At 49.5% G+C, this 71,683-nt stretch overlaps 1 long non-coding RNA gene across 1 annotated transcript; it reads right to left on the reverse strand.

The window, feature by feature from the left end:
- Positions 1 to 25,866: 25,866 nt before the first annotated feature.
- On the reverse strand, positions 25,867 to 50,854 carry LOC129332354 (uncharacterized). Its single transcript, XR_008597325.1, has 2 exons — positions 50,727 to 50,854; positions 25,867 to 26,275 (listed from the first exon to the last, which is right to left on the reverse strand). It is a non-coding gene; the product is annotated as an uncharacterized LOC129332354 (long non-coding RNA).
- Positions 50,855 to 71,683: the final 20,829 nt, after the last annotated feature.

The following is a 71,683-nucleotide window of genomic DNA, read 5'->3' on the forward strand; positions in this document are numbered from 1 at the left end:
CGGGTTTTTACAAGTGAGGTTGCTGAAAAAGCGAAAGCACTCGCTCTATTTGTGCCCATCTGGAATCGGCCCTGGGTTTGGCCCTGGAGAGGTTATAATGGGCTGAAGTTTCCCTTCCCTTCACAACTCCTTCACACAGCTCCAGTGTATAGCAAAGTCTTTGCCCTGCCACCAGCTCTATCTTTTAAAACTACCCTTCCCAGCTAACATTGCTTCTCCTGACACGTGTTCTTCATGTGTCAGATGTCTCATGTAGAGAGAGACTGAGCCTCAATGAGACTATAAAAATGTAAATTTTTAAAAATCTGCTTGTTTTCCATTGGGAAACAGAAGAAGGGGGCACACCAATACAGAGTCCTGGAAGAGAAGACAAACACAGGTGCACTGGGAAAATATTTAATATATGATTGTAGGTCCTTATGGGTTTCGCTCACTGCTTCATCAGGACATAGATAAGGTACGTGTTCCCACCAAAATAAGGAGCATTCTCTTGCATACGGATCTACAATCCTATCCCACTATATAAAAGAGTGTGTTCTTAACAACTCACTTCCTACCTTGGTGCACCTCCAGAGACCGCTGCCATGGAGGGGCGCCCAGATGAGGCAGCTTGTTCCTCCAGAGAGCGCACCATGGCAGGAAGCCCAAGCCAGGATCTGGCATGGAGGAGGCAGCAATGCCAGCCCCCAGCCATCACCCAGCTGGGATCAGGAGCAGAGCAGGTGGCAATGCCTGCCCCCAGCCATCACCCAGCCAGGATCAGGAGCAGAGCAGGTGGCAATGCCAGCCCCCAGCCATCACCCAGCTGGGATCAGGAGCAGAGAAGGTGGCAATGCCAGCCCCCAGCCATCACCCAGCTGGGATCAGGAGCAGAGCAGGTGGCAATGCCAGCCCCCAGCCATCACCCAGCTGGGATCAGGAGCAGAGCAGGTGGCAATGCCAGCCCCCAGCCATCACCCAGCCGGGATCAGGAGCAGAGCAGGTGGCAATGCCAGGCCCCAGCCATCACCCAGCCGGGATCAGGAGCAGAGCAGGTGGCAATGCCAGCCCCCAACCATCACCCAGCTGGGATCAGGAGCAGAGCAGGTGGCAATGCCAGCCCCCAGGCATCACCCAGCTGGGATCAGGAGCAGAGCAGGTGGCAATGCCTGCCCCCAGCCATCACCCAGGTGGGATCAGGAGTGGAGCAGGTGGCAACGCCTACCTGCAATCTTCACCCATCTGGGATCAGCCACGGGCAGGGGCCAATGCCTGCCCCCCACCGCCCATCTGGGATCAGGAGCAGAGTAGGTGGCAATACCTCCCCACCCAGCTGGGATCAGGAGCGGAGCAGGTCGCAATGCCCACCCTTGCCTTCAACCCACCAGAATTAGGTGGCAATGCCCACCACCTCTTTCTCAGCTGGGAACAAGCTTGGAGAAGGCAGCAATGTCCGCCCCTCCTTTCACCTGGCTGGAATCAGGTGTAGAGCAGGAGGCAATGCCCACTCGCCCTTCACCCAGCCTGGATCAGGAGTGGAGCAGGTGGCAATGCTTGACCCCGCCTTCACTCACCTGGGATCAGAAGTAGAGCAGGTGGCAATGCTTGTTTGCCGCCTTCAACCAGCTGGGATCTGAAGAAGAGCAGGTGGCAATGCCTACCCACCGCCTTCACCCAGCTGGGATCAGCCATGGGCAGGGAGCAATGCCTGCCCCCCCTTTGCCCCTCTTTGCCCACCCTTGCCTTCAACCCACCAGAATCAGGCACGGAGCAGGTGGCAATGCCCACCACCTCTTACCCAGCTGGGATCAAGCTCAGAGAAGGCAACAATGCCTGCCCCTCCCTTTGCCCGGCCAGAATCAGGGCCGATTCCAGACGGCCAGAAATAGCTTTTTTTCCCATGGGAATAATCGCTTACCGGCCACGCGTGTATTTTCACCTCCATCCGCTTTGTCTTGTCTCCATCCGCTTTGTGCCGTACCATCCCGCTTCCGGATGTTCGCACGGCCAACTGAGGGACCCGGGATTGGTTCTTTCCTCCCCGCCACAACTGACGTCGGGGGCCTTCATTGTTTCACATCTCGGGTTTTTTTGGAGGGTCTTTTTTCTTGTTTTGCGCAAATGCGCATGTGTGTGAAAACGCAGTGTCAACGATGCTCTCGATGATTGGTCGAGAGCGTCTCGCGAGGTACATTGGTTGACAATGTGGCCCCTCTCAGCCATCTGCCTCGAGATTTTTTGGAAGTAGTCCAGGTTCCTATGGGTGCTTTGGAGAGCTTCCTGTATCTTCTCCTCCCCCCAGAAGTGTAGCAGATCTATTATCTCTCTATGCCGCCAGGACACCCCCCGCTTCCCAGCCACTTTCCCTCCGCCAGCCATGCTGCTCCCGACAAGCCGATATTGCACGAGCACAAGCGTGTGTGCCTGTGTCCACATGCTGTGATTTCTCGGCAACCGAGATTGCCCCCCCCCAAAACGCCCCTGCAATCGGCACACAAGTCTGCAGGGCAAAGGTCAGAGATACGTCTCAGGGTTGGATTCTTTGAGGGTGACAAAATGGCGGCCGATAGTAAAGCCTCAAGTGCGCATTTCAGGCGGGCCACACCAATGCAATTGCGCACATGCGGAAAATGGATCGAAAAAAACCTTGGCCACGCGTCCTGATGCTGATTATGCATCTGTGCGTATTTGCGCAGTTCTATGTTCGCAGACGCGCGAGTGCGCAAATGGCGCCTGTTTTTTTTTTTAAAAAAAATAGCGATATTGTGGCCAGCCACCCGGCAAAGGTCTGGAAAGGGGAGTGCCTCTCTGCCGCGACGAATCGTCATGAAGTGGCCAAATCCGCCATACCATGTTCACACCGTCCGCTTTTATAGCGCGACCGAGCGCCATGGACCGCAGGTAAGCCGGGACGGGAAATTGCGGGTTTTTACGAGTGCTGTCGCTTGAAAAGCGAAAGCACTCACTTTATTTGTGCCCGTCTGGAATCGGCTCAGGTGAGGAAGTGGCAATGCCTGCTCGCCCTTCACCTGGCCAGGATCAGGAGTGGAGCAAGTGGCAATGCCCGCTCGCCCTTCACCCAGCTGGGGTCAGGTGTGGAGCAGCTGGCAATACCCATCCCCAGCCTTCACCTGGACGAGGTCAGGAGCGGAAGAGGTGGCAATGTCCGCTCCCCCTTAAACCAGCTGGAATCAGGTATGAAGCAGGCAGCAATGCTTGTTCCCCTTCACTTGGGCAGAATCAGGTGCGGAGCAGGAGGCCATGCCCACCCCCCATTCACCCAGTCAGAATCAGGAGCGAAGCAGGTGGCAATGCCCAACCCCTGCCTTCACCCTGCTGGAATCAGGCGCGGAGCAGGCAGCAATGCCCAACCCCTGCCTTCACCCACCCAGTATCAGGAGTGGAGCAGGTTTGCCCCCCTGCCTTCACCCAGCCAGGGCCAGTCACGGAGAAGGAGGCAGTGCCTTCCCCCTTTACTCAGCTGGGATCAGGAGCAGAACAGGTGGCAATGCCCGCCCCCCTTCACCCGATCAGGATCAGTCACGGATGAGAAGACAATGCCCACCTGCCCACCCTCTCCTTTCTAGAGCCTGTTGTATTTCCCCCCACAACGGGCTTTGTTACTAGTCTTAAATATTTCTCTCCACAGCACCTTAGTTTTTCTTCTCTTCCTCTTTTCCATTGGCTGTCTGGGAGCGGGGGCGGGGGGGGGAAGGCATTACAAAAGTAGCATTTTTAGAGTACAGACTTAAATCTTGCTTTCTCCCTGCCATGGCCCCAATCCACATTGGGATCCCCCCCAAGGCCACTGTTTTCAGTTTTCTGGATTGCCTCTTTGAGCCCTTAGATTCACACGGAAAGCAGTACTGGCGACTGAATAGAATATTTGGGTGGGCGACGAATGAACAAATGAAATTCTGAGACGGCAAAGTCTCTCTCTCACACGTGGAGCTTTCCCCGATGGAAACCTGCTTATATATCATGCTAAAGAAAAGTTGGACGCAGCAGAAAAATGAAAACCTAAAATGTGATGGCTGGACTCAATAAAGCCTTCAGTTTGCAAGACCTGAGCAAGGCTGTCAATAATAGAACATTTTGGAGGTTGTTCATTCATGAGATCACCATAAGTCAGAAGTAACTTGATGGCACATAGAGTACACAATGTTGCAATCCTAACTGAAATCCTAAGCAAAGTCACTCCAGTCTAAGCCCATTGATTTCAATGGGCTTACACTGGAGTAACTCTGCTTAGGATTTCACTGTAAATATAGTAGTCAAATTTCATTGAAGTCAATAAGATTTATATCCATATTTAAGACTCCAACCTTAAGTAAAATTCTAATTTATATTCTGTTTTCATCATTTTGTTGTAATCTTGGGGTGCTTCTAAAAATAAAGTTTTTTTAAAAAAATAAAGATGACTGTATTGTCGAAGGCTTTCACGGCCGGAGAACGATGGTTGTTGGGGGTTTTCCGGGCTGTATTGCCGTGGTCTTGGCATTGTAGTTCCTGACGTTTCTGACTCCCCAAAATACATAAAGACTCAGTCCCACTCCGACCCATTGTGAGTGCCATTGGTTCACCGACATATGAATTAGCTAGACATCTGGCAGATCTCCTGCAGGACCACATCGGGAAAACCTCGTCTTACATCAAAGATTCAGCAGATTTCATCAACAAAATCAGTTCTCTGAAACTCAATCCACAAGACATACTTGTCAGTTTTGATGTTGTATCCCTGTTTACCAAGGTTCCAGTAAAAGACACTATTGCACTGATTAATCAGATTTTCCCAGAGGATGTAACAGCCTTATTCCATCATTGTCTGACAACCAGTTACTTCCAATGGGACAACGAATTCTATGAACAGATGGATGGGGTGGCCATGGGGAGCCCACTCAGCCCAGTTATAGCAAACTTCTACATGGAACATTTTGAAAAAACAGCTCTAGAATCAGCACCCCACAAACCCAGTGTATGGTTCCGGTTTGTGGATGATACATTCATCATTTGGAGCCATGGGGAGGAAGAATTGATGGAGTTTTTGAATCATCTCAACAACATCCACCTGAACATACAATTCACAATGGAGAAAGAAAGTGAGGGAAAACTCTCATTCCTGGATACCTTGGTCATCCGCAAAGCAAACTTTCAGTTAGGTCACAAGGTCTACAGGAAACCAACTCACACTGATCGGTACTTACACAAAAACTCCAATCACCACCCCCGACAGAAAAGAGGCATAATGAAAACATTAGTGGATCGTGCAAGACGGATATGTGAGCCGCGCTTTCTCAATGAGGAAATTAATCATCTAAACCACGCACTTCAGGCAAATGGCTACTCCAGAAATGAAATCCGAAGAGCAATCAAACCCAGGATGAATCAAACAACCAAGGAAAAACAGTCACCTACAGGAAAAGTGTTTTTGCCATATATCAAAGGAATTACTGATCAGATGGGAAAGCTTATGAAAAAGCATAACCTTCAAGCAGTATTCAGACCCACCCGAAAAATACAACAGATGCTACGATCAGCAAAAGACAGCAGAGACCCCCTCACCTCTGCAGGAGTATACCGGATACCCTGCAGCTGTGGACAAGTTTACATCGGGACCACAAAGCGTAGCATCCAGACAAGAATAAAAGAACATGAAAGACACTGCAGACTTGGACAGCCTGAAAAATCAGCAGTGGCTGAACATAGCCTAACTCAAACAGGGCACAGTATCTTATTCCAGGACACCAAAATACTGGACAACACTTCCAACTACTTTGTCAGACTGCACAGGGAAGCCATTGAAATTCACAAGCATAAGCAAAACTTCAACAGGAAAGAAGAAACCTTAAGAATGAACAGAGCATGGGCTCCAGTTCTGAAAAACACCAGGCCAACAAAACATTCCACACCCGACAATAGCCCTGCAGAGAAGATTAGCACATCAAGCACCAATCCATATGCAAAAGAACCTCCTCAGGATACAATGAAGCCTCCCGCCATTAGCATTCCACACCCTGGGAAACTCTTACAGAATGACTCAGCTCAACCCCACCCCTCCTGAGTAGATACAAATGACCTACATCTTTTCCACACTGTGACACTGAGAGATCTCTGTCTTTTGGTGCTACACCTCTGAAGATGCCAGCCACAGCTGCTGGCGAAACGTCAGGAACTACAATGCCAAGACCACGGCAATACAGCCCGGAAAACCCCCAACAACCAATAAAGATGACTAATTGGAATCTTTACAGATCCATTTTGAGAAGCAGGCGTTATGCAAGTGAAAAAGTATTGCCTTCAACAGCTACATGAAAGAATGTTAACAGTAATTTTCCCCCAGCATGAAGACTCAATGGCCAGGTAAATTCCATGCCTGTTAGGGTAGCAGTTACAGGTGTGGGATCCTAGGTACGAAAAAAAATATGGAAAGTACAGTTTTTGCTGTATCAAAAGTGCCTTGAAAAAAATGGTTTGAGTGAAACAATTTAGGTGGATCAAGTAAGTAAGCCAATCAACACACCCCAGCCCATCTCTTTGGTGATCTTTTACAGAAGATAACCAGCTGAGGAAGGTAGGGGAGGCAGTGCCAGACTGAAAAGGAAAAGACAGAAAAACAAGCAGATAATGGCAGTTAAATATGAATTTGCTGGGGGGAAAGAAATGCAGCCGTCCACAAGCTCTCAGCCTTGCCAAAGAAGTTCTCACATTTACTTCTGCAAAGCAGTCTTAAGGTAAACCGGACAAGGCACGGGAAAAACCCAAGGACAGATTTCCAGCACATTTTTAGTTACTATATGTGTGTACATGCACACTCATTTTTACCCCAGCCTTCCCCTATTTTATTGCTACAACGATCTTATAAAGTAGGTCAGACTGGCAGATAGCGAGTGAGTCAAAGCCTCCCAGTTTTCTTTATGCTGGGATGAGGAACTGGTTCCAGATGTCCTATCTAGATCAGCACTCTATTCACTATACAACACTGGCTCACCCAGCAGCAGCAGTTGAAGAAAACTCATAAACTGGCCTGCCTGTATGGTGGCGACATGTTTCTCAGTGGTGCCCAGGGGCTTTTTTTCTAGGAAAAGAGGTGGGGGAACTCAGTGGGTTGCTAGCACAGGGGGCAACTCTTGGCGGGAGGTGGTGCCCCTGGTATCACGTGTGCACGCGCAAACTGCATGCATGCTCCCAGGACCAATGACGTCACTTTGGGTCAGCTGGAATAAGAGGGGAGTTTTAAAAGTTTAAATCGCCCTCGGCGAAAATGGTCACATGGCTGGTGGCCCCACCCCCTGATCTCCAGACAGAGGGGAGTTAAGAATGCCCTCCGCGCCACTCCAGCGGTGCGAAGGGCAATCTAAACTCCCCTCTGTCTGGAGATCAGGGGGCGGGGACACCAGTCATGTGACCATTTTCAAGAGGTTCCAGAACTCCGTTCCACCACGTTCCAGCTGAAAAAAAGCCCTGGTGGTGCCAATAGTATCTCTCTAGTCTGGGCATTCCAGGTTAAGAAGAAAGGCATAAAAGGGAAGAATTAAACTCCCCACCCACACATAAACCAAGGCTCAAGATTTTCCTACATCTGTCGATCCCTAGATTCTTTGCCCTGGCTAACAACCAAACCAGTGCTGCTGAGTCTCACTTAAAACTTATTTGAAACTGCTATTGTGTTTCAGTGAAATTATTATTGCCAGAAATTTCACCACGGAGACCGTTATTTCCAGAATAGCATCCGCCAACACTGTCATCTGCATTTAGGTATAGTCAAGTTTTATTTTTCGTATATTTAACTGCTGAATTTTAATTATATGACCCATTTTATCTATTTTATAAGATACCCTATTTATCATATATTTTTTATCCTATTGATCCTGCACTTTAAAGCTATTGTTATTTAGTAGTTGCATATTTGTACTTGATTTTAACTGTATTAAATTACGCTTAAGGCCTATGGCCATATAAGCAGAATATATGATGATGTACCTAACCGCATGTCCAGTGGAAGTTCTGTGTCCAGAACTCCCCACAATTTTTCAAACTCCATTCTCAGGTGCACATCTAAGAACTGGGTTTTTAAAATCTCAGAGAGCTCTGGCAGTTAATTCCCGGTGCATGTCAAGTTTGGCCTTTAGAAGGTACATTGATAGGGTAGGAAGCTGAAAGGACAGGACAGCTGTCTGATCAGTGAGTGGGACAGGAGAGATGATGGCTACGTGGCCTCTCCGTTTGGGATATTATTATTTTGGTGCTATTGCAGGCCTTCGCTTCCATTTCAGTGCACACTTTGCTCTCTCTGAGCTGAACATACACAATGTATTCATGAGGAAATCATTTTGTGAAATGTCACATAGCTTCGTCTGTCTAAATCCTGGTGGGAGGAAGCTGTCAGAACAGACCGGAACGGAGGCCGGATGTCCCAAAGCCTTTCTCTGCACTTGCTCAGCAACTCTGCCTGAGCCACGTTCCACCCAGCAGGCAGGGCAGAAAATACAACTAGGATCTGCCCTCTGCCCGCTGAGCTGATGATAGGCAAGAGGTTTCAGGCAGTTTTCTGGATTGCCGACTTGAGGCAAGGGCAAGCCGTTCTTATTTCTCACTCTTTCAAATAAGCTCATTATTTTGAGCATTTCAAAAGCAAGAAAGGAACGAACTCCTGCCCCGGAGCCTAAAAAATGGTATGAGGATATAGACGTGGCTCAAACCCTAGAAATGATACATAGGATTGCCAGCTCCGTGTTGTAAATATAACGAGATTTGGGGGTAGATTCATTTATTCAGTCATTCAATTTTAGGGACCCCCGACCCCCGGTGGGGGCGGGGAATCCCCCGCCTCTGCTCCCCCCACCCGCCCCCACTTACCTAACTGGCAGGGGGGCCACACCTTCGCTGCAGGCTCCCCCGCACGGCTCGCTCCCGTGCACAGCAGCCACCAGGATCAGGCCCGTTTTGGCCCAAACCGGGGCCACTGCGGAGCACGGGAGTGCTCCTGCACTCCGCAGACCTGAAAATGGGCCCGATCCGCAGCAAAACAGGCTCGTTTTCGGGCACTGTGGTGCACAGGAGAGCTTCTGCACTCCACAGAGCCCCAAAACGGGCCCGTTTCAGCGCGAATCGGGCCAGTTTTCAGGCGCTGCGGAGCACAGGAGCGCTCCTGTGCTCTGCAGCCCGAAAACGGGCCCATTCTGCCACAGATCGGGCCCATTTTCAGGCGCTGCAGAGTGCAGGAGTGCTCCTGTGCTCCTCAAAAACAGGCCCGATCCACATTGAAACTGGCCCATTTCCAGGCGCTGCGGAGCCTGGACGTGCGCCAGCGGATTGGGCCCGTTTTGAGCCCCTGCGGAGCCTGGACGTGCTCCCAGGGGCTGTGCGGTGACGTCACCTCTGAAGTGACGTCATCCCCCGCCCGGAGGTTGAGGGTCCCTGGCAACCCTATTCAATTTGTAGTCTGCTCTGTTATGTATTGCTTGAGTTGAACAAAGGCTCCTGAGGCCTACAAAGCTATTGGTGTTTGGTGCCGCCACAGCCAATCAGAATTGTTGCCTTATAGTCCAATCACTGTGCTGCAAAATAGATACTTGTATATGGTTTATGCAAACGAAGGGTTCCAGCTGCTTACATTGTATTGGTTGTTGTTAAAAGTGGGTGTGGTTTCTACAAGTATAAATTGTAGACTGAGAGCAGAACCACAAGTGACAAAAGGCACAGATTGGACACTTGTCTGCTTCCCTCAAGTTTTGATGGGAAAAAATATGGGACTATTATATACAAGATAAAATATATGCTAGAATATATCAAGCAGAACGCTACCTGAAAGAAACTGATTTTACAGCCAAATGGTTAACATTTCTTCACTATATGACCAAAAAAAATAGGCAACCGCCTAAAATCTTATTTTTTATCAGTTTAGATCAATGAAATAAAATCAATTTGGTAACAAGAGATAGAGTTAATTACGTCAGTTTATATGACTATTGTATAGTTATATAGAAAATATGTACAGAATTTATAAGCATTTACAAGCATTTATATATGGTTAATGTATACTTATTGTTATGTACAATGATTTTGCATTAATAAAAACTTTTCACAAAAAAAAGAACCTATGTGTATAGTCTATTCTCCATGGGTGTGGGTAAACAAAGTAACATAGGGCCAAACTACAAGTGACGGCTGACACAGGTTGGACCCTTGTCAGCTTCCCTCAAGTTTTGATGGGAAATGTAGGCAGCTTGGCGGAATGTTGGACAAGTGACAGTTGAAAAGTCCATGGGACAGCAGTCGGAGAGCCAAGCTGCAAGACCAGGACACCTACATTTCCCATCAAAACTTGAGGGAAGCTGACAAGTGTCCAACCTGTGTCATTCGTCACATGAAGCTTGGCCCACAGTTGTATGGGGGGGGGGCGTGAATAATCACGCCTCAGTTTATTGGTGTGCTGACTTCTGTTAGCACAAAGTAGATAAATGTGTTGGTTTAGAGTGACGTTGCTTTTTTCTGTTTTTAAGTACAGGGTTCAGGTGCAATGGTGTGTACTGAGAATAAAGAGAGAGGGGCAAGGTGGTTTTCAAAAGAGGAACTGACACTTGGACGTTGAATCTTAACAAACCTTACAAGGAGAAACATGTTTCCAAACAGCATCTAGCAAAGTTGTCCGCAAAATGTTGCCCTTGGAGGAAACCTAGCAGCATTGTGCACACCGGGATGTCCTCCAGATTATAGACGACGCACGTTATACAGGCGGACTATTTCTTTCCAGGTTGGTACAATTTGTCTGAATGACTTAATGCCGGCATAACAGCAGGCACCATACACTGTCGTTACACACACTGAATGCAACAAACAAAATAATGTCTGGAAAAGAGCGAAGGGTCACCAAAACATAGCGGATATGGAACTGCGACATGCAATTCTCTGCATCATCGGGAAAAAGAAGGGGGCAATGAGAAAAGTCAGCCATTTGTTCTGTAGGTGATCTGAGCAAGAATAGGTTAAATTACCAAAGGCGTCCAGGGAGGGGAAGAGGTGTTGATGCAATCTTGGCCCGCGATTCCTTTGCCCCTTTCTGGCCTTTCAGAAATCAGCTGAGAGAGAAGAATCCGGGTGACATTCTGAAGGGCTAACAAGCAGCAGGCTGGAAGAGGCATCCTGAGAATGTCTGACCCAGTTTCAAAATAGTAAAGAGTCCAGTAGCACCTTTAAGACTAACCAACTTGATTGTAGCATAAGCTTTCAAGAGCCACAGCTCTCTTTGGCTCTCTCTGACGAAGAGAGCTGTGGGTCTCAAAAGCTTATGCTACAATAAAGTTGGTTAGTCTTAAAGGTGCTACTGGACTCTTTACTATTTTGCTACTACAGACTAACACGGCTAACTCCTCTGGATCTATGACCCAGTTTCAGAGCCAGATGATGGGGAGGTGAGTGGTGTGTCTCGGAACCTCCACCAATGATAAGGTTCAGATAGACAGATATACCCTCTCAGATCATCCATCTGAATCAGAACCTTCTGTGGACCCATGGATCACATTCCCTGCTGGAACCGTCTATGCCCTGCAACAGCAGTGGTGACATTCAGTTTGGTGTCATGGTTAAAAGCGGCAGGACTCTAGTCTGGAGAGCCAGGTTGGATTCCCCGCTGCTCCACTTGAAGCCAGCTGGGTGACCTTGGGGCAGTCGCAGCTCTCTCGGAGCTCTCTCAGCCCCACCCACCTCACAAGGTGATTGTCGTGAGGATAATAACAACACACTTTGTAAACTGCTCTGAGTGGGCATTAAGTTGTCCTGAAGGACGGAATATCAATCGAATGTTATTATTCAGCCTCTTGGCCATCTTGCCACAACAGTCATCTGCCTGCCTCTGGGTCATGACCTTCTGTGACTTTCTTACTGACCTCATTCAACAGGGAAAAGATTGGGACGGCAGCCCACAGCTGGCCAACGGCTCCACTTCTCCATAAGCTGCTGCAGGAAAACCAATCCTTGACTCAGAATGGTCTGTTGCATTTCAGCGCCTGCTTCTGGTTTCCTTCTTGTGGTGGATGCCCGGCTGACTTGGTCACAGATATTAGGGACAAGACAGAAAGTAAAACGGCCTGTGTCATAATCAGGGCTTTTTTTCTGGGAAAAGAGGTGGTGGAACTCAGGAGCACACAATGACGTCACTTTGGGTCAGCTGGAACAAGGGGGGAGTTTTTAAAAGTTTAAATCGCCCTCAGCAAAAATGTTGGTCACATGGCCAGTGGCCCCCCCCCCGATCTCCAGACAGAGGGGAGTTTAGATTGCCCTCCGCGCCGCACAGAGGGCAGTCTAAACTCCCCTCTGTCTGGAGATCAAGGGGCGGGGCTACCGACCATGTGACCATTTTGAAGAGGTGCCGGAACTCCGTTCCACCATGTTCCAGCTGAAAAAAAGCCCTGGTCATAATACCTTTGTACAAGTGCAGATCCTGCAAAGAAACATAAGGGAGGAGAAATCCTATTTCTCTCTCTCCCTTCTCCGCCAACTCTGGGTTCCCCCGCCCGTCTCAGCAGCAGCAGCACTGCCACCTTTCCACAGTTTTCATGCACCATTTTGGGTACGACAAATCAAAACAGTACTTGGATACTGGCTGGGATTTGGGGGAGGGGGTATACACATATGCACAGACAACACTATTACTGGGGTGTGTGTGATTGTTTAAAAGTAAGGTTTGGGGCAAGTTTGTAGTTTCCCTGGCAGAACTCAGTGTGGTAGTTTTGGGTAGCCCCGTTGCACAGATTTGGCTACCAGTGTAGGAATCTGTTCTTTTTCATTAGATACTAGTAACAAAGCCCATTGTGGGGAAAAATACAATGGGTTCTAGAAAGGGGAGGGTGGACATGCAGGCATTGCTGCCTGCTCTGTGCTTGATTCCGGCCGGGTGAAGGGGGGAAGGTATTGCAACCTTCTCCATTCCTGATCCCAGCTGGGTGAAGGCAGAGAGCGGGCATTGCCACCTGCTCCCCTCCTGATCCCAGCAGGGTGATGGTAGGGGCAGGCATTGCCACCTGCTCCCCTCCTGATCCCAGCAGGGTGATGGTAGGGGCAGGCATTGCCACCTGCTCCACTCCTGATCCCAGCTGGGTAAAGGCAGAGGGTGGGCATTGCCACCTGCTCCACGCCTGATCTTGGCCTGGGCTTCCCTCCACAGTGCGCTCTCTGGAAGGACGGTCTGCCTCATCTGGGCTTCCCTCCATGGTAGTGCCCTCTGGAGGTGCACCAGGTTAGGAAGTGTGTTTTCTGGAACATGGTTAGCCTCTTCTATAGTAGGATAGTGACGGAATAACCAGATATGTCCAGTTTGTATTGGTCCTTCTCAAACAGGATGTTGTACAGCCAGCAATTAGAAAAAAGAGCAACTGGGGGCTTGGAATGCTTTTCCTGTGAGGAAGGGCAAAGGCATGTTATGTGCCGTCAAGTCACTGCCGACCTATGGCGATCCTATGAATGAGAGACCTCCAAAACATCCTATCATTAACAGACTTGCTCAGATCTTGCAATCTGGAGGACGTGGCTTCTTTTATTGAGTCAAGCCATCTTGCTTTAGGTCTTCCTCTTTTCCTACTGCCTTCCACTTTTCCTAGCATTATTGCCATTTCCAGAGAATCTTGTCTTCTCATGATGTGACCAAAGTACGATAGCCTCAGTTTTGTCATTTTAGCCTCTAGGGAGAATTCAGGCTTGAGTTGATCTAGTACCCCCTTATTTGTCTTTTTGGCTGTCCATCGTATCTGCAAAATTCTCCTGGCCAAGTGGTAATATTATCAAAATTAACAAAAAAAACCCCAAGAGATGGAATTTTTTCTCATATAAATTACATAAAGAAGCAGTAGCAGTAGATTCAGGAGGGACAGGAGATGGTACTTCTTCACCCAGTGCACAACCTACAGAATACACTGCCACAAGATATACTGATGGCCACTAAAGTAGGTCCACGTGATGTATTACGAGGAAACCCCCAGCCCTCATCTCCTCTCTTTTCTTACTGGTAAAGAAGATAAAATGACTTCATTGTGCTCAGCATTCCCCCACTCTTAACCCCCACCCCCACCACCCAAAAAATCCTATTGAAGAGAATTGGGAAAATTCTGCGCATGATGAGGTCATATTGTATCTTCTTTAAAAAGATGTTACCATGGTGATGTGTGACAGCAGCAGCCACAAAATGACTGCAACACCATTTGGTCGAATCAGTCTAGATGGGACATTTTTTTATTCTGCCCTTCCTTAAAAGATCTCAGAGCAACAGCATACCTCCATTTTTTCCTTTTATTCGCACAACAACCCTGTTAGACATAGAGTGAATGCCTGGCCCGAGGTTGTTCAGTGAGCATTGTGGCAGAGTGGGGATTTTACACTACACTGTGTGTGATTGACATGGAGAAGCACCTAGCTGCACTGGATGTGTGCAAATTCCCCGGGCCAGATGGCTGCACTTGAGAGTCCTTAGAGAACTTTTTAAAAAGGTTGCAGACCCTTTGTCTATTATCTTCCAGGTCTCTTGAAGGACAGGTGATGTGTCAGAAGACTGGAGGAGGGCAAATTCCATCCCAATTTTCAAGAAAAGGAAAAAGGACGATTCTAGGAGTTACAGGCCAGTCAGCCTGACCTCTGTTCCATGGAGATACTACAGCAGATACAACAGACGTCAATCTGCAAGTGGTGATATCAGGAAGCCAGAACAGATTTGTCCTGCCAGACCTAGCTCATCTCCTTCTACGATCAAGTGACAGGTTCATGAGAATGTTGTCGATGTAATTTATCTGGATTTGGAGGGAGGTGTCCAGTGGGATGACGCAGGGCTCGGTTTTAGGCCCGGTACTTTCCAATATTTTTATCAATGATCTGGATGAAGAGGTGAAAGGGCTACTCATTAAATTTGCTGATGATACCAAATCGGGAGGAGTGGCAAACACCCAAGAAGATAGAGTTTAAATTCAACAAGACCTGAATACTCTGGACAAGTGGGCGGTTGTGAACAAGATGCAATTCAACATAGATAAGTGCACAGTATTACATCTGGGCCACAAAAATGTGAAGCACAAATACAGGATGGGGATACACTTCTGGGCAGTAGTGTATGTGAAAGAGACCTTGGGGTAAGAGTGGACTGTAAACTAAATATGAGCAGTCAGTGTGATGCGGTGGCAAAAAAGGCAAGCTCAGGCTTGGGTTGTATCAAAAGGGCCATTCTGCGCCGGATCTAGGGTTGCCCACACCCGGGGGCAACCCTTGGCTGACTGCCTCGCGCGCGCGCACAGTGCGCATGCACTCCCCGCACTGTGTGATGACGTCACTTTGGTGACGTCATCACGCAGGGCGGACGGAAGCAGCGTGCAGGGCTGAGAAGCCACTCGCCCCATTCGCCTTCCCGCAGGCAAATGGCGCAGGGGGCCTCGCAGCCCCCCGCGCTGCTTTCGCCTGCCCCGCAGGAGAGGACAGGGGGCGGCCGGCTTGCCGCGCACCCCCTGCCCTGCAGGGCAGGCAAAAAGCAGCACGGGGGGCTGTGAGGCTGCCCACGCTGCCGCCTGCGCGCTCTGGCAGCTGGGAGCTGCTCCCAGCGCCCCCTCCCTGGCGGCACCGGGGGCAGACTACCCCCCTGCCCCCCCTAGATCCAGCCCTGGGGCCATTTCATTGAAATCGCAGGAGGTCATAGCCCCTCTCTATACTGCCTTGGTCAGGCCACACCTGGAGTGCTGTGTGCAGTTCTGGAGGCCTCAATACAAAAAGGATGTGAACAAAATCGAGAGGGTGCAGAGGAGAGCGACAAGAATGATCAGGGGTCTGGAGACTGAGCCCTATGAGGAAAGGCTGAGGGCCTTGGGAATGTTTAGTTTGGAGAAGAGGAGGTTGAGGGGGGACATGATTGCTCTCTTCAAATATTTGAAAGGGTGTCATTTGGAGGAGGGCAAGGAGCTGTTCCAGTTGGCAGCAGAGGGTAGGACCCGAAGCAATGGGCTTAAATTACATGCAGAAAGGTACCGGCTGGATATTAGGAAAAACTTTCAGAGTTGTTCCAAGGTGGAATCAGCTGCCTAGGGAGGTGGTGAGCTCCCCTTCACTGGTGGTTTTCTAGAAGAGGCTCGATGAATATTTGTCAGGGATGCTTTAGGCTCATCCTGCATTGGGCAAGGGGCTGGACTAGAAGGTCTATATGGCCCCTTGCAACTCTGCGATTCTGTGATTTCAGTAAAGCTTTTGCAAGATTCCTCATGCTGTTCTGATGGGTAAACTTGAGGACTATAGACGGGGCTCTAAAAAGGTTAGATGAATAGGGAACTGGATGGATAACCTCAGCCAAAGAGAAGTTGTCAGTGGCATCATGTCTGACTGGAGGGAGGTGTCCAGTGGAGGGAGGTGTCCGGGGCTCAGTTCTGTGCACAGGGCTTTTTAATATTTTTATAAATGATCTGGATGAGGGTGTGAAAGGATTATTTATTAAATTTGCAGATGAGACCAAAATGGGAGTAGCAAAAAACCCTTGAAGACAGAGATAGGCCCACGCAGTATATAGTGGAACAACGACATCCTGTGATTTGGATGTAATGCCTTTGTTGAGACACCCCAAGATGGCATTCACCTGCTCATATATAGCTTTCTATCCACCCATATCCCAAGATCATACACACTGCTGCCCAGGAGTATATCCCTCATCCAGGATGCACGCTTTGCATTTTCGTTACCCAGGTGAAGAACCCGGCACTTATCCATGTTAAATTGCATCTTATTCAAATCTGGTGGAGATCTTAGGCCAACGCGAGCAAGAATTGTGTGGTGCATATGAGAAAAATACATAGTGCAGTGTTCCAGAACAGTATGTTGCCCACATTCCTCACTGAAGCCTATTTTCAGTGTGGTGCTTGTGAGAGAAAAGCACTCTCCCATGGGGTTTTGTACAGTTGCCAACTTCCAGGTGGGGGGAGCTGGAGTTCTCCAAGAATTCCAATTAGTCTCCAGACAACAGGGATTCGTTTCCAGGGAGAAAATGGGTGTGTGGGTGGACTTTCTGGCATCAAATCTATGCTGAACTTCCTCCCCTAATTGCTCTTCCAAGATTCTGCCCCAAATCTCCAGGAATTTCCCAACCTGGGGCTGGCAACCCACTGGCTGGCTGCAAGCCAGTTTCAGTGAGGCTCCTGATGCGTGCAAGCTGGGTGCATTGGTGCTTTGCAAGGGTGGAACAAGGCATCACTGCAAAGCAGCTCTGCCTCCCACGTTGCTGCTAGGTTGCCGACTCCAGGTTGGGAGATTCCTGGAGATTCGGGGGTGAAACCTGGAGAAGGTGGGGTTTGAGGAGGGGACGGACCTCACTAGGACAAAATCCCACAGAGTCCACCCTCCAAAGCATCCCTTTTCTCCCAGGGAACTGATCTCTGTGCTCTGGAGTTCAGTCGTAATTCAAGGGACTATCCAGCCACCACCCGGAGGTTGGCAACCCTAGGCCCTGGAGGGGGAAGTCCTAGGCCAGGAGAAGCGCGTGCACACCAACTCTCACGGGAGCGCGCGCCCCGTTCCTGCCCCAGCTCCGATCCCCCAAGCCGCCCGCCAGTCGCGTTCCTTCCTCGCCCTGGTGCCTGCGGTTGCGGCTGCTGGCTGGCCCGGTTCCACGGGCACAGCTTGAGCGGCGCTCGCCCTGGCGCCAGCGCACGCCACGGCGGCCCCCTCGGCTTTGTTCAGGCAACAATGATGCCATCTGCGGGCACGCAGGAGGGGACAGCCCGACCAGCGCTGGGGAGGCTGGCACAGCCTGGCCAGGGAGCAACAAAGGGGCTGCGGTTTGGGGCGGACTGGCATCTCCCCTTGCACCTGCCGGGCGCCCAGCAGGCTGGCTCAGCCACAAAAGCCATTCATAATTCTCCAAAGGAGCAGCAAGGATGCGACTCCGGTGCTAAAGCTGCCAGCCTTCGGGCATGGCCTTGGAGATCTCCCAGAATTGCAGCGGATCTCCAGAGGACAGAGTTCTGTTCCCCTGGAGAAAATGCCTGCTTTGGAGGGTGGACTCCGTGGCGTTATGCCCTGCTGAGATCCCTCCCCTCCCACCCCCCAAATCTCCAGGTATTTCCCAACACAGAGCAGGCAACCTTAAGTGGCACCCTAGAGACCAACAGGACTTTCAGGTAGGTGGGTAGCTGTGTTGTTCTATAGGAACGAGATTCGGGGGCAGTCAGTGGCACCTTAGAGACCGACGAGATTTCCAGGGCGCCAGCCTTTGACAGTCAAAGCTTCCTTCTTTAGATGCAGCGAAATGTAAATGTATAGGCTACATTGCTGCATCTAAAGAGAAGGGAGCTTTGACTCTCAAAAGCTCATACTTTGAAAATCTTGCCAGTGGACCCGAATCTTGCTCTTCTACTACAAACCAGCTCCTCTACCCACCTGAATCTAACTTTCCAAAGGAGTCCTCTAGAATATAAGGGGTTAAAGTGGCACAAGGCGGATTTTGCTGCTGTTGCTAGGTTAAGTATCTTGACCTCACCCTATGAGAGCCTGCCGTAGTGACATAATACCCACGTAACCAGGCCTCTCATTGGCGGAGCAAACTGTCCTTCCAAATGCTTCTGCAATGGGAGGGGGAAGAGAGCTGAGAGCAAGCTCCACCTCTCTGGCTCTTTCCTTGCATTTAGTAACGAACGATTTGCTGTAGCACAGTGGTTAAGTGGTTTGGCTGTGAATCAGCACTCTACTGGTTTGACTCCCACTACTGCTGTGACCTTAGTAGGTGGCCTTGAGTAGCTCCCTGCGGTATTGTGGGGATAAAAATAACACTGACTTTTTCTCCGCTCTGGATGGGGCACTAATCTGTCTAGAAGAGTGGTATGTAAGTGCATTTATTATTATTATACCCCAGGTGAGGCTGATCTCATCAGATCTCAGAAGCTAAGCATGGTTGGCCTTGGTTAGTAATTGGATGGGAGACCTCCAGTGAAGACCAAGGTTGTAGAGGAAGGCAATGGTAAACCACCTCTGTTAGTCTCTTGCCATGAAAACCCCGCCAGGGGTTGCTGTAAATCAGCTATGACTTGAGGGCACCGCACACGCACACACAGAGTAATGAATGAGCCGCCCTGACCTGGACAGCCCATGTCTCCAAAGCTAACCAGGGTCAGCCTTGGCTGATCTTTGGATGGAGGACTACCAAGGAAGTCTAGGGGTTGTATGCAGAACCACGCAGTTGTAAACCACCTCTGTTCATCCCTTGCCTTGAAAACCTTACGTGGTTGCTGTGAAGTTGGCTGCAACTTGACAGTCCTTTTTGCACACAGTAGTGACCCGAGATGTCTGTAGAGTAGAAAAGAGTAAGAGTCCAGTAGCACCTACAAGACTAACAAAAATTTGTGGTAGGGGATGAGCTTTCGTGAGTCACAGCTGACATCTTCAGCTGTGACTTTCGTGAGTCACAGCTGTGAGCTTTCGTGAGCTGTGTCATAGCTGAAGCGAGCTGTGACTCACAAAAACTCATACCCTACCACAAATTTTGCTAGTCTTATAGGTGCTACTGGACACTTGTGGTAATGACCCGGTTCTGGATGCCTGGGACTTTTTTGCACACATTGCAGCGACTACAGCCTTAGCACCTAGGCATGTTGCAAGTTTCCTTCTGAGCAGGCAGCGCCGAGCTGGCTGAACTGCTTTTAAATCAAAATTACAGAATTCCTTGATTTAATCCCCCCAGTTCAAGAAAAGACTCTTGTTTCAACCAGCGAGTGTCTCATTTTAAAGTACCTATATTTCTTGAACAAGCATGCATGACAGGTTGCTGTAACCATTGGGACATAAAGCCCTAGAGATGGAATGGGTCTTCAAGGCTTTTTACTCAGATAGGCTTGTACTGTAAGGAAAGGGTCTCAAAGAGATCCATCAGTAAAGAAATAGGGAGGCACTATATACTTTACTATTATTGCTTTAAGGATGATAGACCACAGACTGTACTACTGTTGTAAGTACGATCCTACTGGGTAGTTCCATGTAGTTTAATATGTCCGTCTTAGAATGGCTTATGCTCTGTTTCAGCATTTCTTCAGCTCTGTATTGGATTCTTGGCAGTGAAGAGTGCCCTCAAGTCATAGCTGACTTACAGCGACCCCTGGTGGGGTTTTCAGGGCAAGAGACTAGCAGGTGGTTTGCCATTGCCTGCCTCTGCAACTCTGGTCTTCGTTGGAGGTCTCCCATCCATTGACTAACCAAGACTGACCCTGCTTAGCTTCTGAGATCTGATGAGATCAGGCTTACCTGGGCTATCCAGGGCCGATTCCAGATGACTAACCTTAAGTCGCTTCATGCCGCCCTCTTCCGGATCGCGACGGGGAAAATGCGAAATATCGCGTTTCCTCGCGCGAGTTTTGCGCGACGACGCGCAAAACTCGCGCGAGGAAACGCGATATTTCGCATTTTCCCCGTCGCGATCCGGAAGAGGGCGGCATGAAGCGACTTAAGGTTAGTCACCTGGAATCGGCCCAGGTCAGGGCGGATTGGATTCTTACCAGTTTTAAATCTTCACAAATCTGCATGTATGCAGGGCTCATTTCGATGGGGAACGTGCAGGAATGCAGTTCCAGCAGTTCCCCAAAGAGGTCACATGTCAGGTGGCCCCAACCACCTGACTCTCGGCCATTTTGGGCCCGTTTCGGCCTGGATTGGGGCCGAAATGACCTGGATCGGGCCTCTGACAGGTGGTGGATCACTCTCCCACTCAGCAGCGGCCCAATTCTGACCATTTTGGGCCCCTTTTCGGCCATTTTCAGCTCCTTTTTGCCATTTTGGGCCCAATTTCGGCCCTGAATGGCCAGGATTGGGTCCAAAACAGCCAGGAAATGTGACGTCAGGGGTGTGTGGCATATGCAAATCAGTTATTCTAATGACACACTTCCAGTGCTGTCAAGGGGTGTGGCATATGCTAATGAGTTATGCTAATGAGTTCCTCCAGCTCTTGTTCTACGAAATGACCCCTGCATGTATGTATCCTATTATTGAAATGTCTTTGAAATTGACGATACTGACCCACACTGTGTAATTCTCCTTGACTCTCGGTGAGAAAGGCGAACAATAAATAATGTAAACAAACATAGCCTTGGCTGAGTGCAGAAAATCCAGATTGGGAGCATTTCTGATGAATGGCGGCCCAACGTCTGCTTGTAGATTCACAAGAGAAACCACCCCATGTCCAAGCAATTGGTTCAGTTGTCAAACTGCTCTCCCCATGGCTTTTTTTCTGGGAAAAGAGGTGGTGGAACTCAGGACCGCACAATGATGTCACTTTGGGTCAGCCGGAACAAGAGGGCAGTTTTTTAAAGTTTAAATCGCCCTTGGTGAAAATGGTCACATGGCTGGTGGCCCCGCCCCCTGATCTCCAGACAGAGGGGAGTTCAGATTGCCCTCCATGCCAGTGGTGCAGAGGGCGATCTAAACTCCCCTCTGTCTGGAGATCAGGGGGCGGGGCCACCAGCCATGTGACCATTTTCAAGAGGTGCCGGAACTCTGTTCCACCACGTTCCTGCTGAAAAAATGCCCTGGCTCTCCCTATTAGGAAGTATTTTATAATGTTCAACTGAGATATCTCTCTCTGGAACTTTAGCCCCTTAGACCCAGTCTTGTCCCCTTGAGTAGCAAGAGAGCATCAAAGCAAGATTGCTTACTCGAAGGTTAAGTGTCCAAATCCAGCCCAAACCAAAGAATAATCATGAATAGGTGGAACGGTGAGTCCCTGGAGCATGGCTTACTAAGAAATCTGAGGTGGGGAAGTAGCTGTGTATTTCCTGCATTGTGCAGAAGGCTGGACTAGATGACCCTTGGGGGTAACTTCCAGCTCGATGTTGCTGTGCCGTATGGTTAGTAGAATAATTGGAAACAAGACTGAGCTCCAGAAGGCAGAGACCATCACATTGGGAATACAAGATTGTGCAAAAGGGCTGAGTATAATATCCTGTAGAGATGTAGGATGGCACCTTCTGGATTCTAGCACCGGTCCTGACCTGCCAGTCCTGGGATCTCATAGGAAGTTCGCAGTACAGGGCACCATATAATTTGTGGTCTGTAACTTCTGGAATGAGATACATTTTGCATGTTTGAAGAGAAAAGCAGCCGGTCACAGATTGGCTTGGATCCTAAGTGCCTTCTGCTCGCAGAAGATGGGGAGAACAATTTTCGCCAATTCTTCTCACAACAGCTACCCTTGTGATGTTCTGGGGACGAAAGGGGCACAATTTCATAGGGAACAGAAGACTGAAGAGGTGGGGGGAGAAAGGACAGGGGAAGTTCTACTTCTGTTGTGTAGGATCCAAGTCATTACACTTGATAACTGATCATGTTTCTGTTTTAAGCCAGGCTGGTTCTCTACCCATGGTACCCAAGTGACGTCTTGGGGGGGGGGCACACTGCAGAGAGGACTGACACACTATTGGGGCTCAGTGTGGAAAGCAACAGGCATTGCCTTCTGGAGGCCACCTGGCTGGCACCAGTTAGCTCCCAGCTGAGCCCCTGCAGTGTGGATCTGGAACCATCTTAGAGAAGAACTGCGTGTCAGTCATACTGGCTGGTTTAAGACAGCGCTCAGTTTTGGAACCTGTTTTTGCCATGCCTGTACCTTTAAACAGGCATGCAGGGAAGCTAATGTTGGCGAGTGCTGGGTTAGGGTTTGGACTCATGGGCTGTGATTATACAAAGGGGAATGTGTGCAGAGGGTCATGGTAGGGTTGCCAACCTCCAGGTCGTGACTGGTTATCTCCCAGAATTACAATCACAAGCTACAGAGATCACTTCCACTGAACAAAAATGCTGCTTTGGAGGGTGGACTCTTATGGCATTATACCCTACTGAGGCCCCTCCCCTCCCTAAACTCCACCCTCTCTAGGCTCCACCCCCCCAATCCTAAAGGAATTTCCCAGCCTGGAGCTGGCCACCCCAGAAGGGCCAACCAGAGACTCCCCAGACTGTGCATGTAACAACTTGGTGTGCTGATATCTTGTCAAGCAGAGAGGAGAGTTTCCAAGACCTAATCAGAAATCCTGAGAAATGTTGAAGGGAGGGGGTATCAAAGTCACCTGCGCTTTTGGCAAGGCAGAATGCAAACAGGCCATGATGTGGACACAGCCAAATGCAATGCCTGTCATCTGCAGCAACTGCCTAATGGAAAGATGAATTTCATTGCCTTTTCCAAATTACCAACTGACACGAGAAGACGTTCCTCTGAGCTCCCTCCCGTGAAACTGCTTTATTTAGTAAGCCAGCCTCTGTTCTCAGGATACTTTTCGAGACCGCCAGGTAGTGGGCAGGACTTTTGCAGCTGTGCTGCCTGTGAAACTTTTAACTGGAGACACTGAGGACTAAACTGGTCCCAACTAGAGGTATGGATCTAGAACGTTTCCATTTGGGTTCCGGGAGTTATGGAATAATTGCATCTCATTACCAGTTCATTCCGGCTGGGGTGGTGCCGGCTTGGAATGGATCCACTTGGGGTTTTGTTGTTGTTGTTGTTTGTTTGTTTCATGGGTTTCAGCTCCTTGCACGTGTGTTGGCCACACATATGCAAAAGCACACTGTTCTTTGCAAGGCTCTGGGCAGCTGTTTTTGCACACAACAACAACAACATTTGATTTATATACCACCCTTCAGGATGACTTAACACCTACTCAGAGCAGTTTACAAAGTATGTCATTATTATCCCCTCAACAAAACACCCTGTGAGGTGGGCGGGGCTGAGAGAGCTCTGAGAGAGCTGTGAGTAGCCCAAGGTCACCCAGCTGGCTTCAAGTAGAGGAGTGGGGAATCAAACCCGGTTCTCCAGATTAGAGTCCGGCGCTCTTAAACACGACACCAAACTGGCTCTCCAAAATCACGCGGAAAAGACAGCCCTCCCTCTAAACATCAACTCACCAAGTTTGAACGCATGCAACAGCAAGCTTCTGTGTTTATGGACCCAGAGGGATGCTTGGGGAAGGTGTGCATCAAGGTGAGTGTTGGGCAGCTGCGCACACGTGCACACACTGCTCTTTCTGTATCGTTCAAAAACCCGTTGATGCAATGAGTTTCTCCTCAAGCACATGAAAACTCACGCAACAATAGACCCCAAAGAAGGTGAGTGTTGGCAGTGGCCAGGTGCACACAACGGCGGGAAACAAAAGGTACCAGCACAGCACACACGCAGGAGAGCGCTTCATTGCCAACCAGTCCGGAACAGCACAGCAATTTTTTTTAAAAAAAATTCCTGCTTTAATTACAAAGCCAATGAATTTTACCTTTGAGTCCTGCTGTTATGCCATGTTTCCCTGTGCCTTGTGTGTGTGTGTGTGTGTGTGCGTGCGTGCATGCACGAGTCGCCTCCAACATATGGCGACCCTATGAAGGAAAGACCTCCGAAACGTCCTCTCATTAACAGCCTTGCTCAGATCCTGCAAACTGGAGGACGGGGCTTCTTTTATTGAGTCCAGCCATCTCGTTTTAGGTCTTCCTCTTTTCCCGCTGCCTTCCACTTTTCCTAACATTGTTGACTTTTCCAGAGAATCTTGTCTTCTCATGATGTGACCAAAGTACGATAGCCTTAGTCTTGTCATTTTAGCTTCTAGGCTTGATTTGATCTAGAACCCACTTATTTGTTTTTTTGGCCATCCATGGTATTTGCAAAACTCTCCTCCAGCACCACAAATTTAAATGAATAAATTTCAATTTCCATGATGGGGGGGGGCATTCAAATGACTCCCCCTCCCTAATCTGCAGCAGGAGCCTGAGCCGGGACTCCCAGGCAGTGGCGTGTCCTTGCACTGAGGGTAAACGTAAACAGAAAGGGAGGACTAGGGATTTTCCTTTACAGGAAGGGTAGTAGAGGGAAGATGGTCCTCTTTCCCCCCTATTTTTTACTAGTAAAAGTGAGAGACTTGACAGGTTGCTGGCTGTCAGTCTGCCTTTCCAACTAAAAACGTTAACCCAGAGTAGAACGAAAAAGAAGAAGGAGAAATCACAGGAGGATAAGCAGCAAGAGTTCCACGGCTGTGCCGGAAAATGAAAAATCTGGCCAGCTCAGTCCTCCTGCATGGAATACTGATCTGCAAAGACTCGGGTGTGCATGTGTGTGAGAATACACAATGCACACGCACTCCTGCTACCTCTCCATCATTTAACACCGGGTTAACCGTTTTAATCAGAGAACCCTTGCCCCCAGTGAAGTTAACGCTAAGGACTCAATCTCTCCCCTTTGTAGCCAACTGGTTGCATGATGAGTGCAGACAGACTTGCCATTAAGGAAAACAAGATGCTCCAGATAGCCTCCAACTGCCTGGCCTGCTTGTGCAACCTCTGCGTGGTAAGTACAGAAACGAAACATACAAACTTTTCAGCAGAGGTGAGTCATTGTGTTCTGTTGTGTTCTGTGCCACAACAGAAAAAGTGTTGCCCCTACTGTCCTCTTCTCCCACACGAAACTGCCCAGCAGCCAAGTTCAGCCAATTGTGCATTTTCTAGATTTGCCAACCTCCAGGTGCGGCCTGGAGATCTCTCAGAATTGCAATTGCTCTCCAGACTACAGAGCTGAGCCCCTGGAGAAAATGGCAGCTTTGGAGGGTTGTCTCTATCTATGGCATTAACCCGCTCCTGAGTTACCTCTCTTCCCCAATTCTGCTCGCCCCTGTCTCCACCCACAGATCTCCAGGAATGTCCCAACCCAGAGCTGGCAACCCTAAGTTAAACTGATTTGATGACTTTGGTTTATCAGCAGAGACGTACCCTTTGGTGCTATTCATAGAATCATAGGGTTGGAAGGTACCTCCAGGGTCATCTAGTCCAACCCCCTGCATAATGCAGGAAATTCACAACGACCCCCCACACACACACACACAAACCTAATGACCCCTGCTTTGTGCTCAGAATATAACAACCACCACAACAGAGGAGGTTCCCTGGACTAGCAAGACTAGTCTATCTATACACAACCAGGGAAAGTAACAATTACAAAATGTATAAATGTTATAAGTCTGTTAAACACGCAAAGTGCAAGGTGCAAAATCAATTAATGTAAATGTACACACAATATACTCAATCAATACATAATAATATCATATCCAACAGGTAAAGTTAAAAGTCCATCCGATGAAAATCCAACTGGTGGAGAGTCAAACAAGAGTCAATATTTGTGTACATTGTGTACATCAGCATTGCTGTCAGATGGCCACCTAGCCTCCGCTTAAAAACCTCCGGTGTAGTGTAGTGGCAGTGTAGTGTGGAGTCCCTGCATTTAACTGCCAGTTCAGGAAGAGAAGCAGCCGCGGGGCAAGTGGTCTCTCCGGCTGGGATTCCTGATCTGTGAAATGGGAACAATTAATGTTGTTATTAACATTGTACCTCCTAGGGGATAAGGTGCAAGAGAGGCAGGGGTCATGGAGGGGCAGAGATGGGGGGCTGTGAGGATTAATTAAGTGATGTGAGCTCAACCAGTTTGAGTTCTGGGCCAGGAACTGGCTCCTCCCTGACGCTGAGGCCGGCGCACCTTAAGAGAAAACCAGCTCACCTGGCTTTGATCGCCAACAGAATTCATCCCACTCCTGCTTGATGAGTTGGACAGGGAATGGGAGTCAAATAGTCTGGTCTTCAGCATGTTTATTAGAAATTAAATCCCTTTGTAAACAAGGGAGCTGGCCTCCATCTATCACACTTAGCATTGTAACCACAAGAGGAGGCGTCTAGACTGCAATTTGAAAGGGTTAGCAAATCGTTGCGGATGTTGCCTGGAAGGGGGCCGAGCCATAACGTGCGAGAGTGCACATACTTTTTACTTTTTATTTATTTTATGTTCTGGGCTACTGAAACGGCATTAAAAGTTGAGCATTACTGAACACTTTGCAATCTGCTGTCTCTCCTACGATTGCAAAGGGGCAGTCGGGTTAGTCCGTCACAGCAAAATAAAAGTTCAGTGGGCACCTTAAACAGCGTGGAGGAGTGGTTGGAGTGTCAGACTAGGATCTGGGAGACCCAGGTTCGAATCACCACTCTGCTATGGAAGCTCACTGGATGACTTTGGGCCAGTCGCATCCCCTCAGCCAGACCTACCTCACAGGGTTATTATGAGGATTAAACGAAGGAGAGGAGAACAATGTAAGTGGCTTTGGGTCCCCATTGTGGAGAGAAGTGGTCTACAAATGAAGTAAAATAAAAATAAAATATATAACAAAATCGATTTCCATACTGAAATAAATGTTAGTCTTCAAGATGCCGCTGGGTTTCCCGAAAGGGTGAACAGCACATGTAATTTCCAACCTAGCCATTAGATGGTAGCGTTGCTCCATACATATTGAACCAACAGAGCAAGTCCTTTGCAGTGGTGGTGGGGGGAGTCTAAACCAGCCTGCCCGCTGGGCACATGTCTGGTGCCATCTGACCCAGACGGCATGCAATACCATTGTTCACTATGACCAAGGAAGTGCACCTCAGCTAGATTTCCAGGCAAACCTCTCTCTGCTTTAGATCCTTTTGTGAAACGCATCCTGCTCTGGGCTGGAACATGGCACTAGGATAACACGAAAGAAAGAAAGAAAGAAAGAAAGAAAGAAAGAAAGAAAGAAAGAAAGAAAGAAAGAAAGAAAGAAAGAAAGAAAGAAAGAAAGAAAGAAAGAAAGAACTTTAGAGAGCCACAGGATGAAGAGTCAGACTTGGATGGGAATTTGGGAAAGAACTGTGTTCAGATCCAATTTCTGCCTCAGAATCACTGGCATAGGCAAATCTGTATTAGAGACATAGTAATACAGATTATGATGTGTGGATCATAACTCACGGGGCTGGGGAAGAGGAACGGTGGAAGTCTGCTTCCTACTCTCTTTTTTAAAAATCAGATCAAATCCTGCACAGGAAACGGGAAACAAGTAGCTAGCCCCAAAATGTAAGCATTAATGTCCAAAAAAATCAACTAAAAGGAACTTCACCAAAGGATGCGGCATTGTGGCGAGAACAGATAGAACACCTTTGTTGGTGTTCCGTACACGTTTGTTTTGGAAAGGAGGACTGGAGCATGTCGGATCACTTTGCCTTTAAAAAATGCTTTAAAATTATATTTTAAAATAATTAGAACACCCTTGAAATCTTCTGTAGGCAAAGGTATGGGGGCGGGAATCATTTCCATTATTATTAAAGAGATCTCGGGCACTATCTAATATGTTTCTGAGATGTTTCCTCAACCTCATTCTAGTCAACTAGTAGATAATAATATTTTGCTCGGCCACAAAACAAGTGGCGAGTGTTCTGGCTCTTCTGAAAAACTACATTCAGCTCCTCCACAACAAGTGAATAATAACATACTGTTTGGTGGTACATAAAACCAAAATGATTGCATTATTGGCTCTGTGTATATGTAAAGTGCTAGTCTCTCCCAAAGACAGCAAGGTGTGTTTTTTCTTTAAAAGGACTGGAGAATCGAGTTCTTCTGGGCACGTGCAAAGAATCTCTCCAAAAGAATTTGCTTCTCTTTAAAAACAATGGAAGCCGGGGGTACAGTTCTCTTAGCAAGATTCGGGTCTGGTAGCACCTTAAAGACCAACAAGCTAAGCTTACTGACCCTATTAAACAATCTGAAACGCCTGACTATAGGTCGAAATTTATTGAGTTTTGGTACCCAATCCTAGAATTTTTAACTAAAGATGAATGTGCAAAACAGCTAGTTAGACCAGGGCCAATGCTTACCTGAAGCCGGGACGTTGCGGAACATGCCAGAAAAAACGCGGAAGATCGCGTTTTCTCGTGCGAGTTTTGCACATTTTTTCCAGCATGTTTCGCAACGTCCCAGCTTCAGGTAAGCCGTGTGGAATCGGACCTAAAGACTATTTTCATGTACTGTTCACTATCTAGAATAAAGCAACAAACTCGGTTACTTACCTTATTGTTATGACGGCATAACTGACGTTGATGTATAAAAAGGTACAAACGAATGTTGGAAACCAAGTTTTCCTGTTAATGTTTTGTTTGTTACTGTTATATTTGAAAAACTAAATAATTTTTTTTTAAAAAAAGACCAACTAGATTTCCAGGGTGAGCTTTTGAGAGTCAAAGGTTCCTTCGTCAGATACTTTGGCAGAGCTTTGACTCTCAAAAGCTCATTCCCTGGAAATCCAGTCGCACCTTAAAGGCCAACTAGATTTCCAGGGTATGAGCTTTCGAAAGTCAAAGTTCCCTTCTACAGATACTCTGCCATAGCTTTGACTCTCAAAAACTCCTACCATGGAAATCCAGTTGGTCTTTAAGGTGCTACTGGACCCAAATCTTGCTCTTCTACTACAGACCAACATGGCTACCCACCTGAAACTAAGTTCTCTGAGCATGTGCAGATACACTACCATGTTTGATGAGAAGAGGCTTTCATATGGAGGAACTGCCTTTCAGCATGTAAAGCCTGTTTTTAAAAAAATTATCCTTATTATTATGAAAGTGACGCTGAATTTGCCAAATCCCCTTTGTTTCAGCTTTACAGCCCTGCTATTCTAGCATCTGGACAGGAGAACGAAACTTCTACTCAGGTCAGAAACGTTTTTGGCAGGTTGGCGACGGTAAACATGAATTGTCTGGAAAGGCCTTTACTGGAGGGGGGGGGACTGGGTGTACGATGCCTCCAAGATGTGAATCCTGCCAGGGACTGAAAGGGGAGGAAGCGAACTGGGTGAGAACCGGGCAGGGCTTGGGGTGGGGTGAGATTTATGGGTGGCTGGGGAGGCAGCCAGAAAGGACCCCCCTGGGCAAAATGCCTCCCCTCACAAACAAGAGTTTTATAGTACATCTGCGCCCTTTGAATATTGTGAGAAGGCCGAGGTGGTAAAATGTCACCAGCTGGGATATAAAAATGGCAACAAAGGGTTGCCTTTGTTTCGGGCCTGGCTTCTCCGGGGGCTGCAGAAAAGAGGTCCCCCCTGCGCCACCCTGCCAACTTCAGCACCGAACAAGATTCCTTGGGCTTTGTTCTCTCACCCTTGCTTTCTCCATCTTGGTGCCAAGGGGCCTTGTGGAGTGGGGAAGGGTTTACTATGGTGGGGGGGAGCACAGTTTTGCAGGCCTACTGAAGGCCACAATTCAAACCGATAAGAAAACCTGGGAGCAAGGTTTAATCTGGGCCACATCAGGTTTCAGCATTTGGGAGAGAATCCAATTTTGTAAAGTGTAGAGGTAAAGAAAGTTTTAGGTGGGCAGCTGTGTTGGTCTGCAGTAGAACAGCAGGATTTGAGTCCAATGGCAACTTAAAGACCAAGAAGATTTGAATTTTGTAGGTGTTGATTTGGGGGGGGGGCCTTAAATGTTATAAGATTTTTGTACTCTGATAGCCCTTGTAACATATAGTTCTGTAAATTTCTTCTTCTTCAAATTCTAGTCCCTTTTTCTGTTCTGTATCCCTTTTCCGTTTTAGAAATAAAAAAATTATTAAGAGGAAGGGAGCGCTGACTCTCAAAAGCTTACGCTCTGAAAATCTTGTTGGTCTCTAAGGTGCCACTGAACGCAAATCCTGATGTCAAGAAAATTGCCTCTGAGCTGATGCAGACTGCTTTCCCCTTGCCACTGTGTCCACAACGAAGCTGAAGTTGGTTCCCAGTTCCCTATTCGCAGTTCCTACTTCCTTGTTCGCAAAAACCAAAGACAAATATGGGGGGAATTGAAAAGCTCTGCACCTCAAAATAAAGGTTGTAGGAGCCCATATCATACACTGCCATATTTAGCAGACTCTGCCCTCTAAGCGGACCTATTCTATACAAACTTCTGGGAGGCAGCAGAAATAGGAGGTCATAGCTCCAGAACCAATGTTTGGATCAGCACCAGCACATGTCTTCTTGTAGGGCTCAGTCTCTGGACTGCCAGGCTATGCGATTTGGGGAGATCCAAACATTTTTTTCAGGTGCAGTGACCCCCCCTTTCTACTTATTGATTTGTTCTGGGGGCATCCTACTTTGAAGCTGTTAACTCAAGAACTGGGCTTTGTAGGAGGGCCCAGAATAGGTTCACTTAGGGCCAAGCTACACATGACGAATGACACTTGAACAGCAAGTGGATTGAGTGGAGGGCAAGTGAACAGGGAGAAATACACTTGCCGTTCAAGTGTCATTCGTCATGTGTAGCTTGGCCCTCAGAGGGCAGAGTCTGCTGAATATGGAGCTGTATGATATGTGCTAATACAACCTTTATTTTGGGGTGCAGAGCTTTTCAATTTCCTGCAATATTTGTCTTTGGTTTTGCGAATAAGGAACTGGGAACCAACTTCAGCTTTGTGTGTCCACAACCTGTTTCCAGAGAAATTAAGGAACTTGTCTATGGCGGACAAGTATGTAAGAGCAGAAGGCAGGATTAGAGAGATGGTCCATCTAGTCGAGAATCCCGTTTCACACGGTGGCCAACTAGATGTCTCTGGAAGGCCCGCAAGCAGAACAGAGAGGCCAAAGTATCTTCTTGTTCTTAGACCAAGCACCGGTATTTGGAGGTTTACTGCTAGAAATGGGCATGAACCGGGAAAAAACCAAACCATGTGGTTTGTGGGTCATCAAATTTCACGAACCACGAACTTTCACGAACCTACCCCTGCTTTGCGAACCAGTTCGTTTGGTTCATGAAAATGTCACATCCAGGTCAGAAAATTGTCACTTCCGGATCAGCAGAAGTTTACTTCCGGGTCAGCAGAAGGTCTGCAGGAAGTCCATCCCCTGTTGCCTAGGAAACTGATTGATTGGCACCAGGCTGTCTGCAGTGACGAACCAAAAAGAGAAACAAACGAACCAGCCTAAAAAGTTCGTGATGGTTCATCAGAAATGAGATCTGACGAACCGTGGTTCGCGAACCATGAACCGGCCTGGTTCGTGCTTAATTTTGGTTCGTATTTCGGTTTATGCCCATCCCTATTTACTACCTCTGAACATGGAAGTTTCATTGAATTACTGTGGCTTACAACCCTCGATGGCCATTTCCTCCCTGAATCTGTTTACTCCCCTTTTAAAACCGGCTGGACTAGTGGTTGCTGCTGCATCCTGTAAAGTCCACAAGTGACTTTGAACAAAGAATCCTCATTGTGGATTCACTGCTTTGTTCTTAGGACAATTTACCACTTGCTGCCATGCTCCCGTGAGCTTCATCCCTTTGTTTTGTTTTAATGCTGCTTATTGCTTCTTTGTTATCTGATTTTAATCTTGTTTTAATTTTTCTGGGGGGGGAATCATTTTAAATGTGCATACCGCTTTATTTGCATTCAACAAGGTTTTAAATTAAGAGGACTTAATATGCAATGGACAAGATAACAGTAAGGCTACCCTATTCAATTGTCACACAAGGAACCATAACATCAGCAAATTAGAAAATAACCAGCAAAAACAAATGCACCAAATGTTAAACTAACAAAAATCATTTTGTGGTCTTTGCAGTACGGGGGAAAAAATGTTGGAAGAGGCGGATCCAGCGCTGTCTCTTCTCAGGTTTCAGAGGGGGACAAACCAAAGAGTTAGAAAGGCAGAAAGCTCAGGACACTCTGTTTACTGTTTACTATTGTTTACTGCTCTGACTGTCCTTTGATATGCAGATTGCTATTTTCAGGATTTCCTCCTCCTGACTTCCTCCCTCTCTCTCCTTCTCTTCCTGGCTTTGTTCCAGGCAACACCTCTCTCCTTCTCCCTCCATCTTGGCAGCATGAATGCAGGCCTTGTCCTGCCATCCTTGTCCATCCTTAGACTAGCTAGGTAGTTAGGATCTGTATCTCCTCCTTTCCTATCAGAGTATGGAGTTCCTGCAATAAAGAACTCTTATTTCTTTTCTAAATATAAGCCAAGTATATGCTTTCATTATTTTTACTCCTGCACATACGTCAGCCAGCAGAACGTGCTCACAACCACCTATAATCACGCTTCCTATGCCAAACAACAGACTCTGCTAATGGCCCAATCATGGAATCCTTTAATTAGGTTTCTGGGGCCTACATAACAATTTATTTATCAAAAATGGATTTCTGAGCCCCAGGTTGGGGGCGGGGGGGTGCAATCATATACTGCCAGTGTGAAGGGACAACCGTTTTAAAAAGCCTTGGTCCTTCCTGCAACTAAAGTTATCACAGAGATCGATAGACTTCCAGATGGGCCTGCTGTCTCAGCCCAGTCAGCATAGATGGGCAGAAACTGTCCTTCAGATATGTGGATCCCAAGCTGCGAAGGGCATTAAAGGTCAAAACCAGCACCTTGAAGTGAACTCTTTAAAAAGCTGGTAACTACTATAAGGGGCACCGAACAGGAGGATAAACACGCATGTCATCCAACAGCAGGCTTATGACTCAATTCTACAGAAGTTGAAGTGCTAGGGGGTGTCTTCAAGGGCATCCCCACATAAATTGCATGGTAGTAGTCAAGTCCAGAAGTTCCAGGAGTATATGGATTGGCGTAGCAAGGGCCCATCACACACAATCATACACATAAGGTTGTTGTAAGGATAAAATGGAGTGAAGGAGAGCAACGTAAGCTGCTTTGGGTCTCCTTTGGGGAGAAAGGCAGGGTATAAATGAAAGAAAGAAATAGTCCATGCTTTGGTTCACTTACTTGAGTTATCTCTTCTGCATGATCCAAGTTGTACATATGTTTATATGTACCATGTTTATATGTTCTGCCATGGATTCACCACCAATTCTCCTTGGAACTTGTCTCAGCCTTAGGCATCCTCCTCAGTAAAAAATGATCAATATAATTTATGCACTTGGTTCATTCATGACATGAGTCAAATGGTCTGCCTTTTGCAGATTGGCTCACTTCTATGAGCTATCTTCAGGAACTTTCACCAGTCCCTTCTTCCTGGCTGTGGCACTTTATGGGCTGTAATGTGTTGGCCTGGGGGGGGGGGCTGTTGCTGGTATTTCCTCAGTGAGAAAGGGCTTGTAAAAACACACTGTCTTAGGTGAACAGATGGCATTTGTGCTGGGCTTTTTCTAGGGCCAGAAATTTTCTGCCCAGGTACCAGATATTTAATATAAGAGTCAACAATCGATCCTAGCTGTGTTTGTGGCCATTTAAAATGGAACAAACCCTGCTCTGCTGACAGCAGAGGGGGGTCTGCGGTTATTGACCCAGTCACTGGGGGGAAACCGTTTGCTTTTCTGTTTGTTGCTTTCCTTAACATTCACTCCTTCTTGCATGCCTTGGCTACTGTGCCCAAAGCTAGGGTTTCCAACTCTGGACTGAGAAATTCCTGGAGATTTGGGGGCTGGAGCCTGGAGAGGGTGGAGTTTGTGGAGGGAACTCCACGGGGTATAATGCTGTACAGTCCACCCTCCAAAGCAGTCATTTTCTCTAGGGCAACTAATTTCTGTAGTCTGGAGATCAGTTGTAATCCCAGGATGTCTCCTGGCACCACCTTGAGGTTGGCAACCCTACTTGTGTCCCCCACAGAGGAACCACACTGGAGCATAACCAGTCCTTGACACTTGCAAATCTCCACTCCCACTGTTGCTATCACAAACCGATTGGAAGCCAAGTCGCCTGAAAAGGGAATTTTGACACGGGCCTCTTCTCCCCTTATGGTGGAATTTTGATGGGAGAAGTTGCGCCGGATAAAATTCTCCCCTTGCCTCTGCTAGCAAGGGCACAGGAGCCCCGCAGTCCCCTCGAGGAAGTTCATCGCTTCCATGGCAACACCTTCCAGTAAGCAGACGCAGCTGTCCCTGAGCCCAGGTGTATCATGCGCAGCGCATCAGCGCCTGTCATCTCCCCCTCTTCCTTTGCTTCTCCATGGAATCATTCCAAAACGGCATCTCTCTCTCTCTCTCTCTCTTTCCCTCCCTGTCGATCGATCTCTGCCATGTGCTGAGAGATGGGGCAGGAAGAGGAGGAGCAGCCAGGAAGAAAATCCATCAGCCCTTCCGAGGAGCGGAAAGTAACGCTCAGGGTGGAGACTGGAAACAAAGGCACGGCTGGTGGATGGCGAAGGAGTGGTTTCTTCTTGCTCCAGGGTGATTCTGTGAATTTATCCAGCTCCTTACATTGAACTGATATGGATAAAAACTGCTCTGCAGACTGTGAGGGAGGGTTTGGGGTGGTATCATGAGACCCTGGTCATCACCAAAGAACCAGCGTGATGTGGTATCTAGAGCCTTGGGGAGCCTGGCTTGAGATTCTTGCTCATCAAATGAACTTGGAGTAATTATTATCTTGCAGTCTAGCCTACTTCCTAGGGTTGTTGTGACGATAATCTTCCTGTATAATGCCTTGAGCTCCTCTTTGGGTGAAGGTTAGGATACAAACCTACTTTTCTTTCTTTCTTTCTTTCTTTCTTTCTTTTTCTTTCTTTCTTTCTTTCTTTGCAGAGGCAAAACAGCATGCCATTTTACCAGCACCCCTCCCAAGTTCTTTCAAAGCTGGAATGGCAAACTTTTGACTATTCCAGCCTAAAGCTGAGGTTTTGCACGGCGAAACGTGAGTTGCAACACATCTGTTTTGTTCGCTGCCAGAAATAGAAGCGGGCTTCATTCAAAGCCCTTTTGCCTCCGTCCCTGCAAAGTGGGTAGACCTTGAACTTGCATGCAATCCAGGGTGTACTTTCAAGGAGGCTCTTCCCAGAAATAGTTGGCTGCTGTCATCCGCAGTGTTCTTCTTCCCTCGGGATACACATGAGAGGCCCCTCCTCTAGGCATTGACTGCAGCCGATCCTTTTAAGGGAGTCTGCCCCCTCCTGCTCCCCCCCTCTGGTCTCCACCAGAGCCTTTTATGGCAATCCAAGGACCCCCACCACACCCTGCACTTCCGCTTGGCATTTGCTGAACCATCCTGGGCACATCTGGGGGCTTTCGCAGGCTCCTGTTGGCAGAGCACAGAGCAAGAGGAGGCTGAGATGCCAGTGAGTTGGTGGCTCAGAGTTCCAGGCACAAGACTCTCTTGAGCAGGTTGCCAGAACAGGAGGACGTGACATGGAGAAGGGGAAAGGGAATGCGTAGAACACGTTGGTCTCTGGTTTGCACATGAACACGCACTGGGAATTCAACTGCGGCCCAGAACAGAGAGTTTGTCTACACGGGTCATCTGACATGTGAAGAACAAGAGCTGGAAGATGCAATGGTAGCCGGGAAGGGTAGTTTTAAAAGACAGAGCAGGCAGCAGGGCAAAGGCTTTGCTAGACATTGGAGCTGTGTGAAATGCCAGAAGGGAAACTTCAGTCCATTATCACCTCTCCAGGTCCAAGCCCGGCTCCGGAAGGCAGCTCCAGCCCATTTCCATTCCTTGCTGCCCTCTGGTTGCAATTCCACACAGTTTTAGACTGGAGAGGTGAAAGTGACAGAGCCTTTGGGGAGGCGAAGATGAAATTGACAAACCCTCTTGAGGAGTGATCTCTGCCAGTTCTGTCTTTTTAAACTACGCTTCCCAGCGAACATTGCATCTCCGTACACTTGACCAACACGCACTGAGGCATCTTGTGTAGAGAGACTCAGAATGGTACCATCTTTGATCAGTGAAGACCCCTCAGTCTATGCAGAACTGATTTACACCTATTATTTGGAGATTCACTTTTTTAGAAACTCATATACAACCTGCCTGGCTGAAATATTTATACTGATATAGTTATAGGCGTGTGTGTGTGTGTATGAGAGAGAGAGACAGACAGACAGACAGACAGACAGACAGACAGACAGAGAGAGAAAGAGGGGGGGGGAGACAGAGAGAGAATATAATTTTGACCACCGAAGAAGGCCCTCAGGGCCGAAACAAGTTTGGTTTATATAACATTTGGTGTAACTTCATCTTGTTACTGTATACTATGTTCTGAGTTTTTAATGGTACCTTATATATGTTGTTTTTAATCCTAAAATGATGGTGATTGTGATGATGATGATAATGATGATTACGACGACGACATTTGATTTATATACCGCTCCTAACACCCACTCACAGTGCAGTCCTAAGAAAAGTTACTCCAGTCTAAGTCCATTGATTTCAATGGGCTTAGATTTGAGTAACTCTACTTAGGATTGCACTGTCAGAGCAGTTTACAAAGTATGTCATTATTATCCCCACAACAATAATCACCCTGTGAGGTGGGTGGAACTGAGAGAGCTCTGGAAGAGCTGTGACTGACCCAAGGTCACCCAGCTGGCTTCAAGTGTAGAATCAAACCTAGTTCTCCAGACTAGAGTTCCAGCACTCTTAACTACTACACCAAACTGGCTCTCTGTGCATGGTGTAATAAATAGCTGTACTTTTATTTTATTTTCTTGTTGCTCAGCCTTTTGGTTCCTGACTTGATTTTCAGGTTGGGTTTTTTCTTTTCTGTCTTTTTCCTGCTCTCTAACATTTGACAGCCAGGGGCATTCTGCCTCCCCATCCCCCCCCACACACACACACACCTGAAGGCCTCATTTGGCCATCATCATGCCTTTTAGCCAATGATAAATCTCTCCTACATAAATTTGCCCAATCTCCTTTTTAATCCAGCCACCCAGCAGGTATCACCCCATCTTGAGGCAGTGAGTTCCACAAGTCCACTACCCCTTTTTGTGAAACAGGACTTCCTTTTGTTTGCATTGATGCTGCTGCCGACTAGTTTCAGAGGGTGACCTCAAATTCTAGTGTTCAGGGAGAGGGAGGAAAATTTCTGTCGACTTTGTGCTTGATTTTGGAGATCTCTATCACTCACCATTTTCCCAAACAAAATAGAGAAGAGTGGACAAAGCAAATGTTTCTCCTTCTCCCTAGATTTCAGAGTCACCCCATCAAAATTCATGGGCTTAAGAAGCAGGACAGATGAAATCACAGGACACAGAAAAGAGCCCAGTAGCACCTTTAAGACTAACCAACTTTACTGTAGCATAAGCTTTCAAGAACCACAGGTTGCATCTGACGAAGAGAGCTGTGGCTCTCGAAAGTTTATGCTACAGTAAAGTTGGTTAGTCTTGAAGGTGCTACTGGGCTCTTTTCTATTTTGCTACTACAGACTAACACGGCTAACTCCTCGGGATCTTCACCCAACACATAATTGATTTAAGAAATCTGCTGTTACAAGATTCACTGAGACATTAGAGAAGGGGACGAGACAAACGTATAGGGTATGCACCATGATGGTTAAATGGAACCTCCAAGTCCAGGGGCAGTATACCTTAGAATATCAGTTGTGGGGAGTCTAACACAAGAAGGCTATTGCCTTCCTGCCGGGCTTGTGGGATAGTGGTTGGATCCTGGTCTGATCCATCAAGACATACTGCCATCAAAAATCAAGTGGGTGGACTGTTAAGCGTCTGTGGAATGGCTGGACCTTGCCTCCACACTCAAAAGATCTTGTGTCATGAGTGGTTGGACCCTGGAGCAGAGCCTCCATAGCTGATCTGAGGCAACAGGGAAGGTAGAAAGCCTTCCAGCCATCAAGGGCAACGGCATTTGCCTATTTGCCCAGGACACCAGCTTGCAAAAGGGTTTCTAGTTCTTGGGAGCCACAGTCTTTTCTAGTAAAGAGTCCAGTAGCACCTTCAAGACTAACCAACTTTATTGTAGCATAAGCTTTCGAGAACCACAGCTCTCTTCGTCAGATGCATCGGACGAAGAGAGCTGTGGTTCTCGAAAGTTTATGCTACAATAAAGTTGGTTAGTCTCGAAGGCGCTACTGGACTTTTTACTGTTTCGCAACTACAGACTAACACGGCTGACTCCTCTGGCTCTATCGTCTTTTCTGTAGCACATGAAAGTTTCATCCTTAAGCCGAGATGCTACACCCCTGCGAAGGTGCCGATGTGCTCTACCCCACAAGGGTCTGCATTGAGAATTCAGGCCACGTGTCCAGGTTGAGCATAAAAGCTGCCTCGCAGTATATCAGCCCTCCTCTACCCCGCTGACGTGCTCTTTTGTGGTACGTGTTCTAGTGCAATGGAAGAAATTCTGCAGCAGCTGCCAGGCAGAGGGACAGCCTGGGAAGGCAGCCAGCTGGCAGTCGGGAAAGCCGAGCTGAGCTGAAGCCCTGTGCTGCATTGCAGAGAGGGGGGAATGCCTGGCACTCACTGCAACTGTCAAAACTCCACCTTAGCATGCATCCTCTTATTATCCCAGGTCAGTTTCACATGGAGGTTAAACCCTAATGTGTGTGCAATATCTGCTGTGGCAAGTAGGCCCAGTGGATTCCCTTTTCTGAATTATCTTCCCCATTTACTGCATTCATGTACAGAACAAAAAAACTCAGGAGACGGGCTTCCTCGTGGTGAAGTTTCTCGGTTTTCTCATGGCTGGGAATGGGCCTTTTCAAGGTTGGGTTTTTCCTAGCAGCTTCCCTGGCTTCAGTCCCCATAGCCCCCATTTCCCCACCACTTTTGTTTTTTGAAAAAAATTGGTGATTGACATATTGCATGGTGTTATAGTGCTATAGTGCCCTGACCTAGATAGCGCGGGCAAGCCTAATCTTGTCAGATTGCAGAAGCTAAGCAGGATCGGCCTTGTTTAGTCATTGGATGGGAGCAGGGCTTTTTTTCAGCGGGAATGTGATGGAACAGAATTCCGGAATCTCTTGAAAATGGTCACATGGCTGGTGGCCCCGCCCCCTGATCTCCAGACAGAGGGGAGTTTAGATTGCGGCGCAGTGGGCAATCTAAACTCCCCTCTGTCTGGAGATCAGGGGGCGGGGCCACCAGCCATGTGACCATTTTCTCCGAGGGCAACCCACTGAGAGCTAAGCTACAAGTGATGAATGACACAGGTTGGACACTTGTCAGCTTCCCTCAGGTTTTGATGGGAAATGTAGGCATCCTAGTCTTGCAGCTGTAATGGAGAGCCAAGCTGTAAAACCAGGACACCTACATTTCCCATCAAAACTTGAGGGAAGCTGACAAGTGTCCAACATGTGTAAGGCGTCACTTGTAGCTTGGCTCTGAGTTCCACCACCTCTTTTCCCAGAAGAAAAGCCCTGGATGGGAGACCTCCAACGAAGACCAGAGTTGCAGAGGCAGGCAGGGGCAAACCACCTCTGTTAGTCTCTTGCCATGAAAACCCCACCTGTGGTCGCCATAAGTCACCTATGACACCACACACACACATAATGCTATAGTAATGTGTCAGTTATTGTTATGTTTTACTAGCTGCTTTGCAAGTTAATTCATTGTTAAAGTTTAGACGTATGTCCTGGCACGGAGACCTGCAGTCTATAGCTAGGTGGACTAGGACCCCCTCTATTGGAGAGAGGACAGAAAGATGGAGAAGAAAGGAAAGTAGGGCCTGTAACAAAAGAATAAAACCTGTTGTTAAGAACCCTGCCTGGTGTTGTCTCCTTATGGGCTGCATTAAGCAACAATGATTTAAAAGAAAAAGGCTTCCAGTGAGATGGAACCAGGGAATGGGCAACTCTGGGGGATTTTTGCAGGGAAGATTGAGAATCTAGGAGAGTTTGGTGATAAATAAATTGTTATGTAGGCCCCAGAAACCTATAAAGGATTCCATGTTTGGGCCATTAGCAGAGACTATCGTGTGGCATAGGAAGCGTGATTATAGGTGGTTGTGAGCTCGTTCTGCTGGCTGGTGTGTGTGCAGGAGTGAAAATAATAAATCATACACTTGCTTTATATTTAGAAAAGAAATAAGAGTTCTTTATTGCAGGAACTCCATACCCTGAAAGGAAAGGAGGAGAGACAGATCTTAACTACCTATCTAGTCTAAGGATGGACAGGGATGCTAGGACAAGGCCTGATCCATGCTGCCAAGATGGAGGGAGGAGAAGGAGAGAGGGATGTTGCCTGGAACAATGCCAGGAAGAAAAGAAGTGAGGGGGAGGAAGTCAGGAGGGAGAAATCCTGAGAATAGCAATCTGCATATCAAAGGACAGTCAGAGCAGTAAACAGCAAACAGTCAACAGAGTGCCCTGACCTCTCTATCTTTCTAACTCTTTGGTTTGTCCCCCTTGAAACCTGAGAAGAGGGACAGCGCTGGATCCTCCTTTTCCAATATTAGGTTCAAATCCCCCCACCCCAATAAAGTTCACTGGAGGGCCTCTGGCCAATCACATTTTCTCACCATCATCTAAAGGCCAAACTGCACATTTTAAAAAGCTGAGCCCCACTTAGGGTCCGTGCAGCCACACACCAACTGTGGGGAATTTATTTCTTTTCTTTAGGTTATTTATACTCCATCTTTCTCACTGGGACTCAATGAGGATTACAAAGAGAAAGCAAATACAAGCAACAAGATGGGACCTCCAATAAACAACATGATAAAACTTGGGACAGCTGAAATTTGGAGCCAACCAGCACAGAGCAAAGAGAAGTATTCACATGACACATTGGTGGTGGAGAGTGGCCTCAAGCCATAGCTGACTTATGGCGACCCCTGGTGGGGTTTTCAAGGCAAGAGATGGGCAGAGGTGGTTGGGCGTTGCCTGCCTTTGCAATCTGGTCTTTGTTTGGAGGTCTCCCATCCAATTACTAACCAAGGTCGACCCTGTTTAGCTTCTGAGATCTGACGAGATTGGGCTTGCCGGGGCTCTCCAGGCCAGGGAACATGATGCATTAGATAGTGCAAAAATGACACAGTCTGGTCCATCTTACAGCAGCACGAAGTATGAACTATGCACAGTAGTATAGACCACTAACCCTTTACCCAAGTTACTTGCTGAACCTTTGTTCTTCTCTGCCTCTGTAGAAAAGCTTTCTTGAATAAGCTCTCTTGAATAATTGTTTTGCATAGTTTGCGAAAAGCCAGCAGGGGCCTTTGTCAGGCGGGCCATTCTATAAGATGGGGAACACAGAAATCATGCAAACAGGCAGTTGTTGGTTTTAGAGGAAAGCTCCCACGCTCAGCCCCCTGGACTAATTTGGGCCTGGGAGTGAGATTTCCTCCAGCGCAAGCTGCCCTTTAAATGCATAGCACCAGCCTATCACCTGGGAGTGAGTTTTCCTCTGGAGTAAATGCACAGCACCAGCCTACCTGGGCAGCAAAAGCAGAGCCTATTTGGGATGGGGGGGGCTTGAGGAGGCAGCTTCTGCCTTTTTCCCAGGCATTTTCCATACTGAAATAGCCGGGCGGGGGGCGGGGGAAGAGTTATTTCCCTGTTTTCACTGCTCTGTGTGTTCAGAATATGACGGGAGTCCAGCCCCAAACTGTTAAATACCTGAATGTGTAGTTTGGCATTTTGTGTTTTTTGGTTGTGATCTGCTCTGAGCCCACTTGTGGGGAGAGCAGGATATAAATCTCATTAAATAAATAAATAGTAAATTGGCCCTAACCTACAGGGCTGTTGTGAAGAATCAATGGAGAAGAGCAAACCATATAAGCTTCCCTGAGGTTCTTGGAGAAAAGGATGGGGTTAAAATTTGCTAGAAATTAATTGTGCAAAGAAATTCTCCAAACTTTAAATCTTGACCAGTCACCCACCTGGGTTGCCAGCTCCAGGTGGGAAAATTCCTGGAGATTTGGGGGAGTGGAGCTGGAGAGGGTGGGGTTTGGGGGAGTGGAGAGATTTCAGCATGGTATAATGCCATAGAGTCCTCCCTCCAAGGCAGCCATTTTCTCCAGGGGAACTGACCTCTGTCATCTGGAGATCAACTGTAGTTCTGGAAGATCCCCAGCCGCCAACTGGAGGTTGGCAACCCTATCCCCAACCTAAGAAGTGTCTTGAATCAAGCGGATGGTGCAGTGAGAGGTGGAAATCTCTGGAAGATCACATTGATCCACAGGCGGAAGTGTGGCTATGAAACTGAAAGCTCCCTCTAGCCATGATGCTCTTTGGTTGAAGATGACATTTTCTCTAGTCCCGCACTTCTATGATGCCAGATTTACATACCTGGGAATGGTAACAAGGCTGGCCATTTAGATCAATGCTATACTGGGAGTATCAACCCAGAATACTGTGTGCCCTGGACTCCCTAGTCTGGTGAAATGCTCTGAAATGCACTGAGAGCCAGTTTTGTGTAATGGTTAAGAGCGCGGGACTCTAATCTGGAGAGCCGGGTTTGATTCCCCACTCCTCCACTTGAAGCCAGCTGGGTGACCTTGGGCTAGTCACAGCTCTCTCCGAGCTCTCTCAGCCCCACCCACCTCACAGGGTGTTTTGTTGTGGGGACGGGGGTCATTTCATAGAAAAAGAGATGGAGGAACTCATTAGCATAACTCATTAGCATATGCCATGCCCCTTGCCATCACCGGAAGTGTGTCATTGTCATAACTGATTTGCATATGCCACACCCCCTATCCTAGCTGTTTTGGACCCAATCCTGGCCATTCATGGCTGAAACTGGGCCCAAAATGGCAAAAAGGGGCTGAAAATGGCTGAAAAGGGGCCCAAAATGGTCAGGATTGGGCCGCTGCTGAGCAGGAAAGTGATCCACCACCCGTCAGAGACCCGATCCAGGCTGTTTCGGCCCCAATCCAGGCTGAAACGGGCCCCAAATGGCCAAGAGTCAAGTGGGTGGGGCCACCTGTCATGGCCAAGAGTCAAGTGGGCGGGGCCACCTGTCATGTGACCACTTTGGGCAACTGCGTTCCTGCGCATTCCCCCTCGAAATGAGCCCTGTGTGGGGATAATAATGACATACTTTGTAAACCGCCCTGAGTGGGCATTAAGTTGTTCTGAAGGGCGGTATATAAATCGAATGTTATTGTTATTGTTGTTGGTGGTGTTATTCTCTGTGGACAATAGTGGCTCCCGGTGTCAGCCCAACCTGTCTTGGGCGAACTGTACTTCAGTTCGGCTCTACAGTGGGACCGTTCCAGAACTTTCTTTTAATGCCACACACATTGCATTATGCAATGCAATGTGTTTGGGAAAGGTGGGGGGACGTGTGTGAGGAATACCACAGAGCGGCTTTTGCTCTTTGCTCAGGAATGAGCCAGTTACCTAGGGGATTAAAGAGAAGTCGTCTCTGGCAATTACTTTGCCGCTTATAAATAGGCACAACTTTATCCCTTGGACTTATCCCCGAGTCTGTCCCTCCCTTCGTGGGTCTGCCCACCATCCTCACACACATACAAGAATCTTCCTTCAGGGCGGGGGGAGCCGGGGGCACAGGTGCCGCTTGATCAGTCCTGCCCCCACAAATCAAGACAGTATTCTTACATGACACAAGTGTGTGTATTAATGTGAGTTCACGTCTATATGGTCCAAAGGAGAGCTTTTCCACCATTGTGGGTTTTCTATGATGCACAGCCGCCAGGGCATGTTTCAAACTCCAGAAGCGTCATAACTGGCACGGGCAACCGCCAGGCGTCTGCCAGCAGGCCTTGCCAGTGAGCCACACAACCCTGGCACACGCCTCAGAATTATCTGCAATACACAGTTTTCAAGACGAGGGGATTTGCAAGAGATGGACCCTGTGTGGAGAAAGCAAGAGGACTAACCAGCGTCTTCTTTACTAGTCCAGCTCCTGTGCCTTTACGAGCAGGCCATGGCAAACAGCAAGTGTTGAAAGGGCTTTTCCCCCTGGCATGAGGAAATAGCACCTGCTAATTTCTGTATCCAGAGTTAGCCGCGTTAGTCTGTTGCTGCAAAATAGTAAAGAGTCCAGTAGCACCTTTACCAACCTTATTGTAGCATAAGCTTTCTGACGATGCATCTGACGAAGAGAGCTGCAGTTCTCAAAAACTGACAATGCATCTGACGAAGAGAGCTGTCGTTCTCGAAAGCTTATGCTACAATAAAGTTGGTTAGTTTTAAAGGCGCTACTGACTCTTTACTAATTTATGTATGACAGGCTTTCTCCAGGAGGCATTAAAACAAGCCAGAAGCTCCAGCAAAGGGTTCGTAAAGGAATTCTCCTGCTTGAGGGACTGAAGACTTTATAGTTTGCAGCCGGCACCTGGAATATGACGGAGAAGCCTTCGCGTAGCTACAATAGGATCAGCAATGCCAGTGTAATGTGCCACCCTCACAAGGAAGCGACCCACCCCAACCCACCCCACATGCCACACCAGCTGCAATTCCTGACCCCAAAGTAGAAGTCAGTTCAGACATGTCACCAAACCACAGCAGTTTTCAAACAAAATTTCCTGCAACCAGGAACGATTCCTCGGCGGCAGCTGGCTCATTTTCTCTTGCAAAGCTTTTCAAAGGGGAAGAAATCGAATCGTGCATAATTTAAAAGGAGACGCAAAGTAGGTCAAATGACGTCGCTCAGCAGACCGCTGATGCACGGGAGTTTTAAGGAACCAATTAAGAGCCCTATGAAATTCAAAAGGCTGCCTATTTTGCCTGGCACAAGGGATCCTGCCCGCAATCTGCTTTTGCATCTCCAGTTCTTTGGAACCAACATGGCACCTACCACAAAGCTGGTGTGTTCCATATTCTGCCACTCTCTCTCTCTCTCTCTCTCTCTGACTCACCAGATTCTATCAGTGTTAGACTGTCTGTAGCAGCAAAAAAGAGCAAGAGTCCAGTAGCACCTATAAGACTAACAAAATTAGTGGTAGGGTATGAGCTTTTGTGAGTCACCAGATTCTATCTGGTTCCGGATTTATTTCAAGTTGAGGAAAGATCGGAAAATATTGGGGGAAAGGCTGCTAAGAAGGGCCCAGATCTCAATGGCAGCTGGTTGCACCGTGATCTACAGTGATAAAATCTGCAGTTCACGAGCTCGCCGCAGCAGAAAGTGCGTGTCAGCCATCAAACTGCAGAGTAAGCTAGAACATTCTGTTTCTCCCATGCGCTCAGAATAAATGCGACGGCCCAAGGGCACAAAACAGAAGATGTCGTGAAGCAGACGCCAGCAGGCAAGCCCGGTGTGTTCTCTGCCTCCCGGCGCTGGCGGGATCTGCTGTTCACCACACATCGCCAAATATGCTCGCTTTTGTCACAGCTGGATGCTCTGGCCAACCACATGAAATGAAGAAGTGTCAGCCACGCCTCCAGACACAGCTGGCCACGATTCCAGTGCAAGCCCAGCATGTTGCAACCTGCAGCAGGACTCCGAACAAGGCAAGGCAGAGAACTGGATAGGCAAGTGTGGCGCTGGGGCCTCATTCCCCTCCCATGCTCTGGGGCCTTCCTGATTACAAAGCCTGGATTCGCAGGGAAAGGTGCCAAGAAAGCCCTGTTTTCCGAAGGCATCCTCCTTCAGTAGTCAGCCATGGGATGAGAAAACCACAGCTTCCCACGCACTTTGGATTCCTCCGGTCATGCTGATCTCTTGCAAGGGCATTTGTTCTCCAGGGGAGGGACAGCTCCCACTGAATTCATTGCAAATGGGATTGGTTGCTGCCTCCCAAGGTGGTTAGAACTGACCTTTCCCTACAGCTGGAGGTCAGCCCCAGCTGGGATCCAGGTATCAATTGCTGTATTGAGGGCCTTTCTATGCCATCGGCGCATGATTGCGCTAGGCGGGCGCACTCCCTTCTCGTTTGTTGCACCCCGCCAGTTTCTGCTGCATTGCCGTTCCCCAATAACAACCAGCTCCTCTGTCTCCATTCCTTGCTGCAGGAATTGGTGCGCAGAACCGGATGGTGAATCACACGCCCTTGCACAATACTCAGTTTGGATTTATTTTTAGACAGAATGGATGGAGGCGCACGGAGTTCTACAGCATAACATAAAGCGAAAGGGGAGGGGAGAGGATACATCCCAACTCTAAGAGTTTACAAGCTAAGTTTAGACTGTGGGAGAGAGAGAAAGGGGAGAGAAAGGTGGAGAGAGGAGTGGGGATTGTTGAAAGCCCAGGAGCATGGAACATGCACGGGAGCCAGACCCTCCTTGCTCCCCTCTGCCCATCTTTTCTAGCTCCCATATCCTTTCCTCCTATCATTCCTTCCCCCATATAGCCTTGGCTCTGCCCCCCCTCCCCATATCATATCTCCCATGTAGCATAAGCATGTGCTTAGTTCTGCCATACTGGGGTTTTATCTCTTTCTCCTGCCCCAAGGAGCTTACAATCTCCATTTCAGCAGAGCAGGAGACAACAGGACAGAGGAAGAGCAGAGAAAGTGACAGAGGGTGGATGTTATGTGCCCCTTCTGTATTCTCCACTGCCTCCCCAATAAAACAGAATCATCTTTCCAGAGCTTTTTTTTTTTAAAGACTAAGCGGCTAACTTTATAAAGTGAAGCCACTCTCTTTCCATTTTGGGAGCCTTTTGGTTATTTTTAAACGTTAAAAAAAAGCTCTGGCTGCTGAAGCGCACATGAGAACAAGCAGCACGGCCATGCACAAAGGGACTTCTCCATTCAGATGCAGCATTTTCCAAGTTGAGTAGGTGAGTCACCGTTGCTGATTTCCATATATCCCTCCTGGTCATTGCAACTTGTTTGCCTGTCCCACCCCACAGAAGTGCCTCCACCCACATAATTCCCATTTTCCAGCCCACACCCTCGTCTCTAGCGCCAGCACGTCCACACTACAGGGTGTTCTCACAACAGCACACTTGTTCTTTATTGTGCAATCCCCAGAAATGCTTTTAGACGGACCCTCTGCTTCCGAGAGCGGCCAGCCAGATGCAGTTTGCCAATAGCCTTCCCAGTGTTTTTCGTCCCAGCAATTGCTATTCAAATGCACCCATTTCTGCAAAAGCTTCCATGTGTCCTATTCATGTAATATAATATAAATGTAATAAATTAAATTAAATTCAGACACATCTTGCAAGCGCATGCAAAAGCTAAAGGGAATGGGAAAACTTGGGCCGAAACTTCTCCACAGTTTCTCATAACTGCAACACGGAAGGAGGGGACTCCACCACAAAGTTCTCTCGCACAACGCCCAGCCAGATGAATGGAAACTGGTCTTTTGCCCAGTTCCTACTAGTTTTAGTGGAGATCCTGCCAGGAAACCGGGAAACGGGGTCCCGAGACCTTTGCACACTGATGGGGTGCCGTTGAATTTGCTTCCTTGGAATGTTTTACTCACAATCGAGAGGGTGGGCGGGTGTGTTTGTGTGCTTTCTTACAGGCTTGGCCTCCATTTATGTTTGACAAGTGGATTTTAATCCACGTAATTAGCCCTTACAATTGGCGAGGGATGAGCACTCTGCATATGCATGAAGCACTGCTGTCTTTCGACATCAAGGGTTGATCCATCCCGCAGAAAAAGGGTTCCGCCACCCTATTCATCCCCCTCCTATTTGGATTTGGCAGAGGGAGTGCCCCTCTCCTGGGCTGTGGGGAGTCCTGACCTTGGAAACACATGCTGGGGCTCAGATTGCGCTCCCCTGAACCCCATTCCTGCCACAGTGCCGCCTCCAGCCCCCAAACATGCTCAGCCCCCTGCCATGCCGTATGTTGCAGTCCTGCACCTGTGAAAGGGTTGCCAACTCCAGGGTGGGAAACTCCTGGAGATTTGGGGTGGAGCTTTGGGAGGGCAGAGTTTAACTAGGAGAGGGACCTCAGTGGGGTGTGATGCCACAGAATCCTCCCTCCAACGCTGCCATTCTCTCCAGGAAGACAGTTTCAGGCGGGGAGCCCCGTTGGTTTGTAGTAGCAGAGCAAGATCCGGGTCCAGTAGCACCTTCAACTAGGTTTCCAGGGTACGAAGGGAGCTTTGACTCTTCAAAACTCACACCCTAGTTGGCCTTTCAGGTGCTACCGGGCCTGAATTTTCTCCAGGGGAACCGATCTCTGCAGAGGGGAGATCGGTCGAAACTGCAGGTTTCCAGGCCCCGGCTGGAGGCTGGCAACCCCCGCCTGCGCCTCGCTGGTGCTGAAAGCGCCGGGCAGGTGCCCGAGAGCAGCTTCTTCTCCGGCCAACCCTGTGTGTGCCTGTGAGCCCCAGAGCCTGCCCTGCGCGCACCGCCCACCCGTTGCCCTTCTCTTTGGCGCACGACGCCAGGCTGCTCCAGCTGCGCCCCCCACCCACCGATCTGGCACGCTCGGGGCAGCCTGCTGGAAACAATGCAATGGGGGGGGGAGCGGGGAAGGAAGCCCTTTCTCATCCCTCCGCCCCCTCCGAGCCTGAGTGGCGCCTGCCGGCCAGCCCAGCCCGCCCCCCGCCCCTCCCAGCGACGGCCCGGCCCCCTTCCCTGGAGGTCCGGCTGTGTTTTTCCATGACGGCGCTGCGGGCTCCTTTGTTTCCTTGCAAACGGCTCCTTCCCTGCCCCACCCCGTTCCCCGCGGTTCTGCCTGCTCGTGCTCCGGGCTGGGGCGGAGGTGGTGACCCGCTCTCCTCCTCTGCCACGGAACCGGTTCTGCCAGGCGGGCGGAACCCAAAGCCCGCTCCTCTGCCCGCGCGCTGGGGTCTCCGCGCCGCGAAGCAGGGAAAGGGGAGCGCGTTTGGCCCGGCCCGCGCTGCGCCTTTGCGCGTAACTCGCATCGCCTCTCCTCCCGTGTCTGTCGGTTGTGTGAAAAGGGGAACGGCGCGCCCTTGGTTTGCGGGAAAGCTCATTTCACGGGCGCTGCGCAATCCTAACAGTGGAACCCTATGGAGATAGCTCAAGAGGGGCATCCCTGCTAAGTCTGTCTGTCGCAGCAGAAAAAAGCAAGAGTCCAGTAGAGTCCAGACGTCTGAAGACGTGAGCTGCGACCCAGGAAAGCTCATCCCCCTACCACAAATTTTGTTAGTCTTATAGGTGCTACTGGACTCTTGCTCTTTCTACTGGAACCCTAAGCAGAGGTACTCCAGTCTAAACCCACTGAAATCAGCGGGCTTAGCCTGGCTTAACTCTGCGTAGGATTTCACTGTGGCTTTACTCAGAAGGAAGCCTTGTGCACGCCAATGGAACTTAGCTCCTGTGTGCCTTAAGCTTGGTTTAATCATCCTAAATATTCTATAATAATAATTGCGCCTGTATAGCGCTCTTCTAGACAGATCACGGTGAAATCCTGAACGGGGTTGCTCCAGTCTAAGCCCATTGATTTCTCTGTTGGTGCCCCATTCGGAGCCGGGAACAAAGTCAGTGTTATTATTATTCCCCCTCCCCCAATACACTACAGTGGAAAATCCTCCCTGACTACACTGGACTCCAACGAGATCTCAAAGATAACTGAGGCGGAAATGTGATTTTTATATTTTCCTCCCTAAAATTCGAATGTAAGAAAGACCTTGCATTGGGGGAAGAAATGGGATTCTCTGGGTTTTCTCCTCTGCCTTACGAAGTTCGCAGCGGAGCCATTCCGCACTCGGACTGCAGCCTCTCTAGAACCGTCTCATGGGGCAGGGGGGAGCTTTCGCCACACGCCCAACCCCGCCCCCCCATGCTAGATTTTTTTAGCCCACCCACCCAGTGAGCTGTGGTGACTCAGAGATAAGAGATCTGGGCTTGCCCAGCTCTCTTGGTGGCCGAGGAGATCCAACACGGGTCCTCCCACGTCCAAACCAGCTGCCGCTGAACTGAACGCGCGGTCTCCCCATCGGCCGTGACAAATTTTAGCCTGCAGGCTCTTCGGGGCAGCGACCCCATTCGTTATCCCGCACAGCCTCAGGCGCGGCCGGCACCAGATGAATCAAATCTCAATCAGAAGTCCTAAAGGCCATGAAACTGACCTAACGACAGCCTAGAAACGACTTATGAAGCCAAACGGTGGGGGTGAAGGGCAGGTGGGGAGTGAATACATGGAGATGGGGATGAGGCGCAAGCTGGAAGAAGTGCAGAGAGGATAGGGAGTTGCTAGTCTAGGGCAACCCGGAGAGAAAGCAGCCAACCCGGGCGAGCAGAGAAGCGCTGGGGGGGCTCTTCTCTGCCCCCACCCCCGCTGCTCATGTGTGGAATAAAGCCAACAGTTAGAGGGATGACCTGGGCATGTTATCCTTGATATGGACAAGGTTCCTCGTTCTAGGTTGGGGGGGGGAGTTTATGGGGGGGAGGGTAGATGATAGGAAACGGATCGGGGGGCCACAAAGATTTTAAAAGATGTGGGGAAGGAGCGAGAGGCAGATGAGACGAGTTAGGATGTTGGCATACTCACCGGGGGAACGCGCAGGCGAAAAGAGCCGACCTTCGCACGCGAGTTTTAAATGCAAAACGCTTTCGGGAAGCGCGTTCGTGCCTCGCCTCGGTTTGCTCGTGCAAAAAAAGATCGCCTTAAGAAGCGCTCCTCCGCCGCCCCACCCTCCGCTCGCCTTCCAAGCCCCCCAGCTTCTCCACGGGACCCCCCCCACTCCTTCCGCCGCCAAAGACGGACCCCCCTCCCGATTTCTCCAGGGCTGGATCTGAGACCCGCAACGTCCAGGCAGGGCAAGGCGAAGAGAAATGGCCTCCTCCATCCGTCGCTCCGTCCCGGGCTCCCCCCACCCTCACCCCAGAGGCTGCCTTCTGCAGACAGGCTGGGCGCTCCAATGGGCTTCCTCGCGAGCAGGCGCAGGGATACTCGGTGCCCCCTCCCCTCCCGGGCTGCCTCTGCCTACTGGCCTCCTCCCGGACTTCGGTTGCAATCGGCTACCTCCACCCCCGCCCCGAGCTCCTTCGTGCTCCGCTGCCTTCCTCGCCTTCCAGCCTCCCTCTGTGTTTTAAACCGGACCCCCCCTCCTTTCCCTCCCCCCCCCCAATCTCTGTTCCAAGCGCCGGCTGATGCGGCGAGTTGCTGGGGGGGGACGGGGGGGTGCACGGCAGGGAGGCGCGAGCCCGAGCGCGCGCACGCGGCTCTCTCCCCGTCTCCCGGCCTGGCAAGGTCACCCTGCCGCGAAGCCTGAGGGTTCGGTGCACTACGGTTAGCCCGTGGAACTCCCTGCTCCAAGACCGGGCGCATCAAGCAGCGGTAAGAGGGTTGCCAGATGGCTTCAGCAGAAATATTGGACCCCAACAGCTCCTTAAAGACCAACCAGATTTTCCAGGGGATGAGCTTTCGCCAGTCAGAACCCACCTCCAGCTGCCTTGGAAATCTTTAAGGTTCTATTGGACCTGGATCTTGCTCTTCGACTGCAGACCAACACGGCTACCCGCTTGACACAAAAATACTGGGCGCATTTGATTTTAAAAAATGCATATATGTATGATAAGAAAAAAGCCCTGTCGCTTTCACAGAATCTGATACGCAGAAATGAGCCACTGAAGATGTAAACTGCGTGGAGGTAAATAAGCTCCTCAATAAGCCTCTGTCGAAGGGACTTTTTTCTCCAGGCGGTTAGCCGGGATAGGGGCGCATGGAGTTTCCATGTTTAGAGGCAGCGTCAGGGGAAGAAAGGACTTTCTGCTCTGCTTGCGAAGCCTCCGGCGGCCCCTGCTAAACTAGATCGGCCCCCACTCGGCTGGGACACGTGTTGGCGCTCTTGCACACACGCTCCCTTACACGAGTTTTAGGCGTCGGCGAGGGAGAATACGGATTCTCCAAGAGTAGATTACGGGGGTGCCTTTGAAAGGTCTTTCTTGAGCTTTGAGCCCGTTGTTGGCAGTGCCCTTCTGGATCGGGGCCCTCATCTTCCCATCCCAGCCGGCCCCCTCCTCATAGCTTTCCCCTGCCGCGACGCCCCCTTCCTCGATGGAGGGGGCGAGAGAGCCGCTGCCCTTGCAGAGGAAGGCCTGGGCCGCTAGGCGTCGCTGCTGTGCGGGGCGTCCAACTATACGAAGCTTGACTGGCAGTCCCAGGCGCCTGCCTCTTGCTTCCTTGCTGTAGGAGCTTGTAATAATTGCGGTTGTATACCGTTTTTCAAACAGATGAATGTCCCCCTCTGTTCAGCAGTGTCAGCCTTATTCTTATCCCCACAATACAGCTGGGGAGCTGGGCTGGGAGGAGTAGCTTACCCAAGGCACCTGCTGAGCTGGTGGCAGTAATGGGATTCAGGCCAGCAGAGTGCTGATCCGCAGCCCAACCCCTTAACCACTATGTGTATCACATTAGGGCAGAAAATCCCCCCCCCAGGGTTGCCACCTCCAGGTTGGGGAATTCATGGACACTTTCAGGGTAGAGCCTGGGAGGATATCAATGGTTAGGGTTCCCAGGTCTCTGTGTGAGCAAAACCACAGCCATTTTTTCTTGCTAGCTTGATATACAAAGCAGCTTATTTGCTTGGCCTTCATTGTATAACAGTGTAAAGAACAGCTTTGACAGCAAGACAGTAACCAAACAAGAACTAGTTTGAGCTAGAGAGATAAGGTGAAGGAAAGTTCCGCTAGGGCGCAGAATAGACCCTTTGTTTCAAGAAGAAGAAAGGCATAAAAGACCTTTCCTGCCATATTTGGGTGGGCTCAGAGTGTTTTTACTGGTTGAAGATCCAGAGGAGTTAGCCGTGTTAGTCTGTAGTAGCAAAATCGAAACGAGTCCAGTAGCACCTTTAAGACTAACCAACTTTACTGTAGCATAAGCTTTCGAGAACCACAGCTCTCTTCATCAGATGCATGGAGGGGCATCTCCCTTCACACAGCTGATGAAGAGAACTGTGATTCTCGAAAGCTTATGCTACAGTAAAGTTGGTTAGTCTTAAAGGTGCTACTGGACTCTTCGATTTTACTGGTTGAAACCCTGTTCCTCCTTATTTCATGAAACAGAGGTTTTTCCCCTTCAAAACTGGTGTAAATCATTGGGCAAAGAACCAGGTCACAGACCTTGCTATTTTTGCAAGACCTATACCCTCCCGGGGGACAGTGGGGGACCTGGGACTGAATGGCAGAACTTCTCTTGCGCATGCGCAAAGTGCACACACGCTCCTGAAGAGGCGTGATGACATCACTTCCAGGAAGTCATATTGACCATGGGCGTGCTCCTGCATTTGGGGCAGGACTAATTCTGGCCCATCTAGGCCAAGTTTGGCCCCAGCGAAGTGCAGGAGCATGCTCACAGCCAGCACAACAACATCACTTCAGGAAGTGACGTCGCGCCCTGCTGGGATCACTCCCAGTACCTGCTCCCCTGGATTGCCTGCCAGTGGGGGGCGATCATGGAGGGGGGGTTGCCACTGCAACTGGGCAAACCCCTGGGAGATTGCTTGCCACCAGCAGGCAACTGTTAGCTTATCAGCGGGATATAATTCCATGAAAACAGCCACTTACTCTGAAGGACCTAATCTCTAGTCTAGAGATCAGTTGTAATTCTGGGAGATTTCCAGGCCCCTCCTGGAGGTTGGCGACCCTGTTCGTTAGCTGGGAAAGTAGGTAGACTTGGCCCTGGATTGTAGAGCCCTAACCGCTTTACCGCTTTGACATCTTGTCTATGATGCGATGTTATAATTTGTCTGAAATGTTTTATATGCTCTTCTTTGTGGGTCCTGCATTGAATGGAAATGCCTGGTACTCTGGCCCGTGGCAGCCCTGCACCGGTGAATTTTAATACGTCACAAAGCTGCAGACGACAGGTTGTCCAACCAGCCTGAGTAGCTCTTTACTCAGGAGGAGCCAGGCAGACAGGCCTTGCCGTGTCTCCCAAGACTGTAATAGCTCACCCTATCCCCAGGACAAACACATTGGCCTTGCAAATATAGTTCCAGGTTCTCGAAAGCTTATGCTACAATAAAATTGGTTAGTCTTAAAGGTGCTACTGGACTCTTTTTGATTTCCCCTTTTTCTTTGAAGGTAGTTTTTTTTTGGAGGGGGGAGTGCGTAGCCATGTTAACAGCAGAACAAAATTTGAGCCCAGCCTTAGAGACCAATATTTTCCAGGGGTTTGTGAGTCAGATTTGTCAAACGCCGAGGGCAATGTTGCTGTGCTGTGGGTTTTCGTGTCTGAAGTGAGCTTTGACTCATGAAAGATTAAACCCTGGAATATGTTGTTGCTCTCTGAAGGTGTTTAAATTTTGTCCTTTTTTCTTTGGGCTACGAGAGAGTAAGCCTGAAATCACCGGATAGATTGTGCAGAAAGGTCAGTGTTGAGCGGGGTTCTTCCTCAGCGACATTTAGCATCTCGGTTTCTTAGAGCCAAGCTACAAGTGATGCCTGACACAGGTTGGACCCTTGTCAGCTTCCCTCAAGTTTTGATGGGAAATGTAGGCATCCTGGTCTTGCAGCTGTAATGGAGAGCCAAGCGGTAAAACCAGGGCGCCTACATTTCCCATCAAAACTTGAGGGAAGCTGACAAGCGTCCAACCTGTGTCAGGCGTCACTTGTAGCTTGGCTCTTACTGGCTCCGACTTGAATGGAGGAAGGTCCTTACATGGTATCTGGCCACTAATCCTGGTAGCCCAGAATTACTCTATGCTCTCTAAAGTCTTTCCCAGGCCTGCTTTCTGGGACTTTGCAAATGCAAACCAGGTGCTCTGCCACTGTCTTAGCCCAGAAGCTTTTGCTATAATATGTTTTGCGGAAGGGGAGAGGGGGGTGAGTCTCTCCAGCTTCCCAGGAAGGACTCCAGCCAGGCATGAAGGAACAGGAGGTGTGTTTTATTTCGTGTCATAATACAACTTCAAGCCCCAGGGCTCTGGTTCCTGTTGCTCAGCTCTCAGAGGCCTGACACCAGTTGAGGTACAAGTACTTTCCCTGCAGAGCTTTATGCACAGAGTGTTTTGGTTTTCCACAGGTGGCAACCCAGTTTCAATGAGGCACCACGTGGGTGGGCAAAGTCCCACAGGAAACGATTTTGTCTCAACCAGAATCACATTTAAATCAGGCATTAGAATAGCTACTTTTACCATTAAAAGGTAGATGTTTCCACTGTAACATTAACCTGAAAATGCCCAGATCTTTCTTTCTTGCTTGCTTGTTTTCTCTCTTGCTTTCTCACTTTCTTTGTCGCTTTCTCTCTCTCTCTCTTTCTTTCTTTCTTTCTCTCTCTTTTTCTTTTTCTCTTTCTCTTTCTTTCTTTTTCTCTTTCTCTCTTGCTTTCTCGCTCTTTCTCTTTCTTTCTTTCTTTCTTTCTTTCTCACTCTTTCTCTTTCTTTTTCTCTCTTTCTTTCTCTCTTACTTTCTCTCTTTCTCACTCTCTTTCTTTCTTTCTTTCTCTCTTGCTTTCTCACTTTCTCTCTCTCTCTCTCTCTCTCTCTCTTTCTTTCTTTCTTTCACATCTAGGTGGAGGAAGAGTTTCCCACTGTTTAAAAGACACATTTGCATTTTAAACACTAGCATATTCAAATAAAGATTATTGGCTTTGCCTTTTTTGTTCTGTGTGACCCAATTGGGATGCTGAGTGCTGGGACGCCCTGTGGCTGCACTTCCTGCTTTCTGTTTGGAATAATCCCTGTGGTTTTGTTTGGAATAAAGGCTTTGCAGAGCTGCCTGCAATTTCCCCATTACAATAGCAAGAGGAAATGGCCTTTCTCTCCTGCCATCACCTGCATCATAAAAGTTCTACATGCCCCAGTATAGATACAGGATTTCACCGAGGCCCCTCCAAAGGGCGCATGGCTTCAGAAGTGGGGCAGGTTGGGAAAGGCGTCCTGGCAGCTTCCCTGCACCTCTCCCCCCTCCCTGGAAGCTTCTATTGGGACATGTGGACAATGGCACAGGAAATACCCCAGGACCCCTTTGCTACCCTCAATCAGTTCTACTGCACAATATGAGATCACTTGCACTTCACTGCAGGTTGCTGGGACACAATATATGTGTATTGCACATTAGTGCATACTGTCAAAGAGTTGCATCACAGCGTTCTCTGTAGGGCTGCCAGCTCCAAGTTGGAAAATTCCTGGAGATCTTGGGAGTGAGACCTGGAGAAACCTGGAGAAAGTGGGGTTTGGGGAGGGAAAGAACCTTGGCATGGCATAATTCCATAGAGTCCATCCCCAAAAGTAGCAATTTTCTCCATGCATCTGACGAAGAGAACTGTGATTCTCAAAAGCTTATGCTACAATAAAATTGGTTAGTCTTAAAGGTGCTACTGGACTCTTTTTGATTTTCTCCAGGGCAACTGATCTCTGTGGCCTGGAGACCAGTTGTAATTCCAGGAGATCTCCAGCCACTACCTGGTGGCTGGCAACCCATGTCCTCTGCAGCACCAAAAGCCCCCCCTCCCATAGAGCGTTTTTTCGATCCCCCACAGCTTTGTTGGCCTAAACGGGATCGCCTGCAAAGGGTAAGATAAAATAAGCACCATAAGAATGTCCAAGGGTTATAAATCCCATCACAATGCTCGGCCTGCTCTGAGGTTGCATCTCGTGGTGCCGGGGGGCGGATTTCTGCCCCCCCCCCATAGTTGCCAATTCCCTCCAAATACTTTCTTTACTGGGTTACGCATCCCATGAATGATGGGTATTTTGGGAGCATGGGAGAGAAAGGAAATGTAAATTATGTCAGGGAAGCCGAAGCCAAAGAAAAGACTGCACTGGATTTTGCAGAATCGGTCAGGAATGCATTTTCTGGCTCTCCCCCAACCGTGCAAAGAGAAGAGGCCTGGCCAGGATCCCTAGGAAGGACTCCTGAGCCATATCAGCTCCCCGCTGCACAACATGCTCTCATCCCTTCTGTTTCTCCGGGGCTCTGATTTTCCCTCTGATCACGTGGTTCCCCCCTCCCCTTACCTTTCCTGCCGCGATGCAGGACCACATGTCTCTCCCACACAGCCACATGGTGAATTCGGCACGTTGCACCTGCTGGATTCGAAAACAGCTTGTTCTCCTCCAGGGCTCTCAAAGCGCTTATAGATGAATGGGTTTAACCTTGCAAGTGGCACGGCAGCTGAGAGGCTATTCATCTATCCCATTTTTATCTTGCTCTTCCTCCAGCGTAGTGTGCATCATCACGCCCCCTTTCCTATTTCCCTCACAACACGCCTGCGAGGTAGGGTAGGGTGACAGAGAGTGAATGGCCAAGGCCACACAGCGACCTTTATGTATGAGCCAGGATTTAAACGCGGGACTCCCATAGCCTATTTCAGTATATTAATCACTACACTGCGCTGATTGTCACTCTAGGTGTTGAATTTGATTCAGCTACTTAGATCTAACCAGAGTCAATGAAACAGTAAGACTCTGACCCGTAGAAGACTGGCAGCCTCAAAATTGGGGGGCATGTGGGGGGATTTGCACGAGTGACACCAAGAGATGTGCTTCAGGGGCTGCATGGAAACTTTGTCTCCTCTTTCCCCCAAGTGCCTTCGGCCACAAGGGAAATGCCACTTCCACATCTACATCAGTAGACCAAGTACCTCCCCTAAGAGGAATTCTGGACTTTCCCCCTTCAAACAAAATCAAAAACATGGAGAGAAGAGATGCTAGTGCCTTAGCAGTATGCCCTCTGGTGGGCTCCTCCTCTGTGTAAGTGTGCGTGCGCACATGTGCACACACCATTAGAGCAATGGTGTTCCTTTCCAACTTTGGCAGGGAAAGTGTCTCCCTAAAAGTCACCTTAATCGCTGCTATGGTGCTTGCAAGGTTGGGTGCATTGAATCTGAAATCAAACCTGAGGTCTGGCTGGCCGGGCCCAGTGCTGTAGAATGCCCTGCCATGTGTGGGGTTCTTTGGCAGGCATGTGCCCCAAAGGCACAATCTGGCAATCCATGGCCAATTGCAAAGTGGGGACCCGCTCATCTGCTGCCCCCCCCCCCAAGATTCCTGCAGCCATCAGGGCCTCTGGTGGGAGGTTAGGCTCAAAGTGTATGATTGACCCAAGGTCAACCAGTGAGCTCCCATGGCAGAGCAGGGAATAGAACTCAGGACTTCTGGATCCAGCTCTTACACCATAGATGCTCTTTTTCCTCTCTGCCCATTCAGAGAGGTGCAGGTGCCCAGGGATATCCAACCCTGAGCATCAACTCCGCCTTTTCGGCCACCTCTTGGGGGAATGATTCCCCCACTATCTGTTCAGGTGTGAACAACCTGCAGTGTGATTTTCCATGTCCAGGGAATCCCCCTTTTTATGCTGAATGAGAGTTCATTCCACCTTCTGGTGTTTTGGATGCCACCTGCGAAGAACGCCCTCGCCCTAAAGTGCCATTCAGTGTTGCCCATACCTGCTTCCCTTCCCCAGTGGATTGCGGCACTTTGAACTCCAAGCAATTTGAAGTGCAAGAAGAGAAGAAATTTCCTTGCTTCTGAAGAGTCAAATCTCAAAGCTGAACTTGGTGCCCTGCAAAAGCCTTGGTGTTCGATGTTAGAGCCAATACGATGCAGTCATTAGAGTACTAGACCACAACCAGGGAGACGTAGGTTCGAATCCCGACCCACCCATCAAGCTTACTGGGTGACTTTGGGCCAGTAGCTCTCAGCCTAACCTGCCTTGCAAGGTTGTTGTGCGCGATTCCCATCAAATAAGAGGCCTCCGTCTGTAAGGTTACAAATTCCTCAGTGCAGAATGCACCGCTTAGAAACCTTTTCCTACAAAAGCCTAACCAGATCAAAACCTGTCTTCTAGCTGGGCTGCAGCACCCCGTGGACAGTTATTTTTCCCAGGGGTGGAGAAATCCTTCTACAGCCGAACTTGCAAGGAGAGAAAACCGAGGGTGGGAGTTTAGTGGACCGAAACTCTACCCGGATGGCGGGGGATATTTTTAACTTTGGATTGTTTGCCAGTGGCATGATCCTCCCCCAAGGCAAGGGTGGGGGGATCGGACCTCTCAGAGGACAAGAATTCCGTGGAAAGTGTAACGTTGGAGACGGCAAACAAACACTTCACCTTCCCGCTGTTGCCAGGTCTCTTCCCCACTGACTGACTCACGCTCTGCTCACTCCTTCCTGGCTGCTGTGTGTTTCCCACCCATACCCCTCTCTCACACACACTCGCTTTATTGCATTTTATACCCAAATGTCCAGCTGCCTGCTCACCTGGCTGATGCGTGCATTTAGATGCAGGCAAATAGAGCTGCTGCTTCTGCGTGCTAGGTGCTGTACATGGGGTGACCCCCCCCCAGCTCCAAAGGCGTAAGTTTAAATCAGAGCACGAAAAGGTGCAGAAGCAAGAAAATAATAAATTATCAAGATGATTCCCAAAGCATTTCAAACAAGGCCAGTTCCACTTAGGGAAACAGTCACACCGGAAAGGAACCTTCTTGATTCATTCTCACCCAGATCTCAAATGTAGGAGCAACCAGGGCTCATTTCGAGGGGGAACGCGCAGGAATGCAGTTCCAGCAGTTCCCCAAAGAGGTCACATGTCAGGTTGCCCCGCCCACCTGACTCTTGGCCATTTTGGGCCCATTTTGGCCTCGATTGGGGCTGAAACGGCCCGGATCGGGCCTCTGACAGGTGGTGGATCACTCTCCCGCTCAGCAGCGGCCCGATCCTGACCATTTTATGCCCCTTTTCGGACATTTCAGCCCCCTTTTGCCATTTTGGGCCCAATTTCGGCCCTGAATGGCCAGGATTGGGTCCAAAACAGCCAGGATAGGTGATGTCAGGGGGCATGGCATATGCAAATCAGCTATGCTAATGACACATTTCCGGTGATGGCAAGGGGTGCGGCATATGCTAATAAGCTATGTTAATGAGTTCCTCCAGCTCTTTTTCTACGAAATGACCCTTAGGAGCAACTCTTGTTTCCTGGTCACCAAGAAGGAGCCTCTTTGCTTACCTCTTTGCTTGACTCTGCCACTGAATCACGTTGCTTGTGGGGAAACAGTTTGCAAGAGGGGCTTCTTCACACCACATAGGGTTGCCAACTCTGGGCTGGGAAATCCCTGGAGATTTGAGGGTGGGATCTGAGGATGGGAGGGGCCTAAGCCGGGTAAAATGCTGTGGAGTCTACACTCCAAAGCTGCCCTTTTCTCCAGGGGAAGTGATCTCTGTATTTGGAGACCAATTATAATTCTGGGAGGTCTCCAGGCCCCACCTGGGGGTTGACAACCCTATGATCAGCTCGTGAAGCTTACTGCTGCAGGACGTGGCGATCACCATGGGCTCAAAGAACTACACGTGCTCTGAGCAGGTTTTGGGGGTGCACCGGTTAATGAATGCAAAATCTGACATTTTATCCAGTCAACGGGAGCATTTCTGCAATTGGATAATCCACCTGTTTGTATTGGGATGAGTTCTAAGCGGTACAGAAGTCCACACTGTGAAAACCCTCCAATTGACTAACCCCACTGGACTGCTCAAAGCCGTCTTCTCACAGCTCTCTTTCTGGCCTGCTTCGTGGGTCCAAATTGCGCATTACAAAATATGCGAGCATGCCACGGTGTTAGGGTTGCCAGCTCCAAGTTGGGAAATTCCTGGAGATCTGGGGGGTGAAACCTGGAGAAATGGGTTTGGGGAGGGAAAGGACCTTGGCATGGCATAATTCCATAGAGTCCACCCCCCCAAAGTAGCCCTTTTCTCCAGGTGAATTGATCTCTGTGGCCTGGAGACCAGTTGATTCCAGGAGATCCCCAGCCACTACCTGGAGGCTGGCAACCCTAATGTGCATTGCTCATCGTGGATCAGCCCCATGCGTAGAATCTGGTTGGAAGGGACCTCTGGGGACATCTAATCCAACCTCCCCCCTCCACACTAGGGTTGCTAGCTCCAAGTTTGGAAATTCCTGGAGATCTAGGGGGTGAAACCTGGAGAAAGTGGGGTTTGGGGAGGGAAAGGACCTTGGCATGGCATAATTCTACCCCCCAAAGTGGCCATTTTCTCCAAGTGAACTGACCTCTGTGGCCTGGAGACCAGTTGTAATTCCGGGAGATCTCCAGCCACTACCTGGAGGCTGAACATAAGAACATAAGCAAAGCCATGTTGGATCAGGCCAGTGGCCCATCCAGTCCAACATTCTGTCACACACAGTGGCTAGAAATCCAGTGCCATCTAAAGGACTGTCAGTGAGGCCAGGACACCAGAAGCCCTCCCACTGCCTTCCTTCCAGCACCAAGACAACAGAGCACCACCTCCCCACAAAGAGAATACCATCTATCTCCTGTGGCTAAGAGCCACTAATGGACCTCTGCTCCATATATTTGTCCAGTCCCCTCTTGAAGCTGGCAATGCTTGTAGCTGCCACCACCTCCTGTGGCAACGAATTCCATGTGTTTATCAAAGCAGAGCGTTGATGATTTCCCAGCAACTTTGCAAACAAACGTGGACCAGCGTTGCTAAATTTGATCCCCAACTCCATTCTTTGCTCGGCTTTAGCTCACGGGTACGGCTGAGAGGCAGTAGCGCTGGAAACAGGAAGAGTGACGGGCTCTGGCTAACCTGGGGAGCTTCTGAGTGGGCAGGGGGGGGCGTTGAACCTGGGTTACCTAGTCTTCGTTTGGCATTCTAACCACTACATCGTGTAGGGTTACCAGCCAAACGAAGACTAGGTAACCCAGGTTCAACGCCCCCCCCCCCTGCCCACTCAGAAGCTCCCCAGGTTAGCCAGAGCCCGTCACTCTTCCTGTTTCCAGCGCTACTGCCTCTCAGCCGTACCCGTGAGCTAAAGCCGAGCAAAGAATGGAGTTGGGGATCAAATTTAGCAACGCTGGTCCACGTTTGTTTGCAAAGTTGCTGGGAAATCATCAACGCTCTGCTTTGAGTAAGGAATCCCATTGCCCAGGTGGGGGCGAGGGATCCCCCACTTTCACCCTTCACCCTCTACTCTCACTTACCTGGCCAGGGGGGAGAAAGGTGTAGGAATGGGCCTCCCAGATGCGCTCCCAGGGCGGCACAACAACATCATTTCCCGGGAGTCATTGTGCTGCCCTGAGAGCTCTCCTGTGTTTTGCAGCGGGCCAATTTGGGCCCCAAATGGGCCAAATAGGGCCCGTTTGGGGTCCAAGTTGGCCCACTGCAAAGCACACGCAAGCCCCTGTGCCAGTGCGATGACGTCGCTCCTGGAAATGACGTCATCGCACCGGCATGGGTGCGTGCAGGCCCAAAGTGCATGAGCGAAGAGGACCATGGGATCGATTGAAAGGTAAGCACTGGGTCCCACCCCCTGCTGGGAGGGTAAGGGGACCTGGCAAGCGTAGCTTTGAGAGATCTGAGGTGGTTCCACAACACTTCTCTTACTTAGCTTGCAGAAGAGACCTCAAAAAACAGTAATTGCAGCTGTGCTTGGTTTTGATGTCCAGTGTCCAGGTGTAGGGCGGCTCACTGCCAACAGGCGCACCGGAGGAAGCCAGAACAAAGGAAAAGTGAAGAGTCTGGACTGGAGATCAGGTTGCAGAGCAAGAGCCCAGGACGAAAGCAGCATTTCTTGGCCCGCCTGGAGCATCTGGGCTCTTGCCATTCCCAGCTTGCTGGGTTCAAAGTTGGCACTGGCAGAAGAAATAGTTCTGAGCTCCCTCTCTCGGCTGCTTTCTCTCCCCCTTCCCTTTCCGCATGTGCTGTGGCTCTGCTCCCAGCACAGGGGCCATCTGCATGGAGGAAGGGCCAAGAACATTCCGGATGAAAACACAAGCCTTGCCTGGCCCAAGCCAGGCAGAACCGGGAAGGAGCAGAGCTTGGAGGGGAACAACACATTAACAACCAAGGCTTTCCTCCTTAAAGGGACAAAATGCGGGTTAGATAAAGTTTTCAAGCCCCGGCTGAGGTATATTGTTTCATTTTGCAAGGGAGCTCTTCTTGGCTTGAGTCAATCAAAGAAGCCACGTCCTCCAGTTTGCAGGATCTGAGCAAGTCTGATAATGATAGGATGTTTTGGAGGTCTCTCATTCATAGGATCAGGGCTCATTTGGAGGGGGAAACCTCTCCAAAGAGGTTACGTCAGGAGGCCCCGCCCACCTGACTCTCGGCCATTTTGGGCCCGTTTCAGCCTGGATTGGGGACAAAACGGCCCAGATCGGGCCTCTGACGGGTGGTGGATCACTCTCCCACTCATCAGTGGCCCAATCCTGACCATTTGGGGCCCCTTTTCAGCCATTTTCAGCCCCTTTTTGCCATTTTGGGCCCAGTTTCGGCCCTGAATGGCCAGGATTGGGTCCAAAACAGCCAGGACAGGTAATGTCAGGGGTGTGTGGCATAGGCAAATCAGTTACACCAATGACACACTTCTGGTGATGTCAAGGGGTGTGGCATATGCGAATGAGTTATTCTAATGAGTTAGGGATCCCAGACTCCTGGTGGGGACGGGATCCCCCGGCCCCGCTCCCCACTCCCCGCCCCCACTTACCTGAGTAGTGGGGGGGGGTGGCTCCTTCCTTGTGTGCTCCCCCACAGCGTGGCACGATCCCGTGCGCCGCAGCTGCTGGGATTGGACCCATTTTGGTCCAGATTGGGGCCGCTGCGGAGCGCTTCTGTGCTCCACAGCGCTCAAAACGGGCCCGATCCATGGCAAACTGGGCCCGTTTTCAGCAGCTGCAGAGCACAGGAGTGCTCCTACACTCCGCAGCGCCCCAAAACCAGGCCCAATCCACAGCAGAACGGGCCTTTTGGGGCGCATTCTGCAGTGCCTGGCCACACGATGACATCACCCCTGAAGTGACGTCATCACACATGTGGGGCACGTGCGCGCACTCTGCGGAGCGTGCCTGGCAGCCCTATAATGAGTTATGCTAATGAGTTCCTCCAGCTTTTTTTCTACGAAATGACCCCTGCATAGGATCGCCATAGGTTGGAGGCGACTTGACGACACATAATCCACACAAATATACACCCACACAGAAAACAAGCATATCTCTTTTCTCTGGCACCTAGCTTTCTATGTGCAGGGAATTCCTTGTACAAAGAAGAATATCATCATACAAACCCTCAGCGGAAGAACGGGCGCATCCCAGACCCACTTGCCTGTTAGATCCAGTCCAACGTCAAGCTAAGATTTCCACCTTTTTCTTCCCGTACTGTAACTTTAACAGCCACACAAGAGGCAAAATTCGTCATGCAAATCTTTCACAAGGGCTGCATCTCCCTGATAGAAAACAAAGAATGTACCTGTGGATTTTTTTCTTGATGTTCCAAGATGTGAAGGCCAAACTAGACATTTGCTTTTTAAAAAAGAGTTAGATCCAGGTTCCCTGGACCTGACCTGGGTTCCCTGCATCTGCAATGCAGCTGTGGGAAATGGCTTTTGAAAAAAAGAAACTACAGCCAAGTGGGCTTGGAATGCTACTTTGAGGGGAAGAAGGGCTCCTCTTCCCCTACCATTTTCTTCCCTGAAACAGCTCTGGGGGCAGCTGCTTCCCTGTTTTTGCAGCTCCGCACATAAGTATACTCCATGTGGAGCAGCAGAAATGGGGGAATACGCCCACACGCACTGTTTCAGCATAGAATCCATTCCTTGCAGCTGCTGTGTGGCTGTGGGGAATCCGAGTTCCCAAACCCAACTCTTAATAATAGTAACAACAACAACAACAACAACATTCAATTTATATACTGCCGTTCAAGACCACTTAATGCCCACTCAGAGCGGTTTACAAAGTATGTCATTATTATCCCCACAACAAACACCCAGTGAGGTGGGTGGGGCTGAGAGAGCTCGGAGAGAGCTGTGACTGATCCAAGGTCACCCAGCTGGCTTCAAGTGGAGGAGTGAGGAATCAAACCCAGTTTTCCAGATTAGAGTCCTGTGCTCTTAACCACTACACCAAACTGGCTCTCACCAAACTGAATATCTAGTTTGACCTTCAGCCACAACACACCTTGCCAGAAGATGGTTACCTGAAACAAAAAGGCATTTTCTGCTGGTAGTGAAGGTGGGAGTGGAACCCGATGGAAGCAAAAGGCCAACAAAAGACATTTCTAAACTCTTCAAAACCTTAGCAAGAAATTTTAAGGATGGTGCACACATTTCAAGCATCCATACATTTGGAGCTGTAGAGCCATTGTGGAAGAAAAGATATTGGGAGGGGAAGGGTGGACATACCCATCTTCATTTCAGGATTGATCTTGAGAGAAAAACAGTTTTACTTTTGGTGCAGAAGCTGGCTGTGCACAGACCTGGTTGGCGTGGGCTGGTGATGACACGGATCCCGCTCCCGGGAAGTAAGTTTTCATCTCTCTAGAAACGGAATATATTTAAGAAAAAGGCTTCTATTAAAAGTTAGATCTGCCAATTTGCAAGCAGTGCTTTAAAAATTCAGAGGGGTGGGAAGACAGCTTGCTGAAAGCATGCAGCGAGGTGAAAGATAACACAATTAGTGTTTGATTCATTGATGTGCATGTCTGTCAAGAGCATTGTGAGGCAAAGGAAGAACAAATGACGAAGAAACTACCCTCTTTTCAATGTGTGTCTGAACACACCCGCTTGGGAGGATAATGAATTCCACATCAGTTGTTCTAGACCGCATTCTTGTATGGGGCAATTGTAGATATATTGAATTTTCTCCTAAGATCTCTGTGGCATAATAAGGGTTACCCTCATTTTATCTGCACAACATCCCTGTGAGGTGCATTCGCTCAGGGAGGCTGACCAGCCCAGGATCACCCAGTTTGTTTCAGAAACGAGCAGGGATTTGAACCCAAGTCCAGTCCAGCAAATTGGCTCCCATGTGTTCAAACTCTATTCTCTGGTTTGGTGGTGGAAAGTGCCCTCAAGTCATAGCTGACTTATGGCAATACGTGGAGGAGTTTTCATGGCAAGAGACTAACAGAAGTAGCTTGCCATTGCCTGCCTCTACGACCCTGATTTTCTTTGGAGGTCTCCCATCCAATTACTAACCAAGGCCGACCCTGCTTAGCTTCTGAGATCAGGCTCACCTGGGCTATCCTGGTCAGGGAATTCTCTGGTTTACAGGGAGAATAAATCAGAGAATACCCTGACCTGGATAGCCCAGGTGAGCCTGATTTCATCAGATCTCAAAAGCTAAGCAGGGTCGGCTTTGGTTAGTAGGGTAGCCAACCTCTAGGTCAGGCTGGAGTTGTCCGGGGCTTACAACTGATCTCCAGACTGTAGAGATCTGTTCCCTTGGAGAAAACAGCAGCTTTGGAGGGTGGAGTGTATAGTGTATTATAGAGAGGAGAAACAGAAGTGTTAGAATCACATCCCAACCTATTGCGTATTCTCGCCCTCTTAAGGGGGAGGCGGGAAGGAAAAAATTCATATGAGCTTTTTCCATGTTCGGGGCTGGTTATCAGTCCCCTGGCCGCTGCCATCTGCCCATTTCTTGCCTCTCCTCAAACTCTGTGCTCCCGAGGCAGCCTCCCTTGATCTCCAGGAACATCCCAACCTGGAATTGGCAACCCTAAGCTGCATTCAGCTTGTTTGTCTCTGCCAGTCTCTAAGGGACTGGAAGAGAGACAGCTGGGTGTGCAGCGAATACTATGTTCAGATATTACTGTCTGAGTGCGGATTATGTGGAGTTAGGAACTAATTAGTACTGGATTTTGGAATGGCTCCCGGGGGTTAGTTGGCATGTCTGAGCTCCTGCATAGCACACTGTGCCAGCCCCAGTGAGCTGGGGAGGGGAGAATGTCAGGTATTAAACTGACTCAACCGAAGCTGAGGCACCATTTCTCAGCCTACCCGCCCCGACTTCCACTGTCTTTTCTGAATGTATTGAGAAGGCAAATTGGCCCAGCAGGACAAGCACAGGAAGCAGCAATGGACAATGGCTTGTGGGAAAGTGACAGGCACCTTGGGTTGCCAACCCCCAGTTGGAAAACTCTTGAAGATTTCAGGGTGCAGCCAGGAAAGGGCAGGGTTTGGGAACAGATAGCGTTCAGCAAGGTATAAGGCCGTTCAGTCTACTCTTCAAAGAAGCTATTTTCTTCAGGTTAACAGTCCAGTAGCATCTGATGAAGAGAGCTGTGGCTCTCGAAAGCTTATGCTACAATAAAGTGGGTTAGTCTTAAAGGTGCTACTGGACTCTTTACTATTTTGCTACTACAGACTAACACGGCTAACTCCTCTGGATCTATTTTCTCCAGGGAAACTGATCTCTGTAGTCTGGAAATCAGTTGTCATTCCTGGGCATCTTCAGGCCCCACCAGGAGATTGACACCCCATCCTGTCAGCTGGCCCAACCACGCATGCGGCTTACCAATGCTTAAAAATGCACAAAACCCCGAAAGCAATCACAGTGTAATAAGAACGGAGATACTTATTTGTTAAATACATGACACACGTGACTGGAAGTTCTGCTCGGTCTTGCCTCTGGGACGTTAAGCACCGGAAATACTGGTGGCAGGGAGTTCCACAAGACTCCGGGGATGAGCCTGATCTGAGCCCTTGTGGGGTAGCAACCAGAAGCCAGGCTGAGAGCCAAGGGACTTAGGCAAGCTCCTGAAGAGGAAAGCGGCAGGGAATACTTGCCGTGTGTGCGGTGCTTTCAAAACATGCACAATGTTGTAATCCTTTCCATAGCCCTGTAAGGTAGGCCAATATTACAACCCCTATATTGCAGAAGAGGGACTGAGGTTGAGAGAGAGAAAGAGAGGCCAAGGCTACCCAGAGAGTCTGTGGCAGAGATAGGGATGCCAGACCCCCACCAGGGGCGGGGGATCCCTCGCCTCCGCCCCCCCACACCCCGCCCCTGCTTATCTGACCAGGAGGGGGGCGTACCTTCTGTGCACGCTCCCCTGCGGTGCTGTACGCTCCTGTGCACTGCAGCTGCCTGGATTGGGCCTGTTTTGGCCCAGATCAGGCCCAGATTGGGGGTGCTGTAGAGCGCAGGAGCGCTCTTGCCCTCCACAGTGGCCCCAAACGTTCCTGTTTCGGCCCAGATCAGGCTTGTTTCGGGCCCATTTTGGTGCAGATCGGGCCCATTTCGAACCACTGTGGACCTCTCTGCAGTGGCTCAAAACGGGTCCGATCTGTGCCAAACGGGCCCGAAACGAGCCCAATCGGGCCCGAAACAGGCGCGCTTGGGGCCGCTGTGAAGGGCAGGAGTGCTTCCGCGCTCGGCAGCATCCGCAATCGGGGCCCCTGCAGAGCATGGGTGCACTCCCAGGGGCCCCATGATGATGACACTTCCTGCAGGTTAGTGCCAGGCCCCAAACCCCCGCCGGGAGGGTGAGCAGGCCTGGCAACCCTCGGCAGAGACAAGATTGGAATCAGCTGTAGAGTCCGATGCCGCAACTGACTGGAGGTGAGCCCCACCCACCTGTGCACCTGGCCACCTACCCAGCACCATGGGCCATCTCTGCTGAGCCCTCCCGTTTTCTGGACTTTCCATTTCAAAACTGCTTTTTCACGGCCTTCATTGTGTGGAGGTCTATGGTAGGCCATGCAAGGAATGGCCTACAAGGTCAGCTTAGCCCTCAATTCCACCCCCTACCTCCCGTCCCACTTCTGCAGCTTCTCGGGGCACGGCTTACTCCAGGGGGAGGTAGAAGCCTGGTTGCAAATAGAGCAGGCCACTCGGGTTCGGCGTCACCAATTTCCTGCTCTCCGCCACAAATTCCCCATGAGACCTTGGGCAAGTCAGGGCTGGTGTGCACTACCGGTTTACTACAAAGAGGCATCCTGAGCGGAACCGTATTTTAACCTGCCATTTCCAAACTGAAAACATCTGGGGATTTATGAACGTGCTGTGGGCTGCTGGGTTTTGTGTGGTTCAAAGGAAGAACAATGCTGCTCCCAGGCATGTTCAAGTTTTACTCCGTGAAAAAAACGTGCAGGGAGAGAAAGCCCGGGGCAGCTTCGTCTCCGTCTCGTAGGTGCTGCATGAAGCTCCTGGCAGGCTCATTTGGGTCCAAACTCAACAGCGCTTGGTTGTTCCACTGCACAGATCCAGAAGCGCAATTTTTTTAGCATGCTATTCCACAGGAATTCTTAAAAAAAAAATTAAGTTGGTTGGTGACTGTTGCTGGCAGAGCAAAGCTCCTGTCTTGAGAGGGAGAAGGAAACCAAGGGAGCTCAGAAAGGTAGCTTTTGCAGGGATTAGATCCTCAAGCACTGGGAAAAGCCACTTTACTTGAGTTTTAATGGCACTGACAGCTTGTGCAGTGTAATGATTAAAGTGCAGGATTAGACCTGGGGAGATCTGGGTTCAGATTTCCTATCTACCGGGATAGGGCTGCCAACCTCCAGGTGAGACCTGGAGATCTCCTGGAATTGCAGCTGTCTTCAGACTACAGTGATCAGCTCCCCTCAGGGGTCATTCTGTAGAAAAAGAGCTGGAGGAACTCATTAGCATAACTCATTAGCATATGCCGCACCCCTTGACAGCACCGGAAGTGTGTCATTAGTATAACTGATTTGCATATGCCACACACCCCTGACATCACCTATCCTGGGTGTTTGGGACCCAATCCTGGCCATTCAGGGCCGAATTTCGGCCCAAAATGGCAAAAAGGGGCTGAAAATGGCTGAAAAGGGGCCCAAAATGGTCAGGATCAGGCCACTGCTGAGCGGGAGAGTGATCCACCACCCGTCAGAGGCCAAATCCAGGCCGTTTTGGCCCAATCCAGGCCAAAACAGGCCCAAAATGGCCGAGAGTCAGGTGGGCGTGGCCACCTGACCTCTTTGGGGAACTGCCAGAACTGCACTCCTGTGCGTTCCCCCTTGAAATGAGCCCTGGTTCTCCTAGAGAAAATGGCTGCTATTGGAGGGTGGGCTGTATGGCATTATACCCTGCTGAGCTCCTTCCCCTCCCCAAACTCTTACCTCCCCATGCGCTGCCTTGGATTGCCAGGTCTCCTTATCCTGGCAGGATGGGGGGGCAGCACTTACCTTTTTGGTGTTTGTGTGTATGCAGCTTCACACCAGCACGATGACGCCACTTCTGGGAAGTGACATCATCGTGCAAGGCTGAGGCCCAAATCGGGGCCCAAATCAGCCAACAGTGAAGCGTGGGAGCACTCTCGGGACCGTACAATGGCGTCAGTGACATTGTCGCGCTGGCCCCGGGACGTGCCCGGGAGGCCCATTCCCCACCTTTCCCTTGCCTTTCCGGCCAGGTGGCAGGGAGTGAAAGGTGGGAGCGAGGGATCCCACCAGGGGAATGGGATTCCCTAACTCTACCCCCCAAATCTCCAGGAATTTCCCAACCCAGACTTGGCAACTCCATGTGCCACAATGTCCACTCCAGACCAATCAGCGTTCCATGATGGCTCTGTCTTGGGTACAATGCTGAGAAATCTCTGCATTTTAATCTCCTGGACGTACAGCGGCTTTCCAGACTACAATCAGGGCCGGATCTACAGTTGCTGGCGCCCAGGGCAACCAAAGACCGGCCGCGCGCGGCTGTGCTGATGTACTGCGAAGCTGGCGGCGGCAGTGTGAGTGGCTAGGAGGCCGCCCGTGCCTTTCACCTGCCCCGGGAGCGTGCGGGCGGCGGGACAGGAGGGTGCGCTTGCTGCATGCCCTTTCCAGTGGGGCAGGCAAAAGGGCCGGATCGAGCGGGGGTAGGAGGGTAGTCTTTGGCGGCGCCAGGGGCAGATTACCCCCCTGCCCCCCCTCGATCCGGCCCTGACTACAATTATCCGTTCCCTTGGAGAACTGATTGCTTTGGGAGGTGGAGTTTATGGCATCATCCTTCCCCGTCCCAAACCCTGCCCTCTCCAGAGTCCACCTTCCAAATCTCCAGGAATTTCCCAAACTGGAGCTGGCAACCCTAGGATGACTTTGGGCCAATCACTCTCTCTCTTTCAGCCACCTCACGAGATTGTTGTGAGCCTAAAACGGAGGAACTGTGTTGGCTGGCCTCAGCTCCATGGAGGTCTCTGAAACTGGGACTTCACAGCCAGGTCCCTCGCAGGGGCTGGGCGGGTTGACATGCCTGCCTTTGCCCTTCTCCAGACACAGACCATTTCTGCGGCAAATGTGTTGCCTGAAAAGTTCGCCACCCGCAACATATCAGCTTCATCACACTGCCAGAAACCTTTCTGGCACAGATTGTGCAGAGCGATACGAGACTGCGGTGTTGGAAACCCTTCAGATCCCCCAACTTTTCCGAGCATGATCTCATCATGTTCACACAAGGCATGCTGCAACAGGTTCTCATGTACCAAGGGTCTATATGGTAGGAAATGGAGGGGGAGGGAGAAAGGGGATATCTTTGCCCTGAGGTTGGGGGGATTTGATTGCAATTAACCAATGCTATTAACCAAGCCCCTAAAACGCCCCTACTGAGTACCACGCAGCAGAAAGAAAACTGTGCAGTTAGCGAGGTGTTGGAGTGCTATTGTGTGTGGTTGAGTACCGGTGGGTGTTTCTTTGTGTTTCAGGCGTGTGCTGCCTTATCTGCATGGCTGTGTGGGGGAGAGAGAAAAGGCAAATGGTTTTTCTGCGGCTTTTATTTGGTCTCTGTAAGGCTCCATCGCAAAGTGCACAAAGTCATATGCTGGGGACCCA

The sequence above is a fragment of the Eublepharis macularius genome, chromosome 6 (assembly GCF_028583425.1).
Source record: "Eublepharis macularius isolate TG4126 chromosome 6, MPM_Emac_v1.0, whole genome shotgun sequence".
In the NCBI taxonomy this organism is placed as follows: domain Eukaryota; kingdom Metazoa; phylum Chordata; class Lepidosauria; order Squamata; family Eublepharidae; genus Eublepharis; species Eublepharis macularius.